The following is a 71,432-nucleotide window of genomic DNA, read 5'->3' as shown; positions in this document are numbered from 1 at the left end:
TTTAAACATTTTTCTTAATTAAAACGTTTATAGCCTGCTTTTATCTAACATTCTAGGGGGCCGATGCAATATTTAAGTGCAGAAAGCGGGCGCTGAACAGTCAGCGCCCGCTTTCCTAATCAAGGAGGCTGAGAGCATCGGCCGTCCACCGGTTGGGAAATTTATCAGCGTCGGTTTTCCTAAACAGCGCACAGCCAGGAGTTCAGGAAACGGACGCTTGTTAATTGAGCATCCGTTTCCTGTACCCGACTGCTGGCGCTTTTTTTTTTTTTTACTTTTTTTTAAATTACAGTATTAAAGATTTTTCCTCTTACTTAATATCGCAACAATATAAGTAGGAGGCAGTACAGGAAAGCAGTTTTTTCTGCTTTTCTGTACTAGTTTAAGGAGCGCTCAGCAATTAACGCCTGCTCCGGGCAGGCAATAATTTCTGACCGCAAAAATGTGCCTTGGGAGTGAATAGCTAATAGCGCTCATCACATGCATTTGCATGTGATGAGCGCTATTAGTTTCACTCGGGACTGGATGCACGTTGTAGAGGCGCTAGTCCCCTTATTGCATAAAGGGGATAAGTTAGCGCCTCTACAACCCACATCCAACTGCGGGTTATACAGTGCGCTCGGTTGAGCACACAGTATTGCATCAGCCCCTAGGTGGGTGCAGAACACAGCAACGTGCATGTGATAACGATGGGCACCCATGGAAAGGAAGGAAACTGCAGCTTAAAACCCAGCGCATCAGCAGTCGGGATGGAATCCAGACCATGCCTTAACTCACTTACTGGACTTAACTTCTTCCAGAACAAACAGAATAGTTGAGACTCAGAATGGGCATCTCTCCTTCCCGCGCGAAATGGACACTTGGGGAGTTCGGAGCAACCCCATGCAACCTCCCCTTACAGCCGCCTTGAGGAGGGGGATTATCAGAACAGCACCTCTGCAGACTTTGCATCGCCTCTTAAGATTGAGAATTGGGCCGGGCTGGGCCTGGAGATCAGAGGCAGTGCTGCTTGCTGCCAGGCTGCAAACCTGGGTTGAATGTCCAGGCCCTGTTACGGAGGCTCTTGAACCTGCTGGCCATACTTTGGGGGTGCATGTTCAGAGTTTCAGAAGGAGCCGTCCTCAGTGGCCCCTGTCCAAGGTGAGGGATATAAAAAATTATATCCAGTGCCAATCATGAAGACTTCAGTTTACCTTCACAGCACTGTTTTAGGACCTAGCAGCAGTTCACTGGATGAACGCAGGCCAATGCTGCCACCTTGTGGCTGATCATTACACCTAAACCACATTTTTCACTGGTTGTCTGGAGCTCTTTGCTCCTTATGTCAGAGTGTTGGGTACACTATGGGACCTGCAACAGCAGACAAAGATGACGTTATATGTTTTTCTACAGCTCTCCAATGCATCTGGATAACTGTATTGCTTTTCTCCCGGCATAATGCCTTCCACTACCCTCAGGCTTGCATTTCCTATCTCTTACTGTTTTCCTTCAGAGGTAGTTTACCCTCTTCTACATAGTAACATAGTAGATGATTTGAAAAAAGACCATCTGTCTCATCCAGTCTGTAGAGTTATTTCTGTCCATACTACAAGGATACATCCCAGATGCGAGCCATAGATCTCTCTCCTTATCCAGGACAGACTTTGTCTTATTTATGTATTTGCAAACATTTGATATAGGAAAATTGGTTCTTACCTACTAATTTTCATTCCTGGATACCACAGATCAGTTTAGACTCCTGGGTTTTGCCTCCCTGCCAGCAGAGGGAGACAGAGAAGAAAAGCTTTACTGCTACTTAACTTAGTGTGCCACCTACAGGCCCTCAGTATGACCTGTACCCAAGCCAAGATGAGAATAATTATAACAATAACTGAGACTCTCAACCCCCCTCAATAAACAGAAGGGAGGCAGAGCCTCTATGGAAAACTCATTCCAACAATATTAAGCAGAGCATCATGTAACCAAACTGCCATGGCAAGCGGGCTTTACTGAACGGGCAGGGTTCTGGACTGATCTGTGGTATTCTGGGAACAAAAGTTAGCAGGTAAGAACCAATTTTCCTTTCCTGTTCATACCCCAAATCAGTCCAGACTCCTAGGATGCACCCAAGCTCCCCTATACTGGGCGGGAAAGTAATAGTCCTGCTCACAATACACTCTCTCCAAATCCGAGTCCTGAACGCAGACATCCAACTGGGAATGCCTGGAAAATGTGTGTAATGGCTTCCAAATAACTGCCCGACATATTTCTTGTGGAGAAATCAGCTGACACTCGGCCCATGAGGTTACCTGCGCCCAAGTCGAATGAGTCCTTAGACCCTCCAGCACAGGACGGCCTTTACAAATATACGTCGAGCTAATCACGTCTTTCAGCCATCTCATAATAGTAGCCTTGAATGCCTTGCACCTCTTTGAAGGGTCCACATATGCACTATCACCCAGGATCTAGATCTAGCATCGATGCCCTAAACCGCAGGACCTGCAAATAATCCCAAACTTTGGGCACCTTGAGTCACCGTAGGCAGCGACCCTGACTCTACAGCTTCACCACCTCATCCTCCGTGAGAAATACCTCACCAATCCTGGTGTCAAATTGAGACCCTAGATGCTCCAAGAACTAGGATGGCATTAGATGGCTCTTCGTTAGGTTCACCACCCAGCGCAGAGCCATCAACCTCTCTAGGTCCTGCTGTACTGCCAGCTGATAAGAGGTCTGCTAACTTTGCCCAAATGAGCCCATTGTCCAGATATGGGTGTACCAGCATTCCTTCCTTTTGAAGGGCTACTGCCACCACCACCATCAATTTGGTGAATGTATGTGGCAATGTCACCAAACCGAAGGGCACAAAAGTGAAAATGGTCTCCCAGAATCCCAAACATGTCTTTGAGTGGGAGGGCTCCTAGCTGAGACTTTGACCAAACATCTGCAGACTAGTTTGTTAACCAAAGCAACCATCTGGTCGAAACTGATAACTCTGGAGGTAGCTCTAATCCAGTCACAGAAAGGCATCCACCACATAGGCCACCGCTGCCTCCAAGCGCTACGCCTGCTTCATGGAGGATGATGAGAAGTCTCCTTCACCTACAACTAGCACTGAACCCAGTGCAAACAAGCTCTCTGTATAAAAATGATGCATACTGCAGCCCGAATACCCAAAGCAGAAACCTAAAAAATCCTCAAGGTGAATTTCCACCTTCCATTCCTATATCTCTTTCAATATGGCGGACCCTGTCACTGAAATGGTGGTTTACTTGGTCACCACCAAGAAAGAAGCGTCCACCATCAGAAGCTCAAGGGACTCCTCTGGTAACAGGTACAACTTCATCATGGTCTCAGGGGTGACCCACCCCCTGATGACCAACTGCTTCACCGACTTGTGGAAGGGAAAAGTTTTACCTGGACCTCTCAAGCTGATCATAATGGGGTATACCCCTTTCTGGTCCAACCCCAGAGGATCCTTCTCAGGACTCTGGTCCCCTTCTAAAACTTTTGAGACTTCTGATGCGCTCGTGGTCTCATTCTTTGGGTAAGGGTACGGAGATGCCCCTTCAATCCCCCCCTCCCCTTGGGGATCCACTTTCCTAGTTTTACTAGGACACGGAGAGTTTGGGAGTGGGAGTGCTTCCCCCCACGTATCAATCTGAGCCAAAAATGCTTTGTGTCTGAGAAAAACAAAGGTCTCTGCTGTGACTAAATCCTCACCCGAGGAGACCACAGGCCCATCAGAATCTTATTGATTGCTCCTTTCATTTGTAACGGCAGGAGACTATGGAGAAGGAAAGCCAGAACGCTTCCCCCCACCCCCCATCCGACTTGCTCCCCCAGCGCTTGTTTCCAACATGGCTGCCATTCCCGCACAGCCAGGGAGAATAACTCAGCTGCCCCAGCTGACTGGGTCACCCTCTTGTCCCGCACAACTGTTCTAAGTGCCTTGATGCTGCTCTCTCCCTGTGACAAACATTGTTCTACAAAGGCCCCCTGGCGAAAACTGTGATTGCTGCTTACGGCACTTTTTTCCAAGAATGGCCTCAAACTGGATCACAATCACTTTAGACTGGATTAGCAGCAACATGCGTTATAGTGTCATGTGCAGTCGGCCTTGCATACATGTCCTGGTGTAGTGGATAGTGATACTCGATTAATGAACACACTGGGAAAAGGCTTGGTTGAACAGCCATTGCCTTTACGTTTTCCGGTAAGTGAGGTAGCACTGTTCAAGGAGAAGAGATAGTGGTACTTCGTTTCAGATTTTGGGTGCCTAGCAGCTGAAAGCCCGCAGTCTTGTTCATTTCAGTTTCATGGATGACAGAGAAGGGACAGATAGATGGGCTTTTTGGGAAGATTGGAGGTCTTTGGTGGGCGTGTAAGAGGTAAGAAGCAGGGAGAGTGTAATGGGGATTTGTCTAATTTGCTGGCCACACTTAGCCATGCTCAGTTAGTACAGGAACTGTCAGGTAAAAAAGGTTGCAGAGAAGGAAGATGTCTATGACACCCGCTGGAAATGCTGTTATGATCAGAGAGTCCTCTCTAGATGTCTCTGGGAACTATGGCGATTATTGCTTCTAAGGGCTATGCAGATGTTTATACTCAGAAATGTTTATGCACTGATCCCATGAGAACTGTTAGCCCAGGTCAGACAAGAAACTGGTAGTAGGGCATTTGGGCCCATTTCAACTTTCAATAGGAACGTAAGAATTGCTATCTTTATATGTATCTTTTAATACTTTTCTAGTAGTTATTATTTGCATGTGTGTGTGTGTGTGGGGGGGGGGGGGGGGGATCCTGAACTCACAACAGAGAGATACCCTGGAGCCTACCATTTGTGTAGGATAGGACTAATGTGATCAGTTGCTTTGGACCCTACCAGGCACGATCTTATGTAGGAGGTGGAGGCTATTCAGTAATAAGTTACAATAGTCAATTCAACTGGTAATTAGTGCATGGATTACAGTAGTTAGATTATGCTGGTTGAGGTAGTTGCTTAGTTCGAGAATCTTGACGTACATACATGAAGAAGGTTCTTACTACATTTGAGATGTAAAAGTCCATTGAGATATTTTAGTTGCTGACCCCCGAAGCTTCATACTTATTCTTTGGGCTGAAGAGGGGTTACAGAAGAAAAGGTAGAGATAGCAGAGGATGAACTCGGCAGCTCAGACAGAGAAGTTCAGATTTGAAGGGGTTCAGTTTATGATTATCATACTTGGGAACTCTCCAGATTTGACCTGGAGACTCCTATAATCTCCAGGCGCCCTGCAGCTGCTGCGCTAGTGAAGCAGCCAGACTAGAAGGCATCTGATTGGCCTACATGGGCATATTGAATGCCTCCTTCTTTTTCCCTGCCCTGTAACCAATCAGAGACCTGCTGTCTTCTTCTTGCGCCTGTGCATTGGACATGCAACACAAAAGTTATTATAGGGACACACACGCAGACATGGATATCTCCTAAGTCTAATGTTCTTCCTTTAGGAAGTAGGCGAAGAAGGCAATGATGTAGCAGGGCAGCTTATTCTGCGTGCCACAGAGCTCAGGTGCCACGTTCTCCAGCAGACATAGCTCCAAGGTTTCCCATTTGCAGCCAACGCTGTTTTTGACTTGAGGTGGCATAAGAGTTTGATGAGCTTCTGCTGTTTGGCTTGGGGCCAAGACCTTCTCCGCCTCTCTGCTGCACTACAGCTAAGACGCTGGCAGAGAGGGAGGAGGGCACCCTCCAGTTTCTGCCCGCATTCTTTGTGCCAGCTGTTGAGTAAGCAGTGCCGCCAGCGACAGTAGGTGTGGACATGGACACAGGGCAGTTTAGATTAGCTCAGATTAGGAGAAAGACAAGCAGCTAGGGTCCCAGTCAGCACCTTCACTTCAGAACCTCTGCAGAAACCTCTTGTTTGTTGACTGTTGTTCCCTATGTGGAACAACAGTCAACAAACAAGTACTGGAGTAGTTTAAAACATTTGTGATTAACTTAAGAAAGCCCTGTCCCTTTCATCAGGTCAGCACAGAAAGGTCTCTAAAGTGAAAGATCAAGATCTGGAAACGTCAAAATAGGTGGGTCTTTAAGCAGACTTTGAATAAGCTCGAGATGGAGCAAGACCTATCAACTCAAGAAGGCCATTCGAGGCACACGGTGCCACAAGCCAAAAAGTGCTGAGTCTGGAATGAGCAATGGAGGAGGAGGGCACAGATGGGAGCAGTCTCGCTAACAGAGATTAGGAGGGAAGGACACAAGGGGAGCTAAGAGAGGAAAGGTAGCATGGAGCTGCAGAGTGAATACACTTGTATGTAAGAAGTTGTTTGAACTGAATGTGGAAGGTGACATGCTCATAAAGACACCGGACTCAGCTGGAGGTAGAGACGTGGGGCAGCTGAATTCTTAAACAACTGGGGTGTATTACAGAGCACATATTGGTTTTCTTGCTTGCAGTTATCATGCAGGGAATGCAATAAAACCTATGGGCCCAAAATTTGGCACCACTTAGCCAGTTAAGTTCGGACTTATACAGACACACTCAGCAGCTGCCACCTAGCTGGTTAAATTTTAATCCAGCTAAAATGTTAGCTGGCTAAATGAGGGGCGGGATAGGGGGATTCCGGGGTGGGGATACTTGTCTGTCTATACTAGCCACATAAGTGCCGATATTCAGTGTTATCTGGCTTAATAAGCCAGTTAAGTCTAGGACTGTTATTCATCTGTCCTAAAGTTAGCTGTATAAACTTAGCCAAGTGTATTCAGTGGCAAAATCTCAGCCAAGTGAGCCAGATAAGTTTATCTGGCTCACTTGTGCTGCTGGACAGCAGCTGAACATAGACCCCCTATATTCTGTTACAACACTCACTGCATGGAGAAGCACTTGGATTGTTGCCCTTGTCATGCTCCCTGTGAGTAATTGGTTAAGCAGTGTTACAGTGCTTTGAAAAGGTTTTCCTATGAAGCTATTATCATTGCACTTTGAGAATCACACTGACCAGACTTGTAAAAACTATTATAAAGATGCTGACATGACAGAACATGTCAAAATGCTAGAATGTAGGCCAAAAATCAAAAAGTATGTAGAGTTCAGCCTTAAGTTTAATTCCATTTTTATTCCTGCCTTCTGGCCTCAATTTACAACAAATTACATGACTTACAAGAATCCCAGCTCATTAATATATGCGTATATGAGATAAAATAATAATATTATCCTACTAAGAGACTGTTGTGTTAATGTCAACCAATTAGGGAAATGTTATGAAAACTAACGAACCAGTTCATTGGTGTATAGATTGAATTTAACCTATTGTATAAACAATGCTCTGACTGCTTCTGAATTGCCTTGCTTGTAGTCTCACACTCTCCTGGAATATTCAAATAGTTTACCTTTCTTAAGCTGCTGGTATGAGGTGTTTATTATGGATAAAACCACAACCGTTTTTTTGAGCATAAGATGAGAAGGAGAGGCAATGTGATATACCTGGTTGGTGAGTGAACGCTTGTCCCTTGCCTTGCTTCTCTGGATGGGGAGCCTGTTTCCCCCTTTCCTCGTGTGGGACCCCACCTGATTTGGATAGGTTTTCTAACATAATAGATGAGAGAAATTTCTGTTTTCTTTGGGTTTATTTTTGCTTACTTTTCTTTGTAGTTGGTTTAGTGGTGGTCATAAGGTGGAGTGCAGTCCACTCCTTGTAAATCAGGCAGGCTTTCCCTGATAGTTGAATGGGACAAGCAGTTAATTGGTTACTTTTGAGATCTAGATAGTGGGGGGTTCCATCTTGGTAGCAATCAGTGAAACAATCCACATCTGCGGATAGCAGGCAAGCTAATGTAGGCCAAAAGTCAGAAAGTATGTCAAGTTTACTCTTTTCATTCATGTTTCATTCCTGCCTTCTGGGCTCGATTTACAAGAATCTCAGCTCAATAAGATACATATATGAGATAAAATTATAATACTGCCCTATTAAGAAGATGTGCATTAATGTCAACAAATTAGGAAAATGCTATGGAACCTAATAAACGAGCTCATTGGTGTGTAAGTTGGATGTAAACAATGCTCTCGGAAACTGCTTCTGAATTGCCTTGCTGGTAATCTCGCACTCTCCTGGAATATTCAAATAAAAGATGTTTCTTAAATTGCCGGTATGAAGTGTTTATTTTGGTTAAAACACAAGACAAGGGAAGGTATTTAGATGGAAGACGAGGAGGGGACTACCAGCTAGCCCGAGAAACCAAGGATCCACAGCCTAGCGGAGTGAACGGCACACCCAACAACAATCATTACATGTAGAGAAGGAACAATTTCCAGATCGGCCCACATTAATACAGAGCCCACATCTGGCTTTTACCCATGGGCTTCAAAACCTTCCCCAGAGAGATTGAAACTTGCTTTTTCCATACAAAATAATGCCGATAGATTTGAAACACATTGTTACTCTTCCCCAGGAGCGCCTACTCCTTTCCTGGGTGTTGACCTCTGTGCATACGATTACCCAGGAAACGGATTCTGAGAATTGCCTTCAGTAGACAGAAAGTTAGAGCTCGTTGTTAGTGTAATTCTATCGATCACAGTAAGGCCATTCCCTTCGAGATCTGGTTACAGGAAGGGTTAACAAGGAAGTCATCGACGTGGTGGACCTTAAGGCTGGACAGTGATGAAAGGTTGTGAGGAGAAAACTTTTCAATGTCTCTGAACATTGAGCAGTTTCACTGTTTGCACACTATTTACTTACTTTATTTACTTCGTTATTCTTCCTCTCCTTTGTTCCCCCTTTCCCTATCTCCCTTTGGTTAAGTCATTATTTGTAATGCACAGTTGCTAACCGCTTGTTTATTTAGCACTGCTGCAATATTCTGTTGAGATGTGACTAAACAAATGTCGGTATATAAAAACCGCAAATAAATAAATAAACACGTGCAGGCTCACAGACTCATTTTAACATCCAAGATGATTTTATTAGAATGGAAATTGCACAGAAAAAAAAAAAAAGAGAGATGATTAGAAACTCACACTCCCCACCACCCGAGAAAAATCAGTCTGCGCCCGACAGCAGCCCCTTCATTCCGCCATTTCCCCAGGGTCATTTCTTTGACTGCGAGGAGGAGACAGCAGGACGTGGCCTCTCCCTGGCCCCCTCCCTCAGAATCTGCGGCTGCCTTTCCCTCTGTCGCTGCTGACACTGGGCACTGAAAGAAGAAAGAGGAAGAATCGGAGGTGAGGAGGTGACGCTCAGAATGGGGTTCACAGGAAGGAGGTCAGATCTGGCGCGCTAAAGTATAAATAAATACAATCTTTATCCTTACAAATAATGTCTTGAACAAGCACAGTTACAACACAGCAAAATAATTAACACATGATAGTGCATTACAAAAGGAAAAGCAGAACGCCTTCTAATAAAAGTCCTTTACCCTTAATTTACATGAAATAGCCCAATCAGGAGACTATAGCATACCAAATTTAAAGAGGGCTTCAGAGTGAGCTGGGATGATACAAGCTCGGGCAAATAAGCATGACTGTCTTCTGGATTACTAAGAGGCCTCTTTGGGTAGATAATTCCAAAGGTAAAGGAGTTGTGATAGGGTGGTTTGAAAAACGAAATAAACCATTTTCAGAGTCAGGACACTTAAATGTACATTTTGGGGAAAGTCTGCAAGTGCATTTGTTTGCATGATTTTGAGTATTTCTCCATCTCCATCTGCTGGCAGGGGAGCATAAACCCATTGGTCCTGAGTCCATCTGGCTACACGCTAGGAAATGTAAGTTTTGGGGAAAGCCTGCAAGTGCATTTGTTTGCATGATTCTGAAGCAGCTGACTCTTTAGCCAAAGACTGAATGTACAGCTGTGAGCTTCTAGGCCAAGCCTGGAAGCTCACAGCTGTACATTATGGGTCCTGCAGCACTGATGCCAATGGGTAGAATCCAGGACTACAAATCCCACACTGCTTTGGAATGTAAATTAAAAACCAGAACTGGCCTACAATCTCACTCCTGGAACTGGGTAACTTGGCATCTCTGTTAATGTATAACAACTTTTAGGTGGAAAAAAAATTCTGCAGTTAAATTTGTACAAGCAAGAAAGTTTCAGCAAAAAGGCATTGCAGGACTTATGCCCAGGGTGCTAAATTTAAAAATCAGTCCGACATTAAGGTCTGGTCCAATGGGTATAAGCTACAGAAATCTGCTATGACCATGGAGAGACCCCCACACTGCCCTTAGGACTAGTGCTTACCTTTCGGGGTCTCATGTACAGAAGATTTGCTACAGAAAGCAAGGGAGAGACAAAAAAAGAGTTTACAATACGAAACGCCATCATGGTTTTTCTGTCTACAATTTGGAGATGGCGCACTGCTAGCCTAACACCAGGAAGACGTATTTTAAGCTCCAGTTCCCCAGCTGTTCCTGCCAAATTAGGGTTTTGCCCCCCCTGTTCTTTTGGCATATCTACTGGGGGCCCTGCCCCACATGGATCTGGCTGAAATTTGGCAAGCAAGTTAGCACCTAGGAAATTTCAGCAAAATCTGTTCAGAGAGAGAGGCCCTGATGCAGGTGCACGGACAGAGAGATGCGGCAAAACCGATGACATGCATCTCAAACTAAAATCATCCCAACCAACTGGAGAGCATCTCTGTCTGTCTTAACACCTCCCTAACTCTGTACCCCCCTCTAAAAACAACTTGTTCCTTTCTCTCTTTCTTTTCTTTCTCTCTTTCTTTTCTTTTCTTTGCTGCACAGTTAGCGGCAAGGCCTCTCCTGGCTCATCCAGCCTGCCACCTCCCCCCCTGCCTGCTGAGACCCCGCTCGATCCCTGCTCTTCTTCCTCGCCCATCCTTGCCACCACCCTCTGGTTCTGTCACAAAAATGCTTGCTGGTAGAGGGAATCCAAGCATCTCAGGAAAGGCTATGAGTGCTCCATCAATTACCCTTTCTAGCCCTGACAAAAACACCCATTCCTTCATCAGCACCTACTGACAAAGCTACAATGCTTCCTGGTTTTCTTGGAGTCTAAGAGCCAGGGCTCCGACCTATCTGCCTTACCTCGAGTCTTCGTCTTCCAGGAGATGGCGATAGGTGGCGATTTCCATCTCCAGCCTGTTCTTGACGTCCAGCAGCTGTTTGTACTCGCCAGCCTGGCGGGAAGCATCGGAGCGCACCCGAAAGAGCTCCACCTCTAGCCTGGAGATGGAGCCCTGCAGCTTCTGCAGCTCAGCGGCATACCGAGCTTCCGTCTCCGACAACGTGCCTTCCAGGGACACTTTCTAACCAGAGAAAAGGAACCGCAGGCTCATGTCCTCTCTGAGGGAACACAGACTTCATCTGGGACAAGAGACATGAAATCCTGCATCCTTTCTTTTTCATCTTTCCTCTTGCCCTCTTTTGATGCACAGCTATAAATTATTCTAACGTAGCTCTCTAATGTGTTTTTATCATAAATTGTGGCTTATTGTTGCAGGGAGATCCATTCAGTGTGAGGACATCAACATTCTGAGAATGGAAAATGTCTCAAAATCAAGCTATCCAGGCTAAAAAGTAGGCTTTGTCTGTCATCTCCTTGTGCACTGTTTTACCATCCAAGAATCTCTCTGCATGAATTACGATGGTTTGCTACTTTCCATGTATTCGTGCTCCCATTTCCTGCTCATGTGTAACATTGCAGTTAAATCTGCGCTCAGCCAGCGGCTGTGCACTACCATTTGGGACTCTGTGGAGGCGGTCTGAGCCACGCTGTATGCGGGACACCTCCTGAGCCGGCACAGCTGGGTTTCAGGTCAGGCTCGGGGTGCATGCTTATCAGGCTCCGCAGGGAGCTGGGGCCTGCCACTGCACCAGCTGGGCTAAACGGGCCAAACAATCCCAAGAAGCTGAGAAGGAAGGCTCCTGGCATCTTAGTCCAATTAAATCAGGTTCCTACAGAGCAGGAAGAAACTGCTGAGGGAAAAAAGATTGCATGCAGGATGCAGAGTGAGTGCTGGGCTTCACTTTCAGGCTACAGTTACACCTCTGGCACAGCAACCAGCACCAAAACTAGCAACTGGTTTACAAGAGTAGATATATGATGATTAGACCGCCCCCAGGTCTCTCAGGAGGAGCAGGAATACTTAGGAAATATGTCCCATCCCCTGCCCACAGTAAATGTTACAAAAGGTCCTCTCCTTCTCTTTGACTTTCTCACAAAATTGGCAGTGAGCAGAGAGAAAGCTCTCCCTGCCCAAGCTGCTCACCATGCTGAGGCCTGACTGCAGCTCAATCTCCAGCCCTTGGATGGTGCGCCTCCGGTCAGTGACCTCTCCCTTCGATGTCTGGATGGCTTCGGTGTGCGTAGCAACCTCCCTGTTCAATACCTCGCACTGCAAAGGAACAAAATGAAAATAAGGCGTTGACACGGCTTTGTCCCTGGCAGAAGCTGAAGCTGGGCGCACCTGGGCATCGTGCCAGGACTCTACTTCCTCACGGTTTCTCTTGATGATGTCCTCGTACTGTTCCCTCATGTCTGCCAGGACCTGCGTCAGGTCGATGCCTGGGGTGGAATCCAGCTCCACACTGACGGAGCCGCCCAACTGGCCACTTAGGTTGGCCTTCTCCTGTAGTGGTAAAGAAAGGTCTTTGTCACCATGTAGCCTGAGCCGCGTTCTGTGACCGGCTGACAGCACGCAGACTAAAGGAGGAAAGTAGATCCTTTCTTTGCATGAAGCCATACTCAACCAAACTGCTCAAATATTATTCTAGATTCTCCTATCTGGTAGTTTCTGGGGACCACGGTAGTCCCCATATCAGCTGCTCATATGAAGACATCAAAAGTGTTTGACTGCACAATCATCCAGCTCTGCTTTTGCCCTCACACTGTCCTGTACAGATTGGTGAGAAGGAACAGGCGAGGTTTTGACGGGAGCCTTACCTCTTCGTGGTTCTTCTTCAGCTGAAGCAACTCCTCTTGCAGGCTCTCAATCTGCATCTCCAGGTTAGACCTGGATATAGTCAGCTCGTCCAGGACTTTGCGCAGGCCACTGTTGTCGGCCTCCACACCCAGCCTAGCGCGCAGTTCTGTTTCATACCTGGAAGACAGAGGACATAAACTGGCATGGATGGTAGCCATTAGCCTCTTGGCTAATGGACCACGTAAGGCTACCTATCCAAACAAAGTGTTTACTTTCAGAGACATTTAAGGCCAAAAGCCAGATCAGAAGCTACCTTGGTCTGTAAGGGTGTGGTCTTTTTGGCCTGAATAAAGGGAGCATCTCTTTCTGTGGGGGAATGCAGCAATATGGTTAGAAAGTTTTTTTCACTGAAATATCTGAACCAAAATGAGCTTTTTCCTAATCTATATGTCATGTACTTTTACTGAAGAAAAAAGATTTGAGCAACTGTAAATTATGAAGACAATATACTTAGATCCTCTAGATCTCCAGAGCTCAGCAGACAACCAGGTTCCTGGTCATGAGCTATAATGTAAGGGGTTTTTTTTTTTCTCACTGTTAATGCATAATTTGCAAGAGGTGGAGTCTCAAAAATGGCAATAGCTGATTGACCAAGCTCTTTTGGTACTGAGCATCTTACTTCAGTTTAAAGTCTTCCGCTGCAAGCTCAGCATTATCGATCTGTAGGATCATCCTGGCATTATACAAAGAGACATCCTGAATCTGCATCAGAAGAAAACAAAAGGGAGGAACAAGCACTGAGCAGATGTACAACCAGAAAATGAACTTACACAACAACAGAACTCTCTGGGGGAGACTATGAGAGAAAGAGGACCAGCTCGGGATCTGAGTCCCCGCAGGTACATTTCACCAAGGCAGGATGAGCTCACTGAAAGGCAATCGAGAACTACCCTAAACCTCCTTGGGGAGAAAAAGGGAGGTTGGATCTTGGAGCAAAGTGTCCTCAGCTGCAGTTTTTCATTCTCACCACTACAAAAGGATCATTGGCAGCTATGCTGCAGAACAATAGTCTGGAGGCCTTAGCTCCTCTCCAGCACAGACTGCTGCAGGCTCCATATACATGTGTCCATTCAACTTTATTAGCTCTGGGAATTGCTTTTACTTTGTCATTCTCTGGGTCTGTGGCGTGTCTCGGGGAATCTACTGCTCTAAAGAATGCCCCTCCTCAGAGTCCACGGTTCTGCCTGCACACCAGAGTCACTGGTCAAAAGCCAAAATCGAGCAATCAATGCATTTCATAAAAGCTGGTACCTTTGATCTCAGCACAGTAATGTCATCATAATAGCCGCTCAGGTCACGGTCAGCCACAGGCGTCCTGCCCTCGAAAAACTGGTGGATCTGCAGCTCCAGCTGGCTGTTGGCTTTCTCAAGCGAATGTACCTGTGGAAGTCGTAAAAATCCCAGCACAGGCAAGCAAGAAACTTAGCAATGGAACAGACGCAAACATAGTGCAGCTAAGGCTATTGTTATAAGTTGGCAATTTGTGCGCTCGATGGTTTAATTACTGAAAACAGGAAGGATTCGGCTTGGAAATGCATCATAACAGAAGCTGAAATGTGTTTGATCATAAATAGTATAAAAAGAGATGAAAAGCACCTTTCCTATCCTGGGTATTAATGCTACTATAATGTAAATGCCCACCCCATTTCCCCTTCACTCGCAGGACCTGCAGGCCAGCATTGGAAAACTCTTCCCGTTTGGTCTCTTTTGCCATCAGAAATATGAATAAACCTTACAGAACCTCACGAAGGCACTGCCCTGACACATGTAAAGGATAACTCTACATTGCAGGAAGGAGGTTTCTAAAACTAGGGAATGTGGCCATAAGCACAGGTCTAGCAACTTTTATTCCCAAGAAATAAGATGAAGTAGGGCATAAAAGAAAGGAGAGTTAGAGAAAGCAGTAAGGCAAGCTGATACCTTGGGCCTGTGACTAGAAGAAGGGACCCGTGGCCTCCTGCAGTAAGGACGGAGCTGGCTAATCCATCTCTGAAAGAGGCTCACAACACTTCCCTGCCTAATTACTGGGTCTGTTTCTGAAAATGTCTGGACATTAACAACTTTTCTAAGGAAGAAAACAAATCATAAAATCCCCAACTGCCAAACGTTGCAAAAGGACAGAAACCTAGAATCTGCCGGCAGATAAGGACCACAAGGTCCATCTCATCTCTGCCCTGTCCGGTGCCTGGTGCAGTGCCAGGAGGCTGCAAAAGGTGGCAGAGGGCACTTATCCTGTTCCACCGTGTCTTCCCGACACAGCAGACCCAACGCTGAATATTACCATCAAGGAAACAAAGTCCCAGCTGGAAGAAGGGACAAGAAACAGAGTCTGGAGGGGCGCTCTTCCCTCTGTGTAAGGCCTGGGTTTGCTCACACACAGACTATGGAGTGCAATTCGGGTCACTGCCTTACAGGGAGGATACTGTAAAGGCTGAGAGGATTTGTAAGGCAGAAACTAAAGCTGGAGCGAGGAGCATGCAGGACTCTGAGGCGCATATGCTTCAGACTGATGTGGTAAAGCCCTTCGTATTGCAGACCCACTGCACGCGCTCTGAAAGCAGAGGACGTACGTACCTTCTCCAGATAGGCCGCCAGACGGTCATTCAAGTTCTGCAGCGTCTCCTTCTCATTCATGTTGAAGGAGCCACGCTCTTTAGCAAGAAAGCCCCCAGCAAAGCCAGCACCGGTGCCGAAGGCTGAGCCGTAGCCCCCTCCGATGCCAGCCTTGACAAAGCTGGCGCTGGAAGAGGATCCGCGAGCAGCGGTGTCACCCGCTCCTCCAGCCACACTGAGCGCTCTCTGGCCAGCCTGGGGTGCACTGACAATGCCACCCCTAGAGCTATAGGACTGAGAAAAACTACGGCTCGAGAAACTGGCCATGTCTGCTGATACCTGAGGCAAAACCTTGCTAGGGGCAAGCTGGAGACCAGGCTGCACTCCCTGCCTCCAGGGCTGTGCTATATATAGAGATCACAGCCAAGCTGTGGGGTGGGCTTAAAGCAGGGAACCTAAGTAATGTTTGCTTCCAAACTATCACAGTATCAGCTGATAGCTCAGGGCTGTCTCATGCAAGCTTTGTCTTGGTTGAACTTTAATTTTCAAGATTTAAAAAAAAAAAAAAAAAAAAAGACCCAACTCTTCTGATGAAAGTTAAACCATCATTGCTGCAGCTGTGCCAAATGGGTAAAATCAAGTAGACTGCACTTTAATTTTAGACTCGCTGCCGAACACGACTGCTCCCAACCGAGTGACCAGGAGCGGCACAGGGAGCAGCTTAAAGCGAACAAGGGGGCCAAAACCAGGCTTCTGCCGGGACTTTGTAGCACTTCTGGTGCACTGTGATCAGGTAAATGTCAGGACCCCGGCTGGCACTCACGCAGAGTCCGAGCCTGACCAGACCTCGGTGACAAAAGTTACTGCACCGACAGAGCCACTGGGTCAAAAAGTGCAACAAACAGGAACTTGAAAGCAGAATATGCAACTGAGATGTTGAGTTTGTGACACTGCTTGGAGCTGCTTCTTCATTTTTTTGTTACGTCCATCTCAAGGTGACTCTGGAGGGCCAAACATTTCATTCTGCTGCCCAAACAGTAATGGCCACCGTGGACCAGCAGCCATAGGGGCCGATGCCATAGATTTTGCGGAAAGCGGGCGCTGACTTTTTAGTGCACGCATGGCGCCCACAAGGGGGGGGGGGGCGCGCCATGCAATATGCAAATTAGGGGACCGCACTAGCAAGGAGGCTCGGCAGCGGCTGCCGTTTTGAAGACCGAATCCGGTAAACTCAGCGTCAGTTTTCATAACCGGCCGTCTGCCAGTAATGAAAACGGACGCCGGTAAACTCGGTCTTCAGAACTCGGTTGTCTGCTGAGGTTTTTTTTTTCTTTTTTACTGAAGAAGTACAGCAAAGCAGTTTTTTCTGCTTTTCTGTACTTCTTTTACATGTGCTCAGATATTAACGCCTGCTCCAGGCAGGCGTTAATATCTGAGCGATAAATGTGCGTCTGAGACGCACATTTATCTTTTTCCATTTGGCGTGAATGAGTAATAGTCTCCTTCACGTGTATTTGCACGTGATGAGCACTAACGCATTCACTCCGTGTAGGATGCGCGTTAAATAGGCGCTGATCCCCTATTGCATTAGGGGGTGGATTAGCGCCTATTTAACCCACATCCGACAGCGAGCTAAACAGTGCGCTCGTGTGAGCATCGGCCCCATAGGAAGCAGCAATTAGAAAAGACGCGGGGACGCAATGCCCTGCTTAGTAACTGCCCGGCTCCAAGGCTGAGAATGCCTTTAATGGGCCTCACGTTCACGCAGGGGATCACTGAAAGGTGTGCACCACTACGTCAAATATAACTCTCGTCCAAAGCACAGCCCGAGAAACAATTTCCCCTGCTTCAGTGGAGAGAAGAGCTCTTTCTGCCTTGCATCTTATGAATTCTGTCAGATGATTAGTGCTCAAATGCCAAAAAAAGCCCAAGATGCCCTCTAAATCAGTGAATCCGTTAACACAGGTCACAAGTTCCCTGCCCCCAAGAGCCCAGAATCTAAGAAAGAAACTCTGCAGAAGTAGTTAATGATTCCTGCTCTGTGTTTGCTCTCGGGCTGCCTGAAATCAGTCAGAACAAGGGTCGCTCTCCTCCGCTAAGGAAATAAATAGGCAAGGTAATTCCTTTTGCTTATGTTAAACTCCGGTAGCATATTCAATTATTACTAGTTTATTGCTTGCTTCACCCTGCCTTTCTCATTAGTAATCGGCAGCTTCCAGCGTTATTAGAATTCAGGTAGGATAAGTCCCTTTCCCAGAAGAGCTTACAGCAATGGGAAATAAACGGACTTGCCCAAGGTCAGAAAGGAGCCCATATCAGCTGAGCTTTTGCACTGGTGCCTTGGGGAGTTGAAAAATGAGCACACACCAGAAAATCTGTGCAAAGAAAGGCTTAGCACACAGAAAAACATGATTTATACCCATGGTTTTTGTGCTCAAAACAGGTTTTCAGCGAAAACATAATCCCAACTACAGCCCCCGGCAGCAGAACGCTTGCTTCTGTCCATAGGTTAACAAAAGTACTGGAAACCTTTCTCCACCTCTGAGCAGGAGTAACCTTTCCAGCGCTCCTCTCTGCACTGGGGGGATTTCCATGTCAGGGCACTAAGCGGTGAGTACAGCTCTGTGCCCTAGGCGGGTTACAATAAAACATACACAGAGAGAGGACATATAATGCAAAAGAGGGAAACAAATCAGAGCGTGGGGAAAGCTGAATGTCATATTGCCCATTAAAACCGTGTTTAGATAGAAAGCTCTTCAGATGGGACTTGAAAGGCTTTTACCCATTCAATTATCCTTAACTCCTGAGGCAATAAGCTCCAAAAAGCAGGGGCCACCCCACCACCAAGAATCCCCAGGCCCGTGTGACCACGAGCCTGGCCGGGCGAGGCGATGGCACAGCCAAGGCAGCCTCCTGAGTGGGAGGGAGCGATCGAGCTGGGCTGCAGATTGGTAGCAGAACATTAATCCATGGAAACCAATTCAGCGACAGCAACTTCTGCATCAGAAATGCAGTTTTCAGTTTGGCCCTCCAGTGCATCGGGAGCCAGTGGAGCCCAAATAATAAGGGTTGCAGCCCCTTGCAACAACTGCATGGCTTTCATCGTGGAGGGAGGTAAGCCTAAGAAAACTGAATTACAATCGTCTAAAGAGGACAGCAAGGGAAAAAACTGCAGCACCATGGAGCAGACGTCTGTTGGCTGCAGTGATGACGTTAGGCCATGCACCAAACGTGTGGTCTGTACAAGCCAGATTTAACTCTGGCCTGTGCCTGCAGGACAGATGATCATTTGGAATCAATCATAATCCCAAGGCTTCTCTGCCTGTGAAACGATCTGTACTTCAGGGCCGTCCACCTTGATAAAGGAATTGTAATTGTTTCTGACAAATGAAGAGCTAGCTTCTAGTGTGTAAGCCAAACAGATGGAAATTGACAAGGCTGTAATGGGCCATGAAGATGCCAATGGAATATAAAATTGTACATCATCTGCATATACACAGAAACTTTCCAGAGGCTGGACAGGAGCTGACAAATCAGTGCCAGATAGATATTAAGTAGTAGTGGAGCGAGGGCCGGGCCCCTGAAGATCACCAGTCTGGACAGAATACCAATCAGATAGATAAGACTGAAACCACTTAAACACTGCAGTATGACAAGATTTTGTGATCCACCGTGTCAAAGGCCAAGGAGATGTCAAGCATGACTAGAGCAAAACCTCGGCCAGTCTGGAAACCCCGTTTCAAGGTGTCTAGTAAGGATAACAGCAGGACCTCGGAGCTTAACACATGCCGAAATCCAAACTGATACTGGCTAAGGACCTCAAACTCTTCCACGAAGTCAACGAGCTGTTTTAGGACCAATGACCCCACAATTTAAGTCAAGAAAGGTAGGGAGGAAATAAGCCACTAATTAGCCCAGTCTGCCGTGTCAAGAATCGGCTTTCTTAGTGAGGTCGTGATGAGGCTTGTTTCAAAACTGAGGGAATGTGTCCTTCTTTAAAAGAAAGACTGACCATAAGTGTTAAAAAGGGACTAACAGCATCTCTCACCACTTTCAGGACACAGAGACGGTAACTTTGAAGCAGCCACGCGGGCGCACATGGACGCACGTCTTCCGGATCATGCCAAAGGACGTGGCCCTTTTGTAACATATGCACGTATGTGTGCGCATGGTATAAAATCAGCTGTACGTACATACATGTGTGCACAGTTTTATATGGACGTGTGCACGTGCACGCAAATGCCGCCTCTACCGCATAAGTGGGGGGATGTTAGTAGACACGAGCGCTAATGCAAGTACCAGTCTCCCCAGTCTGTCCCCAGTTCGCCCAGGTAAAGGATGAGACTTCCTAACCCCCCTAGTTAATTAGCCTCCCTTTTCCCCTGTTAGCCCGTACCCTATAAACCCCGCTGACGTGTCTAGTTTTTTTTGCTTTGGGATTTTATGCTTACAAGCACAAGTATTTAGACGCCGGTTTCATTCATAAATCTAGGAACGCCCAGGCCACGCCCACACCCCGACCCTTTTTCGTAAAAAAATGCTTGTGTGCATACCGGGAGCTATGCGGGCGCCTTTCACAAGCCTGCGCCGGTCCAACTGCTGCGCATCCCTGCTGGCTTTGGCGCGGGCCGAGCTTTTAAACTTCACCTCTAACGTTGCACGTCTTTAGAGGATTCATGGCAGAAATGGGGATTTGTGCACAAAACTCCTTGCTGCATCAGAATCAAAGTTTGCACCCAAAAAAAAAAAAGGTGCGTGCACGCAACTGCAGATAAAACAGTGCCGAAGGCACATCGGGCCCAAAGAATGTCATGGGGAAGAGAGGTTTATCCCAAAGACGAGAGAGCACAAAGGAAAATGTTGTACCCTCCATGAGCTGCACGTCCCTGTCCCCATCCCCACCCTAGGGAACTCCAAAAGGAAGATCTCAAGAGATCCCGAGAAGCTTTCGCTTGCCAGGCCTAGATTTTCTTTTAATCTTTAATCCCACAAATGGAACTCAATATCCCCCCCACAACAGCGAATCCTGAGTTCAGATGGCATCATTTCTTTGCATCAAACAATGGCAGTTTTTAGCAAACAATGCAAGATACTGGATGCTTTTATGTGGTCTGCAACATTCAAAATAAAGCAATACTGTCTCCCACTCCATATTGCTACAAAGTATGACAGCTTCCTGCTTTATAACTTTATAGGATTCTCCTTTGAAAGGTTTAAAGCCTCAACAAGGTGAAATGCTTCAATGTTTTCACACTGCTGACAAAGGTTTCTTCCCTGCGCCTTGAAGTTTATCTGCAAATCTCTCCATTTGTCCTCTGTCTGCCGAGGCCTCAGGCGAGCCCCCACAATGGGTGTCCCATTATCAAACGTGGCTCCTTCCCTTGGGTGTGCAAATGCAAACAGCGGCACTCCTGTACCTCGCCGCTGGTTAGAGAAGGCACGGGCGGGATGTTTTTATTCTAAGCACATGTAAATGCTCCTTTATAATTCACACATGCTCCCATTTGATTTCATAGTTTGCTTGTGATTATAAAGAATGAATTAAAAATAAAAAAAAGCAATAAGTGCGCCCCGATGAACCCCATTAATATATCACGGATGACACCAGGAAGGGCCAAAAAACAGAGGACAAATTGTGCAAGACCCTTTGTATAAAGAAAACACTCGGAAATGTCATGAAGATTCAGTTGATAATTGAAAAAATGGATGACTGAGCCTTGGCTTCAGTAAAAAAAAAAATAAACAACCCAGGAAGGGCGACTCAATTTACAGGAGCCCGAAGGGTTTCCTTTTTCATCCTGTAATGAAGGGAAGCTCCTGGGTCTTTAGTTTGATGTCACCAGTCTGCCCACGTACTATAGCGGTGCTTCTCCCTCGCGAGGTCCTGGGTGATGGGTGCCAGGAGGCGGCTGCTCTTTCCTCATCACCCCGGGTGCACTGACAGGAGGCTCCTCTCACACCCTTCTCCTCTTTCTGGCCCAGTGGGAGGTTGCTTCCTCCTTCACCCGGATCAGAGTGAGACGCTGCCAGCTCCTGTTCTTCTGGGCCCAACAGGACACCAACTTTACCTTCCCGTGCTGGGCCTGGACGTGACGCTCTCTTCACCTGGTGGGGGGGGGGAAGGAGGTTGGGGATGCAGGGCAGGGAGAGAGGGAGTGTGGGAGCTGCTGGGTGGGAAAGAGGGGGGTCAGGGGTAGGTGGGGCAGGGAGGGGAAGAAGGGGCAAAGTTAAACAAGGGAGGGATGGAGCACAGGGAAGAGGCTGCAGGTGGGAGTTGGGGATGCTGGGCAGGGATGTGAGTGTGAGGAGATGATTGAAACGGAGTAACTGGGAGAAGTGAGGGATGATGGGGGTATGGAGGGGGAGTTACAGGGTGTTTGGGGAATGTGCATTTCTTCTGGCTTTGTACTTCAGTTAGTGTAAGAGGAAACATATTTCTCTTTCTAGTTCTTCACTTTTGCTCTGCATGCAGTGTAGCTTTTGGGGGTTTCCATTCTAGTTTTGTCTCCACATTTGTAATTTGTGGTCCTTTAGGCTCTCTTTCTCTGTGGGACTGAGGTGAGGTACGTTACTAGCATGTAGACACATGTATCAGTCTTATTTGTTTTGTTTTCTCAATAGGACATTTATTTTATTTTTTTATTTTTTTATTTAGCAAATTTTCTATACCGTCATTCAGTCGTACCATCACAACACTTTACATATTTAAAAGAATAAATACACAGTTACAGAATAAAATACAAGAGAATATTAAAGTTAAGAGAATAAAATACAGCTTTTAAGTAAAATGTCACAGAAAATAATTAAATATCAAAGCCAAGGTAAAATAGAAACAATAAGTATAAGACTAGCAGCATGAAAAGAGATAAGGAGTTTGCAGACAAGTCTCAAACAGCTCCATTGTAAGCTCTGTTAAACAACAGGACTCTTGCTGCAGCGTTTTGTAGGACCTGCAATGGCTGGATCGTAGATGTGTTTTTAAAAGCTTAATTCAGGGTCAATTATTATTCCTAAATCTCGCGCCTTGTCAGCAAGCTAATTATTGAGTTATCGTGGAGTACTAACGGTGTATGACATGTCAGCGTGGATTTTCTTTCTAATAAAATAACTTCAGTTTTGTTTATGTTTAAAATAAGCTTCATTTGTGTTAAAAGCTGCTTAATTATTAACAAGTACATTGATGTTAATTTGTACGTTTTTTTCTTTTGTATCATGTATTGGTATCAGTATTCGAATGTCGTCTGCACATAGATAGTGGTTATGGCCAGGTCCGGCTAGAAGATGGCAAAGTGGCATCATGTATATGTTAAAAAGTGTGGCTGACAGGGCTGATCCTTACGGAAGTCCAGTCTTAAGTTCTATCTTATCTGATGTGGTGGTATTAATCTGTATTCTATAGGAACGGTCACTGAGGTAAGATGCAAAACACTGCAAAGTGATTTTTTCCAAACCTGTTTCAGATAATCTGCGGCAGAGAGAGCTAGTAAAATTAACATGTAACTTTGGCCACTGTCAAATCCTTTTAAAACTGTGTCAGTCAAAGCTATCAAAAGGGCTTCAGTATTCAAATTCTTTCTAAAACTGAATTGGGAAGGGAAAAGAGTGTTATTTTCTAGATGTTCAGTTAGTTGCTTCTAGACTTTTTCAGTCAATTTGGCGAGGAAGGAAAGATTTGATATAAGTCTATAGTTGCTGAGTATAGCTGAGTCAGGTTTGTTTTGTTTTATCACGGGTCTAATTATTGCTCCCTTTAATATTTCTGGTAGATGTCCTTCTTTCAGATTTTCAACCTCTATTGTTGAGTTTTCATCAAAGTTTTCCCATTTCGTTACCTCCTCCAGTTGCATATTTATTTCCTGTTTTGGTGTGGAGTCTATACTGGATAATAAACTTATTATTTTATCCTCAAAGAAATGTGCAATATCATTATGCCTATTTTCAGGCAAGGTTATTTTATTGTGAGATACAGTGTTTGTCAATTTTTTTACAATATCAAATAACGTTTTTGGGTTGTGGGAGAATTTTTCAATTTTTTTACTAAAGTAGTCCTTCTTTACACTATTTATCAGCTTTTTGTAATGGGCAAGGAATGAGTGATAGTTGCTCAGTGTAAGATCGGATTTATTCTTTCTCCAAGCTTTCTCCTTCTTTCTGACAATTTTCTTTGTTTCATTTATTTGTTTGTTGTAGCATGGGTTTTGTTTTTTTATTGTTTTTGTCTTTTTAGGATTTATATTATCAGCAATGGAGGATGTTATTTGGAACCAGGAGTTAATGGCATTCGTGGTATTAAATAAATCAATATTACTAATCATGCACTGGTGGTGCACTGCTGCCTTTTTCAGATGTACAATTATTGCTGGTTGAGTCCTCGGAATTAGTGCCTTTATGGTATGACAGGTTTGCGACACATGTGCTGAGTGTATTTTACAATGCAGCTGGTAGTAGTCCAGTGGGAACACTGAGAGGAGAGGATCACCTTGCTGGTGGCTGAAAGGAATCAGTAAGTTTTTGCTTGGGACATTGTCTTTTTTAAAAGTATTGGGGCAAAGTTAACTATTTGGGAATATTATTTAGTGTGTTTTGTGCCTTTAATAGTGTTTGTGCCTTTAATAGTCAGAAAGGCAGTGAATAAACAAGTTAGACTGTTTGTATTTTTAAATAGTCAGTCAATAAGGTAGCTAGTAAGCAGTAGGTAGTGTGTTTATTTTTAAAAATCTGCAGAACTGAGTGTTCTGCAGACTTTTAAAGAACTGAGTGTTTGTATTTAATACAAACTGAGTGTTTGTATTGGAAAAAAAACAACACAAAAAGTAGCCAGAAGCTAGAAATAAGCTAGGAGCAGTGTATACCTAAGTAAAAAAGTTGAATAGTTCAGCTCAGTTACTCACCTTGGAAAGGTGTTGAGGTAGTGTAATTGGGTTTGAATAGGGACCAACATTTGTTAATCAAGAGAGCAATGAATCACTCTGGCTGACTAACTGAAGTTAGACTGTTTGGATTTCCCAACCCACCCCTAGCTCATCCCTTAATTTATAGGCAGGTGCCACTTTCACAAAAAAAAAAAAAAAATCAACAAAAACTTTATTCAGAATTCAATCAGACCCGGTAGGCCACTACTAGACACATAGGGGGTAATTTTCAAAAGGAGTTACATGCGTAAATGTAGCTACTATTGTAGCAATTTTCAAAAGCCATTTACTCAAGTAAAGTGCACTTATGTGAGTAAATCCTATAGACAGGTCAATGGCATATATTGTAGCAATTTTCAAAAACCCACTTACTCATGTAAAGTGAATTTACTCCAGTAAACCTGGTTTTTACTCGAGTAAATGCTTTTTAAAATCAGGCCCATAGTGAATTCACTAATACACATACTAGACACATTCCTACTCCCATGGCAACCTAAAACTTAACTAGGAACTGATCAAAATTGAGATGAAGGCAGCAGTCCAGCAGCAAAAGGGGGGCTTCCCAGTCTTTTGCATAGAGTGTCACATGTATGATTTTTTACCCGCCAGTGAGAAGTTGTACATGTGCATGCGATGCAAAAAGCTCCTAGCTCTCAGAGAACGAGTCCGATCTCTGGAGGCTAGAGTGGCAGTACTGGAGTAGCTGAGGCAGACAGAGAGGTATATAGATGAGACCTTCAGGGACATAGTAGTCAAGTCCCAACTTCAGACTGGCAGCCCTGGTGCTGCCTTGGAGGAAGAAGGTCTCATGATGGGAGAGCACCAACCAGGTGCAGCAGGAAAGGATCCTGTAGCAAGGACCTGCTCTCCAGGTGGTGCATTGTCCTTTCGCACTGAGGATATCTCCCCAAGGCCTACTGCCCAGGAGGGAAGGGTTAGGTCGGCCATCATAGTTGGTGATTTGATTATTAGGAATGTAGACAGCTGGGTGGCTGGTGGGCGTGAGGATCGCCTGGTAACATGCCTACCTGGTGCGAAGGTGGCGGACCTCACGCGTCACCTAGATAAGATTTTAGACAGTGCTGGGGAGGAGCCGGCTGTCGTGGTACATGTGGGCACCAACGACATAGGAAAATCTGGGAGGAAGGTTCTGGAAGCCAAATTTAGGCTCTTAGGTAGAAAGCTTAAATCCAGAACCTCCAGGGTAGCATTCTCTGAAATGCTCCCTGTTCCACGCGCAGGTCACCAGAGGCAGGCAGAGCTCCGGAGTCTCAATGCGTGGATGAGACGATGGTGCAAGGAAGAGGGATTCAGTTTTGTTAGAAACTGGGGAACCTTTTGGGGAAGGGGGAGTCTCTTCCGAAGGGATGGGCTCCACCTTAACCAGGATGGAACCAGACTGCTGGCGCTAACCTTTAAAAAGGAGATAGTGCAGCTTTTAAACTAGAACAAAGGAGAAAGCCGACAGTCGCTCAGCAGCGCATGGTTCGGAGAGAGGTATCTTCAAAGGATACTAATGATGCATTAGAATTAGGGCATCCCGACAGTGAGGTTCCAATAATTAGAAAAATAGTCCAAGTGCCTGTAACTAAAAACTCACCTGAGCTAAAAAATTCTAACTTATCCCTAACAATTAAAAAGCAGAATAAAAATACAAACAAAAAACAAACTTTGAAATGTCAGTATGCTAATGCCAGAAGCCTAAGAAGTAAGATGGGAGAATTAGAATGTATAGCAGTGAATGATGACATAGACTTAATTGGCATCTCAGAGACATAGTGGAAAGAGGATAACCAATGGGACAGTGCTATACCGGGGTACAAATTATATCGCAATGACAGAAAGGAGCACCCGGGAGGAGGTGTTGCGCGTTATGTCCGGGATGGCATAGAGTCCAACAGGATAAACATCCTGCATGAGACTAAATACAAAATTGAATCTTTATGGGTAGAACTCCCTTGTGTGTCAGGAAAGATTATAGTGATAGGGGTAAACTACCGACCACCTGGTCAAGATGGTGAGATGGACAGTGAAATGCTAAGAGAAATTAGGGAAGCTAACCAAATTGGTAGTGCAGTAATAATGGGAGACTTCAATTACCATTAATTGTCTTGTAGTGCAGCACCTTGCTTTGGTGTGTTTAGACTTCAATTACCCCAATATTGACTGGGTAAATGTATCATCGGGACACGCTAGAGAGATAATGTTCCTGGATGGAATAAATGATAGCTTTATGGAGCAATTGGTTCAGGAACCAATGAGAGAGGGAGCAATTTTAGATCTAATTCTCAGTGGAGCACAGGACTTGGTGAGAGAGGTAACGGTGGTGGGGCCGCTTGGCAATAGTGATCATAATATGATCAAATTTGATTTAATGACTGGAAGAGGAACAGTGTGCAAATCCAAGGCTCTCGTGCTAAACTTTCAAAAGGGAAACTTTGATAAAATGAGAAAAATTGTTAGAAAAAAACTGAAAGGAACAGCTACAAAAGTAAAAAATGTCCAAGAGGCATGGTCATTCTTAAAAAATACCATTCTAGAAGCACAGTCCAAATGTATTCCACACATTAAGAAAGGTGGAAAGAAGGCAAAACAATTACCAGCATGGTTAAAAGGGGAGGTGAAAGAAGCTATTTTAGCCAAAAGATCTTCATTCAAAAATTGGAAGAAGGATCCAACAGAAGAAAATAGGATAAAGCATAAACGTTGGCAAGTTAAATGTAAGACATTGATAAGACAGGAGAAGAGAGAATTTGAAAAGAAGTTGGCTGTAGAGGCAAAAACTCACAGTAAAAACTTTTTAAAATATATCCGAAGCAGAAAGCCTGGGAGGGAGTCAGTTGGACCGTTAGATGATCGAGGGGTTAAAGGGGCACTTAGAGAAGATAAGGCCATCATGGAAAGATTAAATTATTTCTTTGCTTTGGTGTTTACTGAAGAGGATGTTGGGGAGGTACCTGTAATGGAGAAGGTTTTCATAGGTAATGATTCAGATGAACTGAATCAAATCACGGTGAACCTAGAAGATGTGGTAGGCCTGATTGACAAACTGAAGAGTAATAAATCACCCGGACCAGATGGTGTACACCCCAGAGTTCTGAAGGAACTAAAAAATGAAATTTCAGACCTATTAGTAAAAATTTGTAACCTATCATTAAAATCATCCATTGTACCTGAAGACTGGAGGATAGCAAATGTAACCCCAATATTTAAAAAGGGCTCTAAGGGCGATCCGGGAACCTACAGACCGGTTAGCCTGACTTCAGTGCCAGGAAAAATAGTGGAAAGTGTTCTAAATATCAAAATCACAGAACATATAGAAAGACCTGGTTTAATGGAACAAAGTCAGCATGGCTTTACCCAGGGCAAGTCTTGCCTCACAAATCTGCTTCACTTTTTTGAAGGAGTTAATAAACATGTGGATAAAGGTGAACCGGTAGATGTAGTATAATTGGATTTTCAGAAGGCATTTGACAAAATTCATCATGAGAGGCTTCTAGGAAAAGTAAAAAGTCATGGGATAGGTGGCAATGTCCTTTCGTGGATTCCAAACTGGCTAAAAGTCAGGAAACAGAGAGTAGGATTAAATGGACAATTTTCTCAGTGGAAGGGAGTGGACAGTGGAGTGCCTCAGGGATCTGTATTGGGACCCTTACTTTTCTATATATTTATAAATGATCTGGAAAGAAATACGACGATTGAGATAATCAAATTTGCAGATGACACAAAATTGTTCAGAGTAGTTAAATCACAAGCAGATTGTGATAAATTGCAGGAAGACCTTGTGAGACTGGAAAATTGGGCATCCAAATGACAGATGAAATTTAATGTGGATAAGTGCAAGGTGATGCATATAGGGAAAAATAACCCATGCTATAATTACACAATGTTGGGTTCCATATTAGGTGCTACAACCCAAGAAAGAGATCTAGGTGTCATAGTGGATAACACATTGAAATCGTTGATTCCGTGTGCTGCGGCAGTCAAAAAAGCAAACAGAATGTTGGGAATTATTAGAAAGGGAATGGTGAATAAAACGGAAAATGTCATAATGCCTCTGTATTGCTCCATGGTGAAACCGCACCTTGAATACCGTGTACAATTCTGGTCGCTGCATCTCAAAAAAGATATAATTGCGATGGAGAAGGTACAGAGAAGGGCTACCAAAATGATAAAGGGAATGGAACAGCTCCCCTATGAGGAAAGACTAAAGAGGTTAGGACTTTTCAGCTTGGAGAAGAGACGGCTGAGGGGGAATATGATAGAGATGTTTAAAATCATGAGAGGTCTAGAACGGGTAGATGTGAATCGGTTATTTACTCTTTCAGATAGTAGAAAGACTAGGGGGCACTCCATGAAGTCAGCATGGGGCACATTTAAAACTAATCGGAGAAAGTTCTTTTTTACTCAACGCACAATTAAACTCTGGAATTTGTTGCCAGAGGATGTGGTTAGTGCAGTTAGTATAGCTGTGTTTAAAAAAGGATTGGATAAGTTCTTGGAGGAGACGTCCATTACCTGCTATTAATTAAGTTGACTTAGAAAATAGCCACTGCTATTACTAGAAACAGTAGCATGGGATAGACTTAGTTTTTGGGTTCTTGCCAGGTTCTTATGGCCTGGATTGGCCACTGTTGGAAACAGGATGCTGGGCTTGATGGACCCTTGGTCTGACCCAGTATGGCATGTTCTTATGTTCTTATGAGTTTGTTGAGTGTATTTTACAATGCAGCTGGTAGTAGAGGGAGTTTGTGTTGCTGTTGTTGAGATGACACCAGAATCAGAATATCTTTTTTGTATGGTAAGTTGCATCGGGAAATGTCCTAGTTCTGCCCTGCACCTATAGCTACATGGCATGCTACCTTTTTTCCATTTTCTCTGAAACTAATGAGCGTACCCAGAGTTGATTTGAAGTGAAGATATCTATAGTTCCCCATTCCCAGTTACTTGTACCACCTGTTCCTTGTATCGCTCCCAGGCGACTTTTTTAGTTTCATTGTAAACCGGTGTGATTTGTATTTTCTACAGGAACGTCGGTATAAAAAAGTTAAAAATAAATAAATAAATAAATAGCTGGGGATCAGGGGGTTCCTGAGGATGCAGAATGTTTACATTTAGCTCCATGATGGTCATATGTACATTATATCACACAATTGAGAATCCTCTGCCAGGGGTGTCCCAATAGAGAAAAGTTTGAGAACTACTGGATTATAGTAACATACAAAAAATAACTTGTTGATTACATTTAAAGTTAAAACAAATCTAAATCATGCCCAGCTCCGTGGTTCAGGCTGTAGCATGGTGCATTGTAGCACGGAGGATAGGAAAATTAGTTTTTACCTGATAATTTTCGTTCCTGTAGTACCAAGGATCAGTCCAGACTGCTGGGTTATTCCTCCCTTCCAGCAGATGGAGTCAGAGAGAAACTGAAAAGGCACCTCCTATATACTCTGGTGCACCACCTGCGATCCCTCAGTATAATCGATATCAAAGCAGAATGATAAAATATATGGTAACAACCTGTGACTAGATCAAGTCAAACATGAACTTTGGAACATGAGGAAACCAGGCTGAAAATGCCATCGGACAGAACTATATTCCACCTGTCCAAGTGCTCTAGGAACCTGGAGCAAAAAAAGAAACAGTCTGGAATACAAGCAGACTTGCGGGACTCTTACTGCTATGGGCGGGCGTCTGGACTGATCCTTGGTACTACAGGAACGAAAATTATCAGGTAAGAACTAATTTTCCTTTCCCTGTACGTACCAGGATCAGTCCAGACTGCTGGGAAGTACCCAAGCTGCCCTATATGGGGTGGGACCTGAAGAATCCCACTCGAAGCACCCCGTTGCCAAACGAATCCACCGCCGGATCTCGAACATACAATCGGTAATGTCTGGCAAACATGCGGTAAGATTTCCAAGTAGCCGCCCGGCAAATGCCTTGAGGTGAGACAAAAACCACTCTCCGCCCAAGATGCCGCTTGAGACCGTAGGGAATGGGCCTTAAGTCCCTCCGGAACGGTACGCCCCTGAGAAATGTAAGTCGAAGCAACCGCATCCTTCAACCATCGGACTATAGGAGCCGTCGAAGCCTTAGTCCCCTTCTGAGGACCACTCCACCAAACAAAAAGATGGTTGGATAACCGAAAAGGGTTGGTAACTGCCAAGTACTGCAAGAGTGCCCTTCGAACATCCAACCGCTGAAGCTCCTTTTCCCATGGAGCGATACCGACGTCCCTGGAGAAGGCTGACGATTCAACCGTTTGATTGACATTGAGAGGCCGAAACTACCTTTGGCAAAAAGGAAGGCACGGTGCGAAGAGAAACTCCCGAGCCAGTAATACGCAGGAAAGGTTCTCTACAAGACAACGCTTGAAGTTCCGAAATTCTTCTAGTTGAACAGATAGTCACTAGAAACACCATCTTGAGCATTAAATCCTTGAGCATAGCTCGGTTGAGAGGTTCCAAGGGGGAAGTACACAGCCCGCGAAGAACCAAATTCAAATTCCAAGACGGACAGATAGAACGCACTGTCGGCCGTAAGTGCTTGACTCCCCTAAAAAACTGGCTACATCTGAGTGTAAGGCGATAGAAGTACCATCAAGATTTCTACGAGAACATCCCAATGCTGCAATGGCACTCGGAGGGAACTATACGACAAACTCTTATTCAGACCTTCCTGCAAAAAAGCCAAAATATGAAACACCATAGCCTGACACGTTGACCACTTCAACCCCCGGCACCAAGAGCCAAACATCTTCCCTAAACACACGTAGGCAACAGAGGTGGATGTTTTACGAGCGTGTAGAAGGGTAGTAATTACCGCCTCCAAGTAACTCATCTTTCTCAACTGCCGCCTCTCATAAGCCAAGCCGCTAGACAAAAGCGATCGGCCGGGACAAAAAAATACTGGGCCCTGTCGAAGCAGGTGAGTCAGATGACCGAGGAGTAATGGGCCGTCTACTGCCAGATTGATCAGATCCGCAAACCACAGCATTCTTGGCCACTCCGGTGCCACTAGAATGACTCATCCGCTGTGAGATTCAATCCGATGCTATATCTTTCCCACCAGTGACCAGGGTGGAAACACGTAAGGAGAATATGCTTGCGCCAAGGAAGAACCAGAGCGTCTACTCCTTCCGAGCCATGCTCCCTGCTGCGACTGAAGAAGCGAGCTACCTTGGCACTCAAGCGAGATGTCATCAAGTCCAACCACGGGATCCCCCAACCTTCGGGTGATGAGCCGTAGTGCTTCTTGTGACTGTTCCCATTCTCCGGGATCTAGCTGTTGGCAGCTGAGAAAGTCCGCCTGAACATGGCTGACCCCGATTATGTGGGATGCTGCTATGCGAGACAGGTGTTGCTCTGTGCAATCCATCAACCTGCTTGCTTCGGATGCCAGTAGTCAACTTCTGGTGCCCCCATGGCAATTGATATAAGCCACCGAGGTCGCATTGTCTGATGAGATCCGAACTGCCTGATGCTGAATCTGGGAGAGGAAATGGCATGATGCTAAGCGAACCGCCCTGGCCTCCAATCGACTGATGGACCACTTGGTCTGTGGCAGTGTCCAAAGACCCTGAGCTGACCGAGACAGACAGACTGCCCCCCATCCCGTCAGGTTGGCAGCCGTCGTCATGAAGATCTATCGAGGGGGCTCCAAATCCACGCCCTGGAGCAAGTGATCCAGTATCAACCAACAATCCAGACTGGAGCCGGCCGGTTCGAGAAGCGGTACAGGTAACTGGAACCCCTCCGATATGGGATCCCAACGAGAAAGTAGTGCTTCCTGCAAAGGTCGCATAGGAGCAAGTAATCCCACACCACCGGTGAGGGAAGATCTAACAGGCGGCGAACTTGTGACATTAAACGCTCCATCCGCACCTGTGGCAGAAAAACCCTGCCCAATTCTGTGACGCAGCTGGGTCCCAGAAACTCCAACCTCCGGGAAGGAACCAGTTTGCTCTTGGGATGATTGATGACCCAGCCGAGGGCAACCAGTCAGCTCAACACTGAGCGTACTGACTGCTCACAGAGTATCAGAGATTTGGCCCGAGTGAGCCAGACGTCCAAGTACGGGTGTACCATTATGTCTTCCCTCCGACGGCTCACCGCTACTGCCACCATCACCTTGGTGACGTCCCTCGGAGCCGTCGTTAGACCGAATGGTAGGGCACCGAACTGGTAATGGGACCCCATGATCATGAACCGCAGGAACCGCTGACGAAATTCCTGGATCCCTATGTGGAGATAAGGCTCTGTTAGATCCAAAGAAGCCAAATATTCACCTTTGTGGACAGCCGCAATCCTTAGTGCTCTGTTGACTTGCTTCAAATCTAATATCGGGATACCGGAACGTGCCCTCTTTCTTGGGCACAATGAAGTAAATGGAGTAGCGACTGGTCCGCTGTTCGGTTGCGGGGACCGGAACAATGGTCCCTAGAGCCTGTAGGCGAACTAGCGTTTGCAAAATCACTTGCTGCTTTGTCAGGGGTCCACTGGGCGAAATAAGAAACAGGTCGCACAGAGGCCGTGCAACATCCAAAGCTTAGCCGTGACTTATAATGACGAGAACCCACTGGTCGGAGGTAATCTTGGCCCATTCCTCCCTAAAATGGAAAAGTCGTTCCCCGACTTCCTGAACAAAGGATTGGGTCAGCGTCCCCTCATTGGGACGCCTCATGATTGGTGAATGTATGCGATGTGCCAGCTCACGGAAGCCTTCCGCCACAAAAGAAATGCGTCCACGCTTGCGATCTCGTGGGTGGTGAACGTGGAGTGTATGACGCCATACTCCTTCCAGCGGGAAAACAGCGCTGTCCATGGAACCGTCTCGAAAGGTGCCTGTGAAACAGAAAGATCTGGGCTCGTCCTCCGGCAGCCTGAAAAGTTAGTTCTCCCCAAGGAGCGAACTAGCTACTCCAATTCTTCTCTGAACAAAGGCTTCCCCCGAAAAGGAAAGACCCTAGCTGTGCCCTGGACGAGGAGTCTGCCGTCCAGTTCCGCAGCCAGAGGAGCCGCCTCGCAGAAACCGCAGACTCCATGCGGTTTGCCTGCTCAGCCTCCTCCGGAGGCAGAACTGGAGCCAGGAGCATCTGTGATATCCAGCGGAGGGGCCCTCTGCCTCATGCTGCTGCAAACTGCAGCTCTCACTCCCAAGGCTGAAACTTCAAAAATCCACTTGAGGAGAACCTCCAGCTTTCTATCTTGGAGATCCTTGAGTGCTGTGCCACCCGTAACCGGAATAATGGTATGTTTGGCAATGGCCGTGACCGCAGAATCTACCTTGGGAACCTTAAGGAGTTCTAAGGAGTCAAAAGGAAGCGGAGAAAATTTCTCCATAGCTTTACTAACCCGCAAGGTAGGCTCTGGCGTACCCCACTCTCGAGATACAATCCGAAATAATTTTGGAAGGAAAGGAAATGTCTGCGGTGGAGCGCGGAGCCCTGCAAGCACTAACTCACCTGGTGAAGAATCTGGGACCGCCTGTGGAACTGGGATCTCCAGCTCCTGCAGGACCTGAGTGATTAATGGGTCCAGCTCCTTCCTGGGAAACAATCGGAGCATCTGAGGGTCATCCCCTTCTACAGGATCCGCACCACTCCCCGCATCCTCCATGTCCGGCACGTGGGGGTCCTGAAATTGGCATCTGCAGTCAAGCCCTGATCTGGAGGTCCTGTAGCCTGGACCATGTGAGACACCCCGGATCTTAAGCCTTCCTGGCCTGTGACACTCTTAAAACGTTTAGTTGGGACAGAGGACCCTTGCTCCCAGTCAGCGTCAGCTTCCATATATGCTTTATGGAGCAAGAAAATAAATCGCAATGAGAACGGGTGAGGTCTTTTTTTTTTTTAAGGACCTCCCGGTGGCTCTGACAGGAGTAAGCCATCGTCTCTCAACAAATCGCGGGGTCTGTGAGGGCTGAACGCCAGCGGGGACAGGAGCCTGCATCGCTAACGGGGTGAGCTAAGATGGCTGCCGCTGGCCCGGAGGAAGGCAAGATGGCCGCCACCTCCACAATCGGGAGCGAGCCCAATCTGAGTCTGTGAGGCAGTGAAGCAGCTCCGGGAGCCTTCTGACGCGTCTGAGCTGCTCCCCTGCCTGGAGTCGCCCATCGCGAAGACCCCTCGCCCCCGGCAAAGCACTGGGAGCAGAGGCCCCCGCGAGGGAGGCGGCACCCCGGCTCCCCATCCGCGGCACAAGCAGTGCCTCTAGGCATGTCAAAAACGCGCGAAAACAGATTGGGCGGCCAGCCACCCACCCCTTCCGGAGGCCCAGGTGAGACGAGCAGGCACGGGGCAACAAGAACAGAGATTTTTTTTTTTAATCATGTTCTGTATGAGTATCTCCTGTCAGAAAAATTCAGTGCTTTTTTTTTTTTTTTTACTGACTTACAGAGCCTATGGAGGAAGAAAGTCCTCTAATATAACATCTCTGAGGAATTAAACATCTCAGGAGGTGAGGGGGAGAGTGACCGGCCCACCGATGAATCCTCCCCCTCTAACTCACCGGGCAAAGTGACAAGGTAGTCCGGGAATAGGCTATAGGGCAATGCCCTGCCTCGCCTGCTAAGGCTCTTACCGTCTAATCATGATACATTTTTTTATTTTTTTTTTTTTAGAGTTGATCTAGTCAAAGGATTCCCCAGAATTTTAAACCAAACCTGACAGGAACCCTTCCCAATTTAGAGAGGATCAGGACCGCAGGTTATGCTCTCTCATCTGCTGGAGTCAGAGAAATACTGAGGGATCGCAGGTGGTGCACCAGAGTATATAGGAGGTGCCTTTTCAGTTTCTCTCTGACTCCATCTGCTGGAAGGGAGGCATAACCCAGCAGTCTGGACTGATCCTGGTACGTACAGGGAACCAGACTTGGCTTTCCCGAGAAGTGTTGGAGCTCAGGGATGGCAGATAGTGACTCCTGCCAGTCGCTTAGTGCTGGCCCTCTCTATCCCCTCATGCTATCTGGGGAGGAAGGAAAATCTTCAAAACTTTCCACTTTCCCCCAATTTTTCCTTCTGATTTAAATAATTCAGTCACGGTACATATATAGAAACATAGAAATGACGGCAGAAAAAGACCAATATGCCCATCTAGTCTGCCCAGCAAGCTTCCACTCTTATTTTCTCATACTTATCTGTTTCACCAACCACCAACTTCAGGGCTCTTGTTGGTAACTGTTTGATTCAAATTTCCTGCCATCCCCTGTCATTGATGCAGAGAATAATGTTGGAGTTGCATCAAACGTGAGCATAAGGGTTATGGTTAAGGGTTGTAACCGCCGCATCAAGCAAGTTACCCCAATGTTTGTTTACCCAGATTGCACAGATCGATGCCTTGTTGGATGATGTCTGAATGTAAATCCTGTTTTCCTCACTTCCCCCTACCATTGAAGCAGATAGCAATGCTGTATATGCTTTCAAAGTGATGTATCAGGCTTAATTGGTTTAGGGTATTAACCGCCGTAATAAGCAGCTACCCCCATGATTGTTTACCCAGATTGTGAAGTTCAGTCCTTGTTGGTTGTTGCCTGAATGTAAAGCCTGTTTTCCACTTTTTCCCCCTGCCGTAGAAGCAGAGAGCAGCACTGTATATGTATTCAAAGTGATGTATCAGGCTTAATTGGTTTAGTGTAGTAAGCGCCATAATAAGCAAGCTACCCCCACGCTTATTTGTTTACCCAGATTGGGGTAGATTTTCAGAGCCCTGCTCGCGTAAATCCGCCCAAAACCGGGCGGATTTACGCGAGCAGGGCCCTGCGCGCCGGTGAGCCTATTTTACATAGGCTCACCGGCGCGCGCAGAACCCCGGGACTCGCGTAAGTCCCGGGGTTTTCGGAGTGGGCGTGTCGGGAGGCGTGTCGGGGGGCGGGGCCGGAGCGCGCGGCGTTGCGGGGGCGTGTCGGCAGCGTTTTGGGGGGGGGTACGGGGGCGTGGCTACGGCCCGGGGGCGTGGCCGCGCCCTCCGTACCCGCCCCCAGGTCGCGGCCCGGCGCGCAGGAGGCCCGCTGGCGCGCGGGGATTTACGCCTCCCTCCGGGAGGCGTAATCCCCCGACAAAGGTAGGATGGGGGTTTAGACAGGGCCGGGCGGGTGGGTTAGGTAGGGGAAGGGAGGGGAAGGTGAGGGGAGGGCAAAGGAAAGTTCCCTTCTAGGCCGCTCCGATTTCGGAGCGGCCTAGGAGGGAACGGGGGTAGGCTGCGCGGCTCGGCGCGCGCAGGCTATACGAAATCGATAGCCTTGCGCGCGCCGATCCAGGATTTTAGCCGATACGCGCGACTACGCGCGTATCTACTAAAATCCAGCGTACTTTTGTTTGCGCCTGGAGCGCAAACAAAAGTAGGCTGTTCGCGCTCGTCTGAAAATCTACCCCATTATGAAGTTTAGTCCTTGTTGGTTGTTGTCTGAATGCTAATCCTCTTTTCCACATTGCCCCCTGCTGTAGAAGCAGAGAGCAACGCTGTACATGCATTCAAAGTGATGTAGCAGGCTTAATTGGTTTAGGGAAGTAACCGCCATAATAAGCAGCTTCCCCCACGATTGTTTACCCAGATTGTGAAGTTCAGTCCTTGTTGGTTGTTGCCTGAATGTAAATCCTGTTTTCCACTTTTTCCCCCTGCCGTAGAAACAGAGAGCAGTACTGTATTATGTATTCAAAGTGTTGTATCAGGCTTAATTGGTTTAGGGTAGTAAATGCCGTAATAAGCAAGCTACCCCCATGTTTATTTATTTACCCAGATTGTGAAGTTCAGTCCTTTTTTGTTGTTATCTGAATGTAAATCCTCTTTTCCACACTTCCCTTTGCTGTTGAAGAAGAGCAATGTTGGGGTTGCATTAACCGTGCAAGGGATTTTTTTGAGTAAGGGTAGTAATCACCAGGTAGTAGTTAACATTCCAGCAAGCCACCCCCATGGGGTGGCTTGCTGGAATGTTAACTACTAGCCTTTATTTATTTATTTAACTACTAGCCTTTATTTAACTACTAGCCTTTATTTATTTAACTACTAGCCTTTATTTATTTATTTATTTATAACTTTTTCTATACCGAAGTTCAGGTAACAGAGTTACTTATCACTCCGGTTTACATTGCAACAGATATTAAACAGTGACAACAAGTGTCTTACAGAGAACAAGGGAAAGAACAACTTGGATAACATAACTAGGAACCGGGATATTACAAACTTTTATTTATATTTATCTTATCCAAATCCCAGTTCATACTTCCTGTTCTCTGTAAGACACACATTTGTTATGTCATCCCAAAGTTACTTGTAAACCGAAGTGATTAGTAACATTGTTACTAGAACTGCGGTATATAAAAAATGTTAAATAAATAAATAAATAAATAAATAAAGTATTAGAGCGAAACAAGCCCATGGAGCAGGAGATTAGCTGTTGGTGTCGATAGTTTGTGGAAGCTGATGAGGACTATGAAAGTTATGGGAATGCTTGATCGAACAGCCATGTCTCGAGTCTTTTTTTGAACGTGCTGTGGCAATGTTTCAGCCCTAGTTCTGGAGGGAGAAAATTCCACTGTTTGGGGCCTGCTGTAGATAGAGCTCTTTTACTTAAAGATGTTTTCATTGGAGGTGTGTGTAGAGTTCCTTCTTTGTGCTAATCTTAGCGGTCGGGAAGATGTGTGAAGTTGGAGAGGGATTCTGAGGTCCAGTGGGGTGTTGTTGAAAATGGCTTTGTGGATGATTGATAGAAGTTTGAAGAGGATTCGAAATTTGACTGGGAGCCAGTGGAGCTTTTTTAGAATTGGTGTTATATGGATCCACAGTGTTTATCCCTCACCCCTTTGAATTCTTTCACAGTTTTAGTCTTAATCATTTCCTCTGGAAAAGCATTCCAGGCATCCACCACCCTCTCAGTGAAGAAATACTTTCTGGAGGTAGGCCTGTACTATCTAGGCTTAGAAGAAGAGACCCTTGTTATTTGCTATCCCTTATGGTGACTCCTATAGTCAATTCTATTGAAGGCCCTGGGGTACCCTGTGGAATAGGTTGCATATTTATAAGATTAGTACCAGGTCTGTTTTTGATTATTGATGAACACATTGATTTATTTCTCATCCCTGAATCATAGCAATGAGAAGCAGATGAGGTTCTGCGGTCACAACTATGCCTCAATAGATAAAGAATAAAGGCAAAGATGGGGATCTTAGTGACTCGCAGGACTGAACTTCAGTTATAACTCTTAGACAATCAGTGCAGATTGTTTACTACTGAAAAAAAATTAGAGTACTAAGAAATCAGATTCCTTCTTATTTCTGGCAGATCTCATAGTTGAGATCCATTTAGAAATCTGGAATATTTTTAGTATTGGAGTGTTGAGCTTACAAGTTGATTCCTCACTCTCTAGACCAGTTAATAAATTATTGAATTTGTCCTCTTCTTTAAAATAAAACTAGTAAACATCAAACACACTTTGCTGGTCATACCCTGAACTGAATTTTCTTCTCCTAAAAAGGATCTTTGAACTGGATAAATTGAAGACGCTGAGCAGATACTGGTGTTTTTCAGATTTTCGAAGCCACCATTATAGAGCTAAGGGGGCTTCACAGCGACTCTCGTAAATAAAGAGCCAACTCAGGAGACTGAAAAAGGGCACAAAAGAAAATGCGCACCTTTTATTCTAAAAAGTATTAATAATAAAACACTAGAAAATAAGGAGAAAGCACTATGTAGGCTAAGACACGCTGTAACTCGTATAATTGTAACAACAAAAATAACTCTTATTAACTCGCTCCTAGTTGACAATTCCTCCCCCACAAAAAAAAAAAAATTTGGCGTCTTAGAAGTTTATATAACGTCACCGAGACACGCTCCGCCCACCGCTCTGGGACTCGGAAAGAGTAACGTGCCGGCCTTCGTGCCCGCCCTCGTTTCCATTTCCAGCCAATCATTCTGTTCCCTTCCCCCCACGTGACGCTCTTTTCCCCGGAAGGCGGTTAGGGTGGGGCGGAAACGACGGATGACTGAAGGGAGCTGGCGGGTCGGGTGACACGCTCGTCACAATGCGCGCTGACGTCAGTTGCAGCGTATACTCTTTCTCTATATAAAGCGCCACCGCCGAAGGGGCGCAGCACTCACCTCGCTCGTAACCTCTAGCTTCCGAGCTCCGCTAGCGACCGACGCGTCTCCGCAGACCGTTCCCGCCGAGGAAGAAGAATCGTATCGTATGTCCGCTATCCAGAACCTCCAGTCTTTCGGTGAGAGGCGATACTCCTGGCGCTCGCGTCGCTCCCTTTATAACTTATCAACTTGCTTTCTTAATTAATAATTGTAATAAAATCGTGGATGCAGGTTACGCTTCATACCTTCCCCCCGCCCTCCTATCGAGAAAACGATTCGGCGCTTGGTTGGGGGCCTCGCCCTCTGCCTCTCCTTATGACTTCGTTCAAGCCCTTATTTTCACTCTTTTTTTTTTTTTCTAACTTTAAACAATCGCTTCGCTTCATTTCTAACGCGCTCCTCTCTTTCTGCTTTGTGCGTGGTACCGGCAGTTTGAGACTGGGAGATATGGATGAGATTGGGGAAGAGGGTGAGAACAGTAATGGCGGCCCGTCGTCTCGGCCCTTTCTTCTTGCGCAATTCTTCTCCCCGCCCTGCGTGATTGCGTTGCCAGCGCGTGACGTAATCAGGGCGGAGCGATAATAGTCTCCGCCTTTGCTGTCAACTGCCTGCGATGTGGGGGTGGGAGGTGTGGCTCATCCCGGAAGTGTTCGTTGTAGTCTGGCTCTTGGAAGCTGCCGAACAAAGCGTTGTCGAGATTGCAAGTAAACGATCCTCTAATCTTCAGCTTTTCTGCTTCATGATTTGCTTCTCTTGTTTAGAGAAGAGGTTTGAATCTCACCCCTTTCAGGTTCCCCTCTCCAACAGTTGCTTGGCTTCCGGTTTCTCAACCTTCAAGATGACCGTGGATTCTTTTTTTTGTTTTTCAGACCCCTTTGCTGATGCAACTAAGGGTGATGACTGGCTCCCTGCTGGGACTGAGGATTCTATACATATAAGAATCCAACAGAGGAACGGCAGGAAAACCCTTACTACCGTCCAGGGGATTTCAGACGATTATGATAAAAAGAAACTAGTTAAGGCATTCAAGAAGGTATTGAATACTCTAGTCTTGCTATGTTTGTGATTCCTGTAATTGCAAGGTTGGGTAGTTTTGAAACTAATAAGAAGCTGGATAGATTAAATGGGATGTTTTAATTTTCCTTTCAGAAATTTGCTTGCAATGGTACTGTGGTTGAGCATCCAGAATATGGAGAGGTAATTCAGCTGCAAGGTGACCAGCGCAAGAACGCCTGCCAGTTCCTCATTGAGGTATTAACTTCTATTGTGCTCCTTATGAATATGCTGAAACTAAACATTCCTGTAACTTACCAGACTGTACTGTTCATATCACCTCCGTCACAACTATAGCCAACTCCATCTTGGTAACTGAGACTAATGTATGGTTCTGGTTTATTTTTTTCAGGTGGGACTGGCAAAGGATGACCAGCTGAAGGTCCATGGATTTTAAATGCTTGTGACAATTTTGAAGCTTAAGGGTTTTCCTTGCAATGAGTAGAGATTCTCAGCTATCCCTTGTCACAAGTTTAAGACCACACCAGGCTTGTGAAATGCACATCTTTCATTCTTAAGGACTTGTGGTGCATTTTATGTAATAAAGTGGGAAAACCCTTCATCAGCTCTGTAGTGGGAGAAACAATGTTCTTTCTCACTTGTCCATGCTTAGGGTGGTGTAGGTAATCTAGAACAATGGCAACCCTGTGTATCTCTTCAGTAAGATTTGATCAAAACAAAGAGACTGTCAATGTGTATCCAGAATACTTAGTTATCATCCTGCAAGAGCCAGGGCTATGGAAAGCAGCACCAATGCACAATATTTGCCTACACTCATCCTGAGAAGGGATGATTCAAATGGCTGTTCCCCAGGCACTGCCGGCTGTGCAGGGTGAAGAATAAAGGGTTATCTAAACATGGCCAGTCTAACTAGACCTGCCTTAAGCTATAGAGCTTAGCCAAGATTAGTGTGGTTACTGCTGCCTAACTACTGGCATGTGTTTAGCCCAAGGCACCAGGAAAGGTTGTAGCACTGTTAAAATTTGTGATAAACTTTTGACAAGGGAACAATTGTTGGATGATGTGTATCACTTGTGATGTAGATGCAACTGCGGAGCTGGCCTTTAACTAGCATATTCTTGTATAATAATGGCAAGTGAAGTAACTTTTACAATTGTATCTTAATGTATTTAAAGTTTTTCTTATTTAAATAAACATGTTTTTAAGTATTTGTCTATGTATCATAGCTATTATATAAGCCAACTAACTGCAGCAGTGGGGAGGGGTATTGGCAGGCTACATGTGTACTATTCCATGATTATTGATATACTCATACCTGCCTGCAAGGGGAGATGTTATCCAAATCATGGCAGGTGTAGTCAATTACCATCTGCACTAAGATTTTCCCGGTGTGGAATAGATGTAAGTAAAAGTACTACAGGCATATACTGGACTGAAGGTAATACAAGGAGAACTTTACCTATGACCTAAAAACTTAATGGAGTGGAAGTCTAAAAGACATACCATAATTGTGGGCAAACTGCATCTGCTGTGCATGTATACTTTAATGTAGAGCACATGACACATACACATTGAATAACAGGACCTTTTCTCTTCTTCCCTGCCCCGCAACCTCCACCACTATTAGCCTGAGTAACTCTGTTTCTGAACTGAAACAATTCCTTAGAGCTGCAGTTAAGCTGACCTACCTTCCTGCAGTAGGGCATATATGTTCAAAACTTGCTCCAGCACAAGTAGTTTCTCTAGAACTGGTAAAATTGGATGCCTAACCCACTATGCTGCATTGTAGTGCCATGTAATCTAAAGCATTATGAGCTGCACCTATGACCTTGACATGGATACAGCTCTGCAGTAGACAGTCTAGGACCAGTCTTGTCCCAATTCATGTAAACTTGATTATACTTTATGTGAGTGGGTTCCCTGTACGTACCTGGATCAGTGCAGACCATGGTTGAGCTTCCTATCCAGCAGATGGAGACAGACAAAAACTGAAAGGGTATCCTATATCAGGACAGAACCTACCCTACATCCCTTCAGTATTTGTCTGTCTCCAGCAGATGCAGGCAGCTGAACCTGTGGCTCCCTTTTTTCAACTTCTTTCTACATGTGAGATTGTTCTTTCTCCTGTGTCTATCATATCAAGCAAGTATTACCTTTTATTTCTGGAAAAAAAAAAGATTCAAAACTCCTGCTTTGGGAGACAGCTCTGTCTCCCTAGTCTTAGGGGATCCTAGGGGGGTTTTGCCCCTTGTTATACAGCCTAGGACCCCTTTTCCCAGTGACCTGCTGGGACAATACTGGTGGTCCAGTCACTCCCCCTCCTTGCCTGTGCTGCCTTGCGTGATTTAACAGGGAAGCTCAATTCCCCTGCCTTCATTTAAGTTTACAAAAAAAAAAAGGCAAGAGACAAGTGAATTCAGCACCTTTTGTGCAGGGATAGCAGCACAGCAGGGTTCCTTCTGCTGCTGGGGCAGCACAGCTCAGCTGATTCTCCCTCCCAAGGCTTTTCTAACCTGCCTTCATGCCCCAATCCAGTGGCTGGGGAGCCTGCGATTCGGCTCTCCCGTGATGGGCTCTGCTCTCACGGTTTGCCTGGAGGGGAGGGCCCCTCTGCGGCTGCAACTAAATCAACGGTGCAGGCTCATCCTCTTCTCAGAAAACCGTGGGAATGGCAGCCATTTTGGGGGTGGATTTTTCTTCAGACTCGGGTCTGCAGGGCTCAGGAGAGCCAGATTTAACTGGATCACTGCTGGATTTAAACCCATTTAGAACCCCGGAGGGGGAATTTGATCATTTCTTTCCCCCCCCCCTCCCCCTCCCAGTGCCCAGGAAAGTGGGACCTTGTTTTTTTCCACAGAATTTGTACTGTAAATGCACAAATCATATCTAGCTAGTTATCAGGAACAGGATCACCCTTCGCCAGATCCCTCAGGTGCCTGCTCCGCAGCCCCCTCCCATTTCTGATGTGCAGAGCTCGATCAGGGTGGTGCTGGGCCCCCCCCAAGCTAACTGCGGCTCCTGATCCCACTCAGGACTCTGACCTTCTCCCAGGTCCTCCGCTCAAGTGTGATGACCCCACGTGTTCTCAGTTTGTTCCAAAGGGAAGAGCTGGATCCCCTCATTCCCTTTATTTTACAGGAACTGGGAATTGATACTGTTTCAGCCACTGTGCCATCTAACATGGACACAGTCCTGGCAGGACTTAGGGCTCCTCCACGTACGTTCCCATTCCATCCTGTGCTCAAGCTGCTGCTCCTTCAGGAATGGGAATCCCCTGAGCCGGGGCTTTGAGTAGGGAGAGCAAAAGACAAGCTCTATCCCCTCCCTGATGAATGCCTGGACATGCTTACAGTTCCCAAGGTGGATTCTTCAGTCTCTGCTGTCACCAAACACACAACCATCCCAGTAGTGGGAGCCACGGCGTTGAAAGATGTTCAGGACCGCAAACCCGAGCTTTATCTCAAGCGCATCTTTGAAGTCTTGGCCTTAGGAGTCCGGGTGACAATCTGCAGCAGTCTCGTGCAGTGGGCAAGCCTCAGGTAGGTTCAACAATTGCTCAGCACCCAGGACCTCCCGTCTGCAGAGGCGGAGTAGGCAGAAAGGCTAGAGGCGGCAGTGGGGATGGGGCTGATGCCTTTTACGATTTGCTCCAAGTGCAGGCCAAGGGTATGGTTTCTGCAGTGTCAGCCAGACGCCTCTGGCTCCGCAATTGAGCGGCGGATTCCTCTTCCAAGTCGTAGTTGGGCACACTTCCTTTCAAGGGTAAGTTGTTTTTTGGTGAGGACCTTGAACAGCTTATTAAATCCTTGGGAGACAACAAGATTCATAAGCTGCCAGAGGGCCGCCCGAAACAGTCCAAGTCTTTCTTCCCTTCGTGCTCTCGTTTCCGGGGACAACGGCAATATAATAGAGTGCAGGGATCTTTTCCGAGAGGTACCTCCTCCAGATCTGAGTCCTGGTCTCATTCCTTTCGTGGCCGCTGTCCCTTCCGGGATGGCAACCAACAGCACTCCACCACCAAGTTCTCTCCCCAGTGAGATGTGGCCGGCCCATTCCTCTGTTCCAAACTTAGGTGGATGGCTGTCCCTGTTTCTCGAGGAATGGGTCAAGATTACTATGGATCAGTGGGTCCTAGAGGTGATAGAGAAAGGTTACGCATTAGAATATGCTCAGGACCTACCAGACCTTCATAATTTCTCACTGCGGCAGCCGGAAGCGGCCAGCGGTCAACGAGAGCCTTGGCAGGCTACAAGTGCTCTGTGCCATTGTTCCAGTACTGGTAGAGCAGTGGTCCCCAACCTTTTTTGCACCAGGGACCGGCTTCAAGCAAGACCATTTTTCCATGGCCGGGTGGGGGTGGGGCTTTGGTCATATGGGGGGTGGGGTTATGGAGGGGGTTGGATTGTAGTGCATACTTATCATTTAATTATGACATTTATAATGTGAATGTGACTCAACTCACCATAGGTTCAGAATGAGTGGGAGCACCCAGCTTGTTTCCCTTGTTTTCCAAACTTCACACCTCTCCTCCACCTGACGCCTTCCCTCTCATGACCTCCCCTGGCTGTGAGCAAACCCCAGGAAGACACCCATTCATTCTCATACACAGACACACCTTCAGGCAGGCACCCATGCATTCACACACATACACCCCCAGGCAGACTCCCATTCATACACATGCACACACTGAAGGCAGACCCCCTCTCTTTCTTTTGCCAGCAACCTCGGAGCCTCTCTCATTCCTCTGCTGCCACTGTCACTGCTGCCGCGTGGCTATTCCTGAAGGGGGTAAAGCATTTGCAGCCTCCGGTTCGGAAGTTGTGCCCGGATTGGAACCTCAATTTAGTTCTGCGAGTACTCTGTGGTGCACCTTTTGAGCCTTTGAGAAGGGTGACACTGAAGGATTTCAGAGTTTCAGGATCTGTCTTGTAGGGATCCTTTTTTGCATATTTCTAATGATGGGGTCAAGTTGTGAACAGTCCTCTCTTTTTTGCCGCAGGTGGTGTCCTTTTTTCATGTTAATCAGACTGAGGATCTTCAAGCTTTTCCGGAGTGGTCTAAAGATTCTCCACAGGAGAGGGAACTGCATTTTTTGGATGTGTGTCAAATTCTGTTGTGGTACCTGGAGGTCACTAATTCTTTTCGGCAGTCTGATCACCTTTTTGTGCTGTTCGGGGGCACAAAGGAAGGTGATAAGGCTTCAAAGGCCATGATTTCGCGATGGCTAAAGGAGGCCATTTGCTCTTCCTGAATTTGTAAGGGTTGCAGGATTCCAGTGGAGATAAAAGCTCATTTTACAAGGGCAGAGGCGGCTTCTTGGGCGGAGTGTCAGTTGCTTTCTGCCCAGGAGATTTTAGAGCGGCGGTATGGTCCTCGCTTCACACTTTCACCAGACATTACCATTTGGATGTGTGGACGCAGGAGCATATGTCCTTTGGTGAGAGTGTTCGGGTTTCCACCCAGTTTAGAGGTGCTTGGGTACACCATAAGAACATGCCATACTGGGTCAGACCAAGGGTCCATCAAGCCCAGCATCCTGTTTCCAACAGTGGCCAATCCAGGCCACAAGAACCTGGCAAGAACTCAAAAAACTAAGTCTATTCCATGTTACCGTTGCTAGTAATGGCAGTGGTTATTTTCTAAGTCAACTTAATTAATAGCAGTAATGGACTTTTCCTCCAAGAACTTATCCAATCCTTTTTTAAACACAGCTATACTAACTGCACTAACCACATCCTCTGGCAACAAATTCCAGAGTTTAATTGTGCGTTGAATAAAAAAGAACTTTCTCCAATTAGTTTTAAATGTGCCCCATGCTAACTTCATGGAGTGCCCCCTAGTCTTTCTATTATCTGAAAGAGTAAATAACCAATTCACATCTACCCGTTCTAGACCTCTCAAGATTTTAAACATTTCTATCATATCCCCCCTCAGCCGTCTCTTCTCCAAGCTGAAAAGTCCTAACCTCTTTAGTCTTTCCTCATAGGGGAGCTGTTCCATTCCCCTTATCATTTTGGTCGGCCTTCTCTGTACCTTCTCCATTGCAATTATATCTTTTTTGAGATGCGGCAACCAGAATTGTACACAGTATTCAAGGTGCAGTCTCACCATGGAGCGATACAGAGGCATTATGACATTTTCCGTTTTATTCACCATTCCCTTTCTAATAATTCCCAACATTCTGTTTGCTTTTTTGACTGCCGCAGCACACTGTACCGACGATTTCAATGTGTTATCCACTATGACACCTAGATCTCTTTCTTGGGTTGTAGCACCTAATATGGAACCCAACATCGTGTAATTATAGCATGGGTTATTTTTCCCTATATGCATCACCTTGCACTTATCCACATTAAATTTCATCTGCCATTTTGATGCCCAATTTTCCAGCCTCACAAGGTCTTCCTGCAATTTATCACAATCCGCTTGTGATTTAAATACTCTGAACAATTTTGTATCATCTGCAAATTTGATTATCTCGCTCGTCATATTTCTTTCCAGATCATTTATAAATATATTGAAAAGTAAGGGTCCCAATACAGATCCCTGAAGCACTCCACTGCCCACTCCCTTCCACTGAGAAAATTGTCCATTTAATCCTACTCTCTGTTTCCTATCTTTTAGCCAGTTTGCAATCCACGAAAGGACATCGCCACCTATCCCATGACTTTTTACTTTTCCTAGAAGCCTCTCATGAGGAACTTTGTCAAATGCCTTCTGAAAATCCAAGTATACTACATCTACCGGTTCACCTTTATCCACATGTTTATTAACGCCTTCAAAAAAGTGAAGCAGATTTGTGAGGCAAGACTTGCCTTGGGTAAAGCCATGCTGACTTTGTTCCATTAAACCATGTCTTTCTATATGTTCTGTGATTTTGATGATTAGAACACTTTCCACTATTTTTCCTGGCACTGAAGTCAGGCTAACCGGTCTGTAGTTTCCCGGATCGCCCCTGGAGCCCTTTTTAAATATTGGGGTTACATTAGCTATCCTCCAGTCTTCAGGTACAATGGATGATTTTAATGATAGGTTACAAATTTTTACTAATAGGTTTGAAATTTCATTTTTTAGTTCCTTCAGAACTCTGGGGTGTATACCATCCAGTCCAGGTGATTTACTACTCTTCAGTTTGTCAATCAGGTCTACCACATCTTCTAGGTTCACCGTGATTTGATTCAGTCCATCTGAATCATTACCCATGAAAACCTTCTCCAGTACAGGTACGTCCCCAACATCCTCTTCAGTAAACACCGAAGCAAAGAAATCATATAATCTTTCCGCGATGGCCTTATCTTCTCTAAGTGCCCCTTTAACCCCTCTATCATCTGCTTCGGATATATTTTTTAAAGTTTTTACTGTGAGTTTTTGCCTCTACGGCCAACTTCTTTTCAAATTCTCTCTTAGCCTGTCTTATCAATGTCTTAAATTTAACTTGCCAACGTTTATGCATTATCCTATTTCCTTCTGTTGGATCCTTCTTCCAATTTTTGAATGAAGATCTTTTCGCTAAAATAGCTTCTTTCATCTCCCCTTTCAACCATGCCGGTAATCATTTTGCCTTCTTTCCACCTTTCTTAATGTGTGGAATACATCTGGACTGTGCTTCCCAATTGTCTGGACTGATCTGGGTATTAACAGGAAAGGAAAATTGGTTCTTACCTGCTAATTTTCTTTCCTGTAATACCACAGATCACTCCAGAGACCCTCACCGTCGCTGCCAAAAGACTATTTTCCTGATAATCGATGTAAAATTTTCAAAGAGTTCTATTCAGTTGTACATATGTTTTTGGATATCTGGAGATGACAGGCTCCAGTGCAAGGGGTTCCAGCCTTTCTTTACCTGTTCGCCCTGAAGGGGGTTTTGAGGTTAATCTTTGGCTTGGGTACAGGTTAATACTGAGGGGCTGCAGGTTGCACTCTCGGATAAGTAACAGTGCCTCAAAGTTTTGTTCTCTGCCTCCATCTGCTGGTAGGGAGGCATAAACACACTTGTTTGGACTGATGTGTGTTATTACAGGAACAAAAATTAGCAGGTACAATATTCTTATAATGTGGCTAATTATTGTACACATATTTCTCTGGGTTACAATTTCTTAAGTTTTTGGGACCAGGTGAAAAATGACAGATTTTAATACCTTTTTTTAAGTTTTTAGAGGATTTTCAAATACCATCCTGGCAAGAACCTGACAGCCATAGTCAGAGACGCGACAAGGCCCAGACTCTGCAGGAAGACATAAAAACACAAGATTTGCTATACTGGGTCAGGCCAGAGGTTCATCAAGCCCAGTATCCTGTTTCCAACAGTGACCAATCCTGGTCAGAAAAGCCTGGCAGGCTCCCAAAGGGTAGAAAGATTCCATCCAGCTTATCCCAGGGATAACAAGTGGATGTCCCTCAAGCCTACCTTAATAATGGGCCGGATTTTAATATCTACACCCGATTTTATAACAGGTGCGCAGCCGCGCGCATGCTATAAAATCCAGGGTCGGCGCACGCAAGGGTTTCCCTGTTCCCTCCGAGGCCACTCTGAAATTGGAGCAGCCTCGGAGGGAACTTTCCTTTCGCCCCCCACCTTCCCTTACCTAAACCCACCCCCCCAACCCTTATTTAGCAAGTTGCGCCTGCCTCTGTGCAGGTGTAGGTTGTGCGCGCCGGCCGAATCCCAGCGTGCGATCCCTTGGTCTAGCGGCTCTAGGGAGGCCTCTGGCCATGCCCCTGCCCCGGGACATACGCGTGTCCCGGGGTTGCGCACGTCGCCGGGCCCATGCAAAATAGGCTCAGTGCGAGTAACCCCCCTATGCGCGTAAATCCAGCTGGATTTATGCGCGTAGGGCTTTTAAAATTTGCCCTAATGGTTTTTGGACTTTTCTTCCAGGAACTTGTCCACTTTTTTTAAACCCATAATGCTAACAGCTTTCACCACATCCTCTGGCAACTAATTCCAGAATTTAATTATGCATTGAGAAAATATCTTCTCTTATTTTTAATGTATTATCTAGTAACCTTTGTGTGTACCCTGGTGTTTGTACTTTTTGAAAGAGTAAACAACTGATTAACGTTTACTCGTTCCACTCATTATTTTATAGACCTCTATCATATCTCCCCCTCTTTTCTCCAAGCTGAAAAGCCCTAACCTCTTTAGCCTTTTCTCAAAGGGGAATTATTCCATCCCCTTTATCATTTTGGTCGCCCTTCTCTGTGTCTTTTCTAATTCTGTTATATCTTTTTTGAGATGTCACTAGAAATGCACACAAATACTCAAGATGAGGTTGCACAATGGAGCGATACAGAGGTGTTATGATATTCTTTTTCTTGGACTTTGAATGTGTATGCCCAGTGGATGATGGGTTTCACAGTCCAGCTTTTTCCATTTTATAATCAGCACTGCATGTGCCAGAAATTGAGCAGCGGAAGTGCTGTGCCAAGCCAAGGTTGCCCAAACTAGATCATATCACATCCTGACTAGTACTTCATAACAGCAAACCAAACAAAAACAGCTTGTGGACATTTCTTCCTCTGTTTTATCACCAATGAAAAAAGCAGATCAATTAATTTCACAGGTGAATTTATGCTAAGAAATGGTTTGATCCATTATAGGGGACAATGATCAAAAAGGCCAGTATTGCTGCAAACTCTGCTTTTGCTATGATTGTTGCCCTCAGGAAAATGACCCGCGGAGGCTGAAGGTCTCTGAAAACCTTATGGCATCCTCTAGTATTGCGCTTGTCCAACATTTTGCTATCACTCTGCCTTGAACCATCCATCTGGCTGTTCTCATTGTTGTAAACACCTTTCTAATGGTTAAATAATGAAGGCTGGGTCAGCCAGGCAGCAGATAATGGGGACAGCATAGACCCATTAAGTACCACTAATCACAAAACAATGTGTTTGCATTTTTAAGAACCAAGTGTTGAGGAGGAAGGAAACAATTGACTCAAAACAGGTAGGAGGGGAAAAGTGCTAGAGAAGAATCTCAGCTGCACTTGAAAAATTTACTTCCATTTAGAAACAGTTTTTTAAAATCTGGCAATAACTGGAAAAAACTGTTTTATTTTTTGTTTAATGTTTGAGGGTGTCATGCCTCAGGCTGCTGGTGGCTTGAGAAGTATCGCACCCTACCCACTGGCACCAAGCCAAAAACTGCAAAACTCAATTGGTAGCTTCCACGTTCCTATAAAACTGCTGAAATCCATCTGTGGCCAGTCTGAGCGGTTTGTGTATCCATGATCTCTGCCAAAGGTCCTTTTGCTGAGGGTAGCCTAGCCATTGGATAAGGTCCTTGTATGTTGGCTTCAATCTCCTGAGCTTCAAATGTCTACATCTGAAGATATCAGGGCCTTTCCATTTTCCCATAGATAAGCAGGGATGTCCTCTGGGCGGCCAAGTGGCGGAGCTTCTCCAAGAACATAGAGTTTTATAGACTGTGTGGTTTCCCGCGCGGCTCCCATCTTGCCTTAGTCTTTTCTTCCGCGCTGCAGGTTGCAGGCGGAGCACTTCTCAAAAAGAAGAAGCTGAAGACATGCCGCGACCGCCTGGCTTTAAGTTTTGCCAGGGCGGCAAGATCATTTTCGCGACCGCCGGCCACCTCTGCCTCGGTCCAGACCATGATCCAACAGCATGCAGGGACTGCAGCCGCGTGGCCCCCAGGGCCCAACACCAGCGGGCCACGAAAATTGCGAAACTCAGGGAGGCGGTGTCGGGGGTCTTATGCCCCCACTACTAAATTGGCCCAGTCATCTCCCGGACCCAGCCGGGACCATCCAGCATCTAAACCCAAAATGGCCTCTTCAGTGGGTCCTTTGGGCGACCCTGGCATCCAGCCGAAGAACCCCCACGCCGCCATGTTGCATGGAACATCAGGAGACTTGCCACCACTGCCTCCAAGGGTGCCAGTGCCAGTTGTCTCCGACGCACCGCATCATGCCGACGTACATGCGTGGAAGCATCGTGCACATGGACAGCCACTGACACACACTTACATAGAAACATAGAAATGACGGCAGAAGAAGACCAAATGGCCCATCCAGTCTGCCCAGCAAGCTACGCAGTTTATCCATTTATTTTTTCACCCTTTTTTCTCCCTCCCACCCGTCACTATTGGCTTCCAGCACCCTCCGGCCCCAATTCCCTTCCACCCCTCCACCAATGCAGAGAGCAGCGCCGTATCTGCATCCTAATGAACATCCAGCTCAATCAGGGGTAGCAACCGCTGCAACAAGCAGGCCACACCCCTGCCCCTTACCCACCCCTGTTTTGTTTGCTTGTTTGTTTTTTTTTTATTTTTTTTTGGAGATGGCAGCCCTCCATCCTTCTGCTCCGTGAAGGTGGAACACCAACCACTGGCCACTGGCATCCCGCTCCGTGAATGCATCTGTGGCTACTGCCGCTCCATGCAGTGTTTTGCTGCCTCCTCTTTATTTACGCCCACTAGACTTGATGGATCCACAGTGTTTATCCCACACCCCTTTGAAGTCCTTCACAGTTATAGACTTCACCACTTCCTCCGGAAGGGCATTCCAGGCATCCACCACCCTTTCCGTGAAGAAATACTTCCTGACATTGGTTCTTAGTCTTCCTCCCTGGGGCCTCAGCTCGTGACCTCTGGTTCTGCTGATTTTTTTCCGACGGAAAAGGTTTGTTGTTGTCTTTGGATCATTAAAGTTTTTCAAGTATCTGAAAGTCTGAATCATATCACCCCTGCTCCTCCTTTCCTCCAGGGTGTACACTTCCTCATCCAAGCACAGAAAGGCTTCAGCGGTCAACGCAAGGCAGCGTCACAATCGATGCACCACTTGTCACCAGCAAAGGACTCGACGCAGGGACGTGCACCACCACCTGCCTCGACGTGTAAACAGCCCACCGACAGTGGGGCCCCCCCCTCGCACGCATGCTGTTGACAGATCTCTGCAGCTGCCCCTTTCGCTGGAAGGACGATGTGCCTCTGATCCGGTTTTTGAACTGGTCTGCTCAGATGTCGATCCAGATTCAGAATATGGATCCACGGGGTCTTCACAATCCTCGTGTGTCTATTCAGACTTGTCCTCGGTGTTTTGACGCAGGCAATCAGGAACCCACTTGCAGGAGCCCTTGGCAAAGCGTCACAATCCATCCCTCTCAATCACAGTGCAGACTTGCTCTCGCAGGAAGGGGCTCCTTCCTCCACCCCATCCACTCTTCCCTCCATCTAACAGTGAGGAGGTTGAAAGGACGGTATTAAACCACCTGAATCTATCTCCGCAGATTCAGGGCATCCTAGTATCCTACAGGAAACTCTCCACCAGGAAGAACTATCAGGGCAAATGGGTCAGATACTCGAGCTGAGTGGACCAATTCTCCTGCTCTCCGGAACTACTACTGGAGTACCTCCATCTCCTGTACCAGGCTGGCCTGGCAACAGCCTCTGGAGTCCATGTCAGTGCCATTGCAGCATAGCATCATCTCCATAATGGTTCACCGATGTCCTGTCACCCATTGATCTCCAGCTTTATGAAAGGTATTTTGTGTCTACGCCCGTCCATTCTCAAACCTCCGGTTCCGTGGGATCTTAATATAGTTCTGGAATAGCTTATGCCTCCACCCTTTGAACCTTTGGAAAACAGTCACCCGAGGTATCTCTGTTGGAAGGTTCACTTCCTTGTAGCCCTCACTCAGGCGCTGGTTCACTATTCACCATACCTGGAATTTTATCACGACAAGGTGACTTTGCATACGTACCCCGTGTTCTTACACAAAGTTGTGTCGGCATGCCACCTCAACCAGACTATCACCCTGCTGACTTATTTCCCAAAACCGCACAGGAACGATAGTGAGCGGCGGCTTCACACGTCAGACTGCAAACATGCCCTGGCTTACTACAAGCGTTGAACACACTCGGAGCACAGGGCTTCCCAGCTTTTTGTCTCCTTCAATCCTAATGCCCTGGGACTTCGGTCTCCAAGAGAACTCTTTCATCCTGGATTTCCCACCTCATCCAGTTCTGTTGCAATAAGAGACCTTGGCTGATTCCCCAAAGACCCACCAGGTCCAGGCCATGGCGGCGTCCATAGCCCACCTGCACGAGGTACCTATCCTGGACATATGCAAAGCCGCAACGTGGTCCTCGCTGTGTACCTTCACTTCTCACTATTGCCGTCACCAGCAAGCTGACACGGATGCTGTGATGGGTAGATCCATTCTTCAATCAGGGTCAACATAAGGAGACTGTCCACTACAATAAGAACATAAGAAAATGCCATACTGGGTCAGACCAAGGGTCCATCAAACCCAGCATCCTGTTTTCAACAGTGGCCAATCCAGGCCATAACAACCTGGCAAGTACCCAAAAACTAAGTCTATTCCATGTTACCATTGCTAATGGCAGTGGCTATTCTCTAAGTGAACTTAATAGCAGGTAATGGACTTCTCCTCCAAGAATTTATCCAATCCTTTTTTAAACACAGCTATACTAACTGCACTAACCACATCCTCTGGCAACAAATTCCAGAGTTTAATTGTGCGTTGAGTAAAAAAGAACTTTCTCCGATTAGTTTTAAATGTGCCACATGCTAACTTCATGGAGTGCCTCCTAGTCTTTCTACTATCCGAAAGAGTAAATAACCAATTCACATCTACCCGTTCTAGACCTCTCATGATTTTAAACACCTCTATCATATCCCCCCTCAGCCGTCTCTTCTCCAAGCTGAAAAGTCCTAACCTCTTTAGTCTTTCCTCATAGGGGAGTTGTTCCATTCCCCTTATCATTTTGGTACAATATAAGGAGACTGTCCACTACAATGGACCGGATTGAGCGCACCTCCTATTCTCTCCTGGGGATGGACCCACTTCCCAAGAAATTTCCACTGCGCTCAACACTTTTCAGCTGGGGACTCCCAGACAGCAGGGCTAATTCATCCCTACTTATCTACGGGGGGTGGGGGGTGGAAAAGCAAGTTTTCTTACTGTAAACGGTATTTTCCAGAGACAGCGGGATGAATTAGCTGTGCTGGCCCGCCCGCTTCCCCAGACAGTCTCGGCTTTGGTTCCATGCAAGCTTTGAGACAGACTGAGGCAAGATGGGAGCCGCACGGGAAACCAGACGCAGGCACACTCAGTCTAAAACTCTATGTTCTTGGAGAAGCTCCGACACCTGGCCGCCCAGAGGACATCCCAGACAGCAAGGCTAATTCATCCAGCCATCTACGGAAAATACCGTTTACGGTAAGCAAATTTGCTTTTCCCCGAGTCTAACATAAGCTTAGCTCTCTTTGATTGTGGCAAAAAGAAACAAAGCTTCTCAAACTCATTAAGTAGGACTGGAGAGAGGACCAGAAATGGAGTTGAGAAGGAAGACGCGGGACCACGCCCATCGTCTAATCACTGCTACTAATGGAAGGGTATCACTAAAGTAACCGCCATCCATTGGATAGGCAGCTGAGAGATCCTCCAACTATTGCTGTTTCTGCTCATTAATGACACACCTGGCTAGAGAAGCGCACTATCCATTCAGCTAATTACCCTAATTAAATTATTGGTTAGCTACACCGAGATGCCAGTGTTGTTAAGAGGCCCAAAAGCAAATCCTCAAAGACTACCAGAAAAAGAACATGCCCTCCATTTCAATTTATTAGATGCTCAACTTAAAAAAAAAAATAACTTGGCAACTTAACCGAAATAAAAGTCAACCCCTTAAGACAGCCAGCTGAAAAATAAAAAGCATATTTAATTTAAAGCTGCAAGATTCCCATCCTCAGCCTTCTTTAAAAAGGATTTCCACAGGCTGTCTTATTGGCACACCATTTCAAATATTTCCCCCATCAGTGTTTCTTTTGGAAGGGAATTCTGTGGACTTGGCCCAACTGCAGTTTGATTTCCGATAAAGGAAGGGCTGATTGTAAATCCTGGGAGGAGCACAAGGGCTCTACTAGGATGGTAGAGGTAGGGTCTTAACTGAAAGGAGCACTCAGCCCTTCTACAAAGTCCCTGCTGTTTCATGGCAAATGAATTCTGAAATTGTGCATAAACACTGGTCCCATATACTAGCCAGGGCTTTGTAGAAGAGCTGAGGATTTCTGACACATTTCACCTGTAATTTTTAGGGGTGTGCACGGACTTGTTTTGTTGTGAGGTTATTTTCCCCTTATTTCATTTGTTATTTGTTTCTATTCGTTTCTTTATAATACAAACAAAATGGAAAAAAAATGTCGTGGCCACTGGGCCTGGTCTACCCCATTTCGTAGTGCAAAAATGTACAATGGCTCCTGTTTGCCAGAGCAGTGGCAGTGGAAGCAGGGCAGGAGCGGACAGAGGATTCACTTCTGCTCTGTGAAGAGAATTTCGGCAACAAGGGAAGAGGGTCTGGAGAGGGGGGCCTGGGAGTGAGGGAAAGAAAGGGTTAGGGAAAGCCATGATAGTCTTGTTATTTATTTTAACAAATATTAATGAAAATGAGTTACATTTCATTTTCAAAACGAAATGGGAATGTTTTGTTGAAATTTCCCTTTCCGTTTCCAAGCAATTTTATGGCATCAGTAAGCCCACAGCAGGCCTGAGTGCAAAGTTGCCAGCGTGTCCTGTTTATCTATTGATTGATTTCTTTTAGATATATTTCATTCATCTCAGAGGCAGGTTTATGGTACAACTCAAAATTCATGTGCAATATCTTTAACAAAATCTTGAGCTTTTTCCATTGTCTCCTGTTATAAATGTCCCTTTTTCCAGTCCATTTCAATAAGAGGTTCTAGTTACCATGCGTGTGAGTGACCTGTGACCTGTGACATGCCTTTGCTGATCTGATGTTTTTCAGTGTTTTGAAAGAAACCCCAGCATCTTTCTCCTTGTCGTCCACACATTGGGTCTCTTCCTCCTTCCCATGTTTAATTGGAGTGCATAGCAGTACAAGCTACATATCAGCTTCCACTGCTCCTTTATTTCTTTCAGTTCAGCCAAAGACTGTTTCCGACTCATTGCGATCTAAGCAGCCGGAAGTCCTTGAGCCTTTGATTCTTAAGACTTGGGTCGGGCTGATTCATTTTCTGAAAGATCTGAGAAGTTAGTATGGGGGGGGGGGTCAGCCAGTTCACCTCCAGCTGCAGCCAGAGAGAGCAGAGATGTGCACGGCGGCAGGATGTGGTAACACAGTGAACCGAAAAACATGCATCTACGACCATGTACGACCAGGCGTGCTACCACCAGGTAGTAAGATCATTTCCAAGGCGGGCTACAACTGAGCTCCATGTATTGATGAAATCTAGAATTGAAGGTCAAGAAGCCCTGGGCTTGAAGACAGTTTTTTCTTTTTTTTGGGGGGGGGGGCAATGGGGGAGAAGTTGACTTAGGGAATGGCCTCTGCTATTAATTGCATCAATAGCATGGAATCTTCTTGGGGGCGGATTTTAAAAGGGTTATGCGCGTAACCCTTAAACCCCCCCCTGCGCGCGCCGAGCCTATTTTGCATTGGCTCGGCGGCGCACACAAGCCCTGGGACGCGCGTATGACCCGGGGCTTGCAAAAAGGGGCAGGGCATGGGCGGTCCGGGGACAGCCTGAGCCTCCAGGGATTGCGGGCCGGCCATCGGCTGGCAGGTGTAACTTCTTCAACAAAGGTAAGGGGGGGGTTCTAGGTAGCGCTGGGGAGCGGGTTAGGTAGGGGAAGGGATGGGAAGGTGCGGGGGGGCGGAAGGAAAGTTCCCTCAGAGGCCGCTCCGATTTTAGAGTTGCCTCGGAGGGAACGGAGGCAAGCTGCGCGGCTCGGCCCGCGCATGTTATAAAATCGGGCGCAGATTTTAAAATCTGCCCCTTGGTGTTTGGGTACTTGCCAGGTTCTTGTGGCCTAGATTGGCCACTGTTGGAAACAGGATGCTGGGCTTGATGGACCCTTGGTCTGACCCAGTATGGCAATTTCTTATGTTCTTGCTGAGATTTCCCATGAGTCACCTCCTCCGTTCTTCCCCCCTACACAGAAATATCAAACCTAAGCCTTGAAAACGTGGAGTAACTGTGGAGTTGGGCTGTGCAGTGAACTTGTTCTGTTTTCATTTCATCCCTCCCCCGACCCCTTATTCCATTTGCAGGCCTAAGGGGCAGGAGCAATCCCGATTCACTCCCACCCCACCAGGTGTCCAGGGCCGGCTCTTCCAACAGGCAAAATAGGCAAATGCGCTGGGGGTCAGCAAATATTTCACAAATCTTTGTCATGGCTCCACAAGCAAGAAAGGAATGGAGGCTGGGCGTGGGGGCAGAGGAAGCTGCTGGGCAAGTAAGGGTGAGCTGGAGAGAGAAGATGCTGGGCACTACAAAACGGGCAAATGCTGGGCACCGTGGACAGAGGGCAAAGAGTGAGGTGCAGAACTTGGCAGAGGAAGAGCAGAGCTAGGTGGATGGTGCGCATGAGAGAGGGAAATGCTGAGCAGTGTGAGAGAGGAGGATGCCTGTGCCAGAGCTGCCACCAATTGGCATTAGGGGAAGGGGAGCACTGAGAGGAGAGGAGCACCTTGCTGGTGGGTGAAAAGAATCAGTAAGTACTGCTTGGGGACATTTTTAAAACGTAAAAGTATTAGGGAGAAGTAAAACCATTGGGGTATATTATTTAGTGTGTTTGTGTGTCTGTATTGAATAGCTAGTCAGAGGGCAGGCAAAAACCAGGAGTTTTCTATTAAAGAGGTAGAAAGGCAGGCAAAAACAGAAGTTTGTGTGTTTGTATTTCCCAATCCTCCCACCCACCCCTAGCTCATCCTTTAATTTATAGGCAGGTGATACTTTCACACTAAAAAAATAATAAAATTTATTAATTTATTTTATTTTAACTTAAATTCAGAAATTTCCCACACCTTATCAAGAGTTTAATCATTCCCTTGTAGGTCACTACCAGATATATAGTGAATATATTAATCCATTTAATGGACCCTAACTGTACGCAGTCCTACTCCCATAGCAACCTAAAATTTAACTAGGAACTGAACAAATTTAAGATGAAGGCAGCAGTCCAGCAGCAAGAAGAGGGCCTCCCAGTCTTTTGCATCGAGTGTCACATGTATGATTTTTTACCCACCGGTGAGAAGTTGTACATGTGCATGCGATGCAAAGAGCTCCTGTCCCTCAGAGAACGAGTCCGATCTCTGGAGGCTAGAGTGGCAGACCTGGAGGAGCTGAGGCAGACAGAGAGATATATAGATGAGATCTTCAGGGACATAGTAATCAAGTCCCAACTTCAGTCTGGCAGCCCTGGTGTTGCCTTGGAAGAGGAAGATCTTATGATTGGAGAGCATCAACCTGGTGCAGCAGGCAATAATCCTGTAGCAAGGACCTGCTCTCCAGGTGATGCATTGTTCTCTCGCACTGAGGATGTCTCCCAGGGCTACTGCCAAGGAGGGAAGGGTTAGATTGGCCATCATAGCTGGTGATTTAATTATTTGGTATATAGACAGCTGGGTGGCTGGTGGGCATGAAGATAGTCTGGTAACATGCCTACCTGGTGTGAAGGTGGCAGCCGGCTGTCATGGTACATGTGGGCACCAACAACATAGGAAAATGTGGGAGGGAGCTTCTAGAAGCCAAATTTAGGCTCCTGGGTAGAAAGCTGAAATACAGAACCTCCAGGCGGCTGGTCACCAGCTGCATTCTCCCCTGTGGCTGCATGTAGTGCCACCGCTGATTCCACCATCTTCATGGCAAGGACGTTGCGGATGCTGCCATTCCTGTCTTGTCTTCAGCTTCTGCATAGGCGCGCGTGCCTCTCAGATTTAAAGGGCCGTGGCGGGAAAAGCCCCGCAGCCCCTACTGATAATGTCACCACATTGTCCTGCCTTCAGCCATATAAAAGCACTCTTCGTCAGTTCCTCTGGACCTTTGCAAGGGAGTTCATAGTCTTTCATGGTGTGTCTTCCTTCAAGGTCTTTCGTGGTCATTTCTCTGTCTTGATGGTCTTCATGTTCTTTGTTGGATGTTCCTGTTCCTCTTGTTCTGGTTCCTTTGTTTCTTGTTGGAGCTCCGTCATGTTGTTTGTTCTGTGTTCCTGATCTCCTGCTGGTTCTTTGTCCAGTCTTCTGAATCTTCGTCTCATCTGAATCTTCAGTCAAGTTCTTGATGTTCCGGTCTTCATTCCTAGGGCAGCCTTCTGGCTTCTCCCTCGTCTTTCCTCCAGGCGTGCCCGTGTTGTGGTCCATGACCAGCCATAGGTGGCTGTGCAGGGACCTTCCTGGCACAGGGTCTGTTTCCAAGTCCGTCTTCGCTGGATCAAGTCCTCTGAGTCCATCCTTGTTTTTAGAGTTCCAAGTTCCAAGTCAAGTCTCGAGTTCCTGTTCATGTTCCAAATTCTGGGCTCATGGAGCTTGTCCAGCCAGCGGATCTCCTCGTTCCAAGCCATGTTCCTTGTTCCAAGGGATGTCCTGTATTCTTCTGAGTCTCAGTCCTGAGCCTGTCCCACTCCCCACTTGGTCCGCGACCAACCTGTGGCAGGTTGTATAGGGTGCACAGTGTAACAGCGTGGTCCGCGACCAGCCCAAGATGGGGGAGGGGGTGCTGTGTAGGGTGCACTGAGGTGTAGTGCCCCGGGAAGCTGGACTCCTCCTGTGCCTGACTCCAGTCTTCGTCTTAAGTTCCTAGTCTCCAGACTCTCCGTTTCTTGTTCCAAGTCTCCAGAGTCTCCATCTCAAGTTCCAAATCTTTGTCCGAGTTCCATGTCACGTCATGTTCTGTCCTCAGCCTTCATCTGTCCTGATGCACAAGCCGTTCCCAAGCAGCAGGTCCAAAAGGCTCCCAGCATTGTGTTGTTGGGTCTCTCTCTGAGCGTTCAGGCTCACTGGAGGTCCAAGTGTACTTTGTTCTAAGTTCCAAGCTTCATTCCAAGCCCAGCCCGTACCTGAATTGCTCGCCTCCCACGGTGCCTTCCTTGGAGTCTCGCCCTGAGGTTGCGCCATGGTTCAAGGCCTCGCTCTTCTCGAGCAAGCAACCGCATTCCCCACGCTCGCAACACCTTTTGGGGAAGGAGGAATCTCTGAGCGAAACGGGGAAATCCGTGAAGGGGATGAAGAATGGAGTACGATAGGGGGGAAGAAAAGGGGGGAAAAAAAAGAAAGGGGAAAAGGGAAAAAAATTATTATTTTTTTTTTTTTTGCATAGGCTTATTGTGCTATATCTAAACTATGCTGGTGCTCACACATCAATTAATGTACCTCCAATCCCTATGTCTCCCAGTTGTGCTTCACAAAGCACAACTGGGAGACTTTAAAGAGAGGAGGGCAGGGTTGAAAGGGGTTATTCAATTAAGTTTCAATTTTGTTTCCCAAGTAATGGGCTAACTAGTACTACAAGGTACTTCAGGTTTTTTTCTCTTTCTCCATCTAACTGGGGGGGGGGGGGGGGCTTTTTATCTATAGAAAATTTCTTAATCTACCCCTGAGCCTAGGCTGGGAGGCCCAGGGTCTTTCTACCTTCTCTCATTCTGCCAGATTTAAAGTTAAACCCAGAGCAAATGGCTGATCATTTACATTTAGTATCCTTAAATGTTAATCGCCTAGGCTCCCCAATTAAGAGAGCTAAAATATTACAATTACTAAAGAGGCATAAAACTATGATTGTGTGCCTTCAAGAAACCCACTTATCAGATTCAGAACACAAAAAATTACAAAGAGATTGGTAGGCTCCTGTTACACCTCCAAAGCACAAGGTAAAAAAGCTGGTGTAGCCATCCTTCTTCATAAATCTCTTACATTCAAATTACACCAAGAGATTAAAGACCCTGAGGGTCATTTTATAATTCTGATTGGCTCTATTAAAGGTCGTGCATTAACCAAATGCAATCTCTATGGTCCAAATAATTACCAGTATAGCTTCTTTGAAAAACTTGGTCACACTCTTTTAATAAATCAGCAGGGCTGGCTCTTCATAGCTGGAGACTTTAACTGTGTGGAAGACCCTCTTCTAGATAGACTACCATCCCAAAACTCCAAGCAGTCCCCCTCCTCTCCAAAGGTCATTTCCTATCTTTGTGAACAACTGCAAGTCCTTGACTATTGGAGAACTCTGCATCCAACTCTCAAAGACTTCACCCACACCTCACTCTCAAGAATTTATTATATCCTCGGATCACAGCACTTTTTTCCTCATATTATCCGAGTGGAAATTGGTCCCTTGACCATCTCAGATCACTCTCCCATATGAATTGATCTCCACCTCTCAGACGCAAATAACACAATACGACTCTGGAGATTCCCAGCTTTCCTCCATGAAGACAAAGCTTTGGAAAACTTTCTAAAAGAGAAATGGTTAATGTTATGGTTCTGGAAGTTGGACCCCTTGCCCGAGGTGGAGTTGATGCCACCTGTGGGGGAAACCTCCACAGGTCCCCACCATAGGTAGGCGAGGCCAGAATGAAGCAGAGACTCCACTGGCCTAGTTTGGCCTCTGTTGGAAATAAGATGCTGGGCTTGATGGATCCTTGGTCTGACCCAGAATGGCAATTTCTTATGTTCTTAACCAGAATGATAAAGGGGATAGAACAGCTCCTCTATGAGGAAAGGCTGAAGAGGTTAGGGCTGTTCCCCTTGGAGAAGAGACAGCTGAGGGGGAATACGATAGAGGTCTTTAAAATAATGAGAGGTCTTGAACAAGTAGATGTGAATCTGTTATTTACACTTTCGAATAATAGAAGGACTAGGGGGCATTCCATGAAGTTAGCATGTGGCACATTTAAGACTAATCAGAGAAAATTCTTTTTCACTCAATGCACAATTAAGCTCTGAAATTTGTTGCCAGAGGATATGGTTAGTGCAGTTAGTGTAGCTGGGTTTAAAAAAGGTTTGGATAATTTCATGGAGGAGAAGTCCATTAACTGCTATTAATCAAGTTTACTTAGGGAATTGCCTCTGCTATTAATTGCATCAGTAGCATGGGATCTTCTTAGTGTTTGGGTACTTGTCAGGTTCTTGTGACCTGGTTTGGCCTCTGTTGGAAACAGGATGCTGGGCTTTATGACCCAATATGGCAATTTCTTATATTCTTACGGCGATTCACCACTACCAGCCCACTTTCCCCTCAGGTTGAACCCTTGGGTACCAGGGCCAGCTGAATAGGAGACGACATTGGATGGATGCCAGGAGCGGGTCCAGAGGTGGGTGAAAAGGTAGAAGCATATAGGCAGCCGGGGCCTGGGACAGACTCGAAGTGTAGTGCTCGAAGGCAGAATACCAGGCGAGAGTCGGAACAGGCGGCAGTTCGGGTAGTCGAGATTCCAGGCATAGGTCAGGACAGGCAGCAGTTCGGGTAGTAGATTTCAGATGTAAGTCAGGACAGGCGGCAGGTCTCGTAATCAAGGTGTCTAAGCCTAGGTCAGGTTCCGGAACATCACAAGTCAAAGCGCAGGAGATATCCTCCATAGAGGAACTGGATACAGGACCTAGAAAGCAAGAAGCCAAGGCAAGGTCTGTGAGCCAGACCTTGCCTTAAATAGGAAAAGGCAGGTGAGGTCAGCAGGAGGGGCCGCATCAATTTCCTGCCACGGTCCCTTTAAATTTGGCAGAGAGACACACGCGTGGGCCTAGAGAGCCCAGTGGGGGAAGGGCCCATGCTGAGAGCAGCGAGCATGTCGGAGGAGCCTGGAGAAAGGCCTACCCGTGCGGCAGCAAGGACTGCCTCGAAAAGGAGCCCCTGGAGCAGCTGGCAGCCACGGCCAGCATGCCCAAGCCCGGGAAATCGGCACTGCGATGGTGAGTGGTGGCTGCCGGTCATGGGAGGCTGCGGACACCGGCCATAACAGAAAACCAATACATCTAATAACAAAATCCACACACATAACTCTTCTCTTTTCTGGGAGACCAGTAAAGCAGTGCTTAGAAGAGAAATCATTGCATAAGTAAAAACCAGGAATGCCAAGCTAAATAAAACCAACCTCGACCTTGAATCTCAATTAAAATCAGCTAAAGACAAATGATTCACACTTTAACAGAAGATTCTAGGGCTGCTTACTTGACCACCCTCACTTCCTTAAATACATATTTACATCAAAGGGCACAACTTGCTCTACGAAATTCAGAAATCAAGTTTTTCCATTTCGGAAACAAAGCTGGCAAGCCAATGCAGTCCAGATTTCAAAAGGGAAATCCTTTATAGAGAAATTAAAAACCCCTCAGGGCAATTGGGCAACTACTCCTTATAACATCTGCAATTCCTTTAAGGAATTCTATACCAGCCTCTATGAAAAGGACCATTTGGGCAATAAGGCAGAAGAAGATGATTTTTTTCATAAGTTGTCACTACCCCATACTTCAGATTCGCAGCTAGATTTCTTAAATCATCCTATCCAAACCCATGAAATGTTAAAGGTTATAAATACGAGCAAATCAGGCAAGGCACCAGGCCCTGATGGATTCTCCTATGACTATTACAAAATACTAAAGGATCAGGTCTCTGTTCCTTTACAAGCCTTATTTCACGATGGATTACACACAGGAACATTTTCAAATGATTTTAACGTGGCCACATCACAATCCTTCCCAAGCCAGGAAAAGACCCAACTCCCCCAGCCTCGTACAGGCCATTATTCTTACTTAATTGTGATCTTAAAATATTTGCTAAGGTTTTGGCCAACCGGCTCAACCTTATTCTTCCATCCATCATTTTCTCTCACCAAGTGGGCTCTCTTAAAGGCAAAACTGCAGACTCCCACATTATCAAACTCACGGCAGCCATGAAGTATTGTGCAAAAAAAGGACTCCCAGTGATAGCAGTCAGTTTCGACTCAGAAAAAGCATTTGACAGAGTTTCCTGAAGAATGAAGAAGTAAACACACCCACAGCCTACTTACCACCTATCGTTCAACACTTCACAACTACAGAACCACAATTCTTAAAAGAAACATGATTTTTATGCAAAAAAAATTCATGATTACCAATTCAACCCCAAAGTCCTTGTTGTGTCCGTTGGTCTCGGACAGCTTCGCCCGACATGCCTCACCTCTATTTCAGCCTTCTCCACCAGCCTCAGGAGAATGGTGTCCATAGCTTCTCCTTGCTGCACCCTCCGGCTTAACCGGAGCGGAGCAGCTCTAGTGCAGCATCCCGCCATGTTGACCTGAGGCCTCCAAGGGTGCACGCACATGCCTCACGTCTTGTAGCAGTGTTGGCACGAACCTTGGAGGTGTCCTCCTCGAGTGACGTCACTGCTTCCGTATTCAAAAGGTTGCCCATTTACTGACTCTCGCCGAGTTAGCAACAGATTGGATTTGAAAAGAAGTTGGCCGTAGAGGCAAAAACTCACAGTAAAAATTTTTTTTAAATATATCCGAAGCAGAAAGCCTGTGAGGGAGTCAGTTGGACCGTTAGATGATCGAGGGGTTAAAGGGGCACTTAGAAAAGATAAGGCCATCGCGGAAGGATTAAATGATTTCTTTGCTTCGGTGTTTACTGAAGAGGATGTTGGGGAGGTACCCGTAATGGAGAAGGTTTTCATGGGCAATGATTCAGATGGACTGAATCAAATCACGGTGAACCTAGCAGATGTGGTAGACCTGATTGACAAACTGAAGAGTAGTAAATCACCTGGACCGGATGGTATACACCCCAGAGTTCTGAAGGAACTAAAAAATGAGATTTCAGACCTATTAGTAAAAATTTGTAACCTATCATTAAAATCATCCATTGTACCTGAAGACTGGAGGATAGCTAATGTAACCCCAATATTTAAAAAGGGCTCCAGGGGCGATCCAGGAAACTACAGACCGGTTAGCCTGACTTCAGTGCCAGGAAAAATAGTGGAAAGTGTTCTAAACATCAAAATCACAGAACATATAGAAAAACATGGTTTAATGGAACAAAGTCAGCATGGCTTTACCCAAGGCAAGTCTTGCCTCACAAATCTGCTTCACTTCTTTGAAGGAGTTAATAAACATGTGGATAAAGGTGAACCAGTAGATGTAGTATACTTGGATTTTCAGAAGGCATTTGACAAAGTTCCTCATGAGAGGCTTCTAGGAAAAGTAAAATGTCATGGGATAGGTGGAGATGTCCTTTCGTGGATTGCAAACTGGCTAAAAGACAGGAAACAGAGAGTAGGATTAAATGGACAATTTTCTCAGTGGAAGGGAGTGGGCAGTGGAGTGCCTCAAGGATCTGTATTGGGACCCTTACTTTTCAATATATTTATAAATGATCTGGAAAGAAATACGACGAATTTGCAGATGATACAAAATTGTTCAGAGTAGTTAAATCACAAGCAGATTGTGATAAATTGCAGGAAGACCTTGTGAGACTGGAAAATTGGGCATCCAAATGGCAGATGAAATTTAATGTGGATAAGTGCAAGGTGATGTATATAGGGAAAAATAACCCATGCTATAGTTACACAATGTTAGGTTCCATATTAGGTGCTACAACCCAAGAAAGATCTAGGCGTCATAGTGGATAACACATTGAAATTGTCGGTTCAGTGTGCTGCGGCAGTCAAAAAAGCAAACAGAATGTTGGGAATTATTAGAAAGGGAATGGTGAATAAAACAGAAAATGTCATAATGCCTCTGTATCGCTCCATGGTGAGACCTCACCTTGAATTCTGTGTACAATTCTGGTCGCCGCATCTCAAAAAAGATATAATTGTGATGGAGAAGGTACAGAGAAGGGCTACCAAAATGATAAGGGGAATGGAACAGCTCCCCTATGAGGAAAGACTAAAGAGGTTAGGACTTTTCAGCTTGGAGTAGAGACCGCTGAGGGGGGATATGATAGAGATGTTTAAAATCATGAGAGGTCTAGAACGGGTAGATGTGAATCGGTTATTTACTCTTTCAGATAATAGGAAGACTAGGGGGCACTCCATGAAGTTAGCGTGTGGCACATTTAAAACTAATCTGAGAAAGTTCTTTTTTACTCAACGCACAATTAAACTCTGGAATTTGTTGCCAGAGGATGTGGTTAGTGCAGTTAGTATAGCTGTGTTTAAAAAAGGATTGCATAAGTTCTTGGAGGAGAAGTCCATTACCTGCTATTAAGTTCACTTAGAGAATAGCCACTGCCATTAGCAATGGTAACATGGAATAGACTTAGTTTTTGGGTACCTGCCAGGTTCTTATGGCCTGGACTGGCCACTTTTGGAAACAGGTTGCTGGATTTGATGGACCCTTGGTCTGACCCAGTATGGCATGTTCTTATGTTCGCTCTGGTCTGAAGCTGCTCTTCCGCTTCTACTCTGCTGGAAGCCATCTTTACCCTCCGGGGTTCTACTAACCTGGGTACCCGCTCCTCGGGGGCCCCTTGCTTATTTCCAGGTGCCTATCCTATTACAGGTACTTGCTCCTCGAGGGCCTGTGTCTCTATCCTGGTGCCTGCTACCAATTTTTCAACCTGCTGGAACACTACCTATCAGCTACAGAGAGTGAGTACTGCTTCTCCCAGTCTGTCCATCTACAGCTCCTCGCTGCCCATCTGCATTGGGCCCTACACCACCATTGTGGAACGGGTCTCCTCTGCCGAGGATTACAGACTGTTAATACCTATCCTCTCTCTACTGCTCACTGGGAACTCTATCTACTCAGCTACCAGGGAGTGTGTAATAACATCTGCCAGTCTGTCTCTCCCACAGTGCCTTATTGGACATCTGCATCGGGGCCTTACACCACCATTGTGGGGCGGGTCTCCTACCTCCTATCTCATCTACTCTCTACTGCCACCTCTGGTGGACCACACTAGCTGTATAATAAAAGATATATTTCTGTGTTTGTGCATCTGAGTCTAGCCCGGTGCTTCAGTTCCTTACGGGGCTCCTCCCCATAGGAGATACCATCACTGTTGCACCTGAGAATCCACCGAACACCTCAATATCATATCAGCCCTTTTCTCCTACGTAACCGACCTAACCAAAACAGCCCCTCCAACAATATCTGACAATGATTCCAAATCTAAATGCAACAAACTCGACCTCTTCTTCAAAGACAAAATCAACATAATGGCAAATTTCCCTCCCTCCATCTCAAATGAAATTATCCTCTCCAAAACCCCTGGCTCTAGCCTAAACACTTTTGAGAATGCTTCCTTAGCCGAAATCAAATCAATCATAAAAACAATTAACCCCGCAATTCACCCATCAGACTCAATCCCCATAAAAACACTTAAACCGATCCCACACATCATTGCCAAATCCATAGCCAACATTTTTAACACATCCCTAGCCCAAGGAAATGTACCAACCTCCTTAAAAGGCGCCATAGACAAACCCACACTAAAGATACCACACCTAAACCCCTCCGAACCTGCCATTTATTGCCCCATATCCATTTTGCCTTTCATAGCTAAGCTTCTGGAGAAAATAGTAAACAAACAAATAACGGAACACCTAGAAAGTAACAGAATCCTATACCCCTCCCAATTTGGCTTCCGCAAGTCCCTCAGCACTGAAACACTATTGACCTTCCTCTCCGACACAGTCTTCAGAGGACTAGACAAAGGCCATTCATACATTCTAGCAATGCTGGATATCTCGGCTGCCTTTGACACCATCAGCCGGAAGACCCTAATTGACAGACTAATCGAAATTAGCATAACCAGCAATGCGTTACTATGGCTCAAGTCATATCTTGAAAACAGACACTACAAAGTTAAAATTGGCAAGAGTGAATCAGATCCAATAAGCTTTACCCAAGGCGTACCCCAAGGCTCCTCCCTATCTGCCACTCTCTTCAACATTTACATGCTCCCCATCTGCAAATTTCTAGCTGACCAAGGTCTAAAACACTTCATATATGCCGACGACATCCAAATTCTCATCCTCATAACTGACACTATACCCAAAACTCTCCAAGTCTGGGATCATACCTGTGATGCTCTCACTGGTCTGTATACTGTTCCCGGGATCCAATCCCTGCATGAGCTTCCCTGGTCGCTTGGAAACTCAAAATAGCAATTTAGCCGTATTTATCTTACAAGTCCCCAGGTGGGATTTGAACCCTCACCACCTGGATGGAAGGCAGATGCCTTCCCCACTAAGCCAGCAACTCACGTTCCAACCACTGGCTTCAGAAGTCCTTCTCAAAGTCCATAATTCAAAGTCCGGCCCCACTGGGCCTAACTGCCGCCTCCCTCCATACCTCTGGGAGCTCAACACTTCCCCAGAGATACAGCCACCCACCGGCAGTTCTCCAGGCAAAGTATCCTTGTTGTATGTCCAAACAGAAGTCCCCACGCTCACCTTCCTTGTGATAGTGGTTGCAGTCCTTCACACCGTCAGGGATATCCAGTGTCCAAGTTTCCCTGAGCAGCCAGGCAGCCCGTTCCTTCCTCCTCAGTCCCCAGCCGGAGACTGAGACTGCTCTACTAGGAGTCTTTTTTATCTTGTGGAAACTCCTCCTCCTCTGTCCACTGATTGGCTCTGGGAAGGTCCCACCCTTAATCCCCCACACCTGTGGTTCCTCTGTCCTTGTAACATCCGGGGGAAAGAACCAAGGGACATCTCTTGCCTGGTGTTGCTGTATTTTCCTTCCCCCCTTTTCCTTGAATCTTTGGTTCCTAGCTTTATAGTTCCTATCTTAGTCTAGCATAGTGACCCCGTCACAATACCTCTCAGACATCAACCAACTTCTCACAAAAATGAACCTAGCCCTTAACACCTCAAAAACAGAACTCATTATAATATGTCATAAACCAGACAATAAAATGATGTCTGAGATCACCTCCAATCAAACCCAACATACAATCTCGCACCATGTAAGAGACCTTGGTGTCACCCTAGACACCGAACTCAACCTCAAAAAATTCATAAACATAACAATAAAGGACTGCTTTTACAAACTCCACATTCTAAAAAAATTAAGACCCCTCCTACAACACAATGATTTCAGAACCATCCTACAGGCACTAATCTTCTCCAAATTAGATTACTGCAATTCCATACTCCTAGGACTCCCGGCAACAACACTCAAACCCCTTCAAATGCCTTACCAACACACATAAAAAAGAACACATCATCCCCATCCTAAAAGACTTACATTGGCAACCCATTCACTTTAGAATACACTTCAAGACCCTAACAACCATACACAAATATCTACACAATCAAAACATCTACAGACTCTACCCTTCCCTCCACTATCAAACCCTACGCAGGTCAACTAGATCTGCCAACAACGGAACCCTCCCTATCCCCTCACCCAAAATCACACACTTCAACTCGACCCGAGAACGAGCACTATCACTAGCCGGTCCCTCTATTTGGAATGCAGTGCCCCTGGATCTCAGGCTATTTATTTATTTATTTAAAATCTTTTCTATACTGTCGTTCAGTATATTACCGTCACAACGGTTTACATAGGGGCACATATAGTAAATTGTACATGCATCTGTTCCTATTATTAGTAATGGAGGTGCCTGATAAGCTTGGTTACATAGTTTCATAATAATGGCTATATGTTCAGTGATGTCTAATCTGACCTGTGACTACAATAAAGACTGTTAGATTATACATTCAATTAAGAAGTGTAGTAAACAAACCATGATGTACATACATATAAAGTGCTAGTGCTGTGTAAAGATTTTGTTTGTACAGCTTTCAGCGTTTTTCTCTTTCTCGCTCTCTTTGTGAAAAAGCTTTTCTAAAGAGCCATGTCTTTAAGCTCTTTTTGAAAGTTTTGAAGTCTCTCTGTAGTCTTACCTCTGTGGGCATGGTGTTCCATAGTATCGGTCCGGCCAATGATAGTGCTCTTTCTCTGCCTTGTGTTAGTTTTGCAGTTTTGACTGAGGGGATGAAATGGAGGGCTTTGTTGGCAGATCTCAGGTTTCTGTGTGGGACATGGACGTGGAGTGCTGTGTTTAGCCATTCAGCTTTTTCGTCATGGATTAGTTTATGTATGGTGCAAAGGGTTTTATATTTTACCCTGTATTCAATTGGCAGCCAGTGTAGTTCAGCTATCATTTCAGTGATATGATCTCTTTTTCCTTTGCCTGTCAAAATTCTTGCTAGAGTGAAACACGCATAAATTTAAAAAAAAATTGAAACCGTGGCTGTTTAAACAAGCCTTCCCATAGCGCCCACTCATGCCAGATCATCCCCAGAAACCTATACAGACCCACCAGCAGCCATGGTATAAAAGTTTACCTTGTTAACCCTTACCCCTACTACTTCCTGTCAACTACCCCCATCCCTTGGTTAAAATCCACTGTTTCAGTTTCCTGTCTCCAAACTGACTCTATAATTTGATCTGTATCTCTTATGCATAGTTTTCTTCGTTCATTTTAAAAATTGTTTGCTTTAAACAAATGTTATTATGTAACTTCCTTTTCATCGGTTTACATTGTTTCAATGTAAACCGATGTGATGTGTATACGAATGTCGGTATATAAAAAAAAAAGTATAAATAAATAAAAAAAAAAAATACTTATTTTCTTTTCTTGACAGATTTGGCTTCACAGGAGACTTTGTAAACAACATCGCTCTTTTATATAAAAGCCCAAAATTCTATATCCTGGCAAATGGGGGAAAATCCAACCCTTTCTCATAGGTCAAGGGGTCAGGCAAGGCTGTCCTCTCATGCCTTTATTATATCTTCTTTCTATAGATCTTCTTCTCCAGATAATTGCTGAGGATAGCTCTATAACTGGTTTAGAAACTGAGGACACCTCCTTCAAAGTTGCCGCCTTCGCCGATGATGTTCTTATTTTCTTAACTTCTCCCCAGACTTCCATACCTAAAGTTCTTGTATACCAAAGCCAATTTGGTAGATTCGTGGCCTGAAAATAAACCAGGCAAAACGGAGGTTTTAGATGTAACAGGCCATGTTCAGCAGTCCTAGATGGGCCCCTTTCCATTATAATGGGTCACCTCGGACATGAAATATCTTGGTATCCGTATCCCGACTAATTCATCTCAGCTTTATAATGCAACTGTCCAATCCCTTCTTAAGAAATAACGTTAAAAAATGGATCAACCTCCCGCTTTCTTTAATGGGCCGAATACATCTTCTAAAAATGATTGAACTTCCCAAATGGCTCTATATGCTACAAATGACCCCCTATATGGCTTATGCG

The 71,432-nt window shown here is 45.9% G+C and overlaps 2 protein-coding genes across 2 annotated transcripts; one reads left to right on the top strand and one right to left on the bottom strand.

The window, feature by feature from the left end:
* Positions 1 to 8,895: 8,895 nt before the first annotated feature.
* Positions 8,896 to 15,926, bottom strand: LOC115074205 (keratin, type I cytoskeletal 19-like). The gene is made up of 9 exons (XM_029573462.1): positions 15,473 to 15,926; positions 14,150 to 14,278; positions 13,518 to 13,600; positions 12,859 to 13,015; positions 12,383 to 12,544; positions 12,185 to 12,310; positions 11,001 to 11,221; positions 10,195 to 10,223; positions 8,896 to 9,151 (listed from the first exon to the last, which is right to left on the bottom strand). Exons 1-9 carry the CDS (start codon positions 15,776 to 15,778, stop codon positions 9,105 to 9,107), a joined length of 1,260 nt encoding a protein of 419 aa, XP_029429322.1. The 5' UTR covers positions 15,779 to 15,926; the 3' UTR covers positions 8,896 to 9,104.
* A 23,492-nt stretch (positions 15,927 to 39,418) lies between these two features.
* On the top strand, positions 39,419 to 41,663 carry EIF1 (eukaryotic translation initiation factor 1). Its single transcript, XM_029573797.1, has 4 exons — positions 39,419 to 39,576; positions 40,309 to 40,472; positions 40,589 to 40,690; positions 40,845 to 41,663. The coding sequence occupies exons 1-4, from the start codon at positions 39,546 to 39,548 to the stop codon at positions 40,887 to 40,889; spliced, it is 342 nt and encodes a 113-aa protein (XP_029429657.1). The 5' UTR covers positions 39,419 to 39,545; the 3' UTR covers positions 40,890 to 41,663.
* The last annotated feature ends 29,769 nt before the right edge of the window (positions 41,664 to 71,432 follow it).

The sequence above is a fragment of the Rhinatrema bivittatum genome, chromosome 12 (genome assembly GCF_901001135.1).
Source record: "Rhinatrema bivittatum chromosome 12, aRhiBiv1.1, whole genome shotgun sequence".
NCBI lineage: Eukaryota > Metazoa > Chordata > Amphibia > Gymnophiona > Rhinatrematidae > Rhinatrema > Rhinatrema bivittatum.
Note: the sequence above shows the minus strand (reverse complement) of the source record. Positions and strands in the feature narration are given on the sequence as shown.

Coding starts and splice junctions, on each gene's coding strand:
- LOC115074205 (XM_029573462.1), bottom strand. CDS start 15,778: ATGGCCAGTTTCTCGAGCCGTAGTTTTTCTCAGTCCTATAGCTCTAGG. Junction 13,601..14,149: donor TTACTGTGCTGAGATCAAAG/GTACCAGCTTTT, acceptor CTTCTGATGCAG/ATTCAGGATGTCTCTTTGTA. Junction 10,224..11,000: donor CTGGAAGACGAAGACTCGAG/GTAAGGCAGATA, acceptor TGCTTTCTGTAG/CAAATCTTCTGTACATGAGA.
- EIF1 (XM_029573797.1), top strand. CDS start 39,546: ATGTCCGCTATCCAGAACCTCCAGTCTTTCG. Junction 40,473..40,588: donor TAGTTAAGGCATTCAAGAAG/GTATTGAATACT, acceptor TTTTCCTTTCAG/AAATTTGCTTGCAATGGTAC. Junction 40,691..40,844: donor CCTGCCAGTTCCTCATTGAG/GTATTAACTTCT, acceptor TATTTTTTTCAG/GTGGGACTGGCAAAGGATGA.